General features: G+C 46.8%; 1 protein-coding gene across 4 annotated transcripts; it reads right to left on the bottom strand.

Annotated features, from left to right (window-relative positions):
* Nucleotides 1–34,788: 34,788 nt before the first annotated feature.
* Nucleotides 34,789–59,965, bottom strand: INCENP (inner centromere protein). 4 transcript variants are annotated; one of them, XM_047692435.1, is made up of 20 exons: nucleotides 59,767–59,965; nucleotides 56,455–56,605; nucleotides 55,951–56,064; nucleotides 54,261–55,063; nucleotides 48,888–48,939; nucleotides 48,286–48,340; nucleotides 48,100–48,202; nucleotides 47,122–47,173; nucleotides 46,539–46,677; nucleotides 46,296–46,430; nucleotides 45,771–45,782; nucleotides 41,932–42,041; nucleotides 41,731–41,851; nucleotides 41,395–41,517; nucleotides 40,234–40,409; nucleotides 39,937–40,021; nucleotides 39,660–39,782; nucleotides 38,735–38,885; nucleotides 36,220–37,234; nucleotides 34,789–36,183 (listed from the first exon to the last, which is right to left on the bottom strand). In XM_047692435.1, the coding sequence occupies exons 2-19, from the start codon at nucleotides 56,592–56,594 to the stop codon at nucleotides 37,020–37,022; spliced, it is 2,709 nt and encodes a 902-aa protein (XP_047548391.1). In that variant the 5' UTR covers nucleotides 56,595–56,605; nucleotides 59,767–59,965; the 3' UTR covers nucleotides 34,789–36,183; nucleotides 36,220–37,019. The 4 variants fall into 4 exon arrangements, with proteins under 4 accessions (XP_047548391.1, XP_047548392.1, XP_047548394.1 ...); XM_047692436.1 differs by having other exon boundaries at nucleotides 54,261–55,060; nucleotides 59,767–59,960; XM_047692438.1 differs by lacking the exon at nucleotides 45,771–45,782 and having other exon boundaries at nucleotides 59,767–59,960.
* Nucleotides 59,966–71,502: the final 11,537 nt, after the last annotated feature.

Here is a 71,502-nt window from a genome sequence, read left to right as displayed (position 1 = left end):
TCTCTCAGGGCTCATGCCATCCATTGGTGTCATAGTCCCCAATAGCATGGTCAAAGTTCCTGTTCATAGGCATTGCTGGCACTTTTAGCTCTCCTTTGTAGCAAACGCTGAGGTTGTAGTTTTACAATTGTACAGTCAATTAATTTATTGAAGCCCCCCAGCCCCGGACATTAGCTCCTGGACTACCGGAGTAACCTCTGGTTTTGCTCCTCTTTACTTATCATAGTGCCTGGCACACAGGAGAGGAAAAGCATATATTCTTGGAATAAATGAATGAATATGAAGCAACAAACCACTAAACTTGGCTGGAGTGTATCTTCGTTATGAAATGATAACCTGCTATGCCAAGTTTCCCTTTGGGCAGGTGAGGGAGAAATATTAATAGCATGGTGACCCCAGTGAGAGAAATGAGTGGTTTGGGGCATCCGAAGAAAAGAAAATGCCAAGGGGAAGGCTACCTACCCAACCACTAATTTCTTATTCTAAGCTAGTATTGTAAAAAAAATATCTGAAGACATTTCAAATCGAATCAGGTTCTACATGGAGAAAAGAAACTCCTCACTAGTTTTGCTTGTCCACTGGCAGAGTCACACCTTCATAGTCAGCAAGGTCCAGGCAATAGAGTTCCCCAAAGGGGCTTTTCCTCTACCTCTCCTCAAGTATGACTAGCATGCTCTTGGAAGCAGAGGGGAGGCATGGAAAATTCTTACTAAAGGCATTAGGATGTCAGTCTGGTTATCCAGAGGAGCATATGGGAGAGCCATTGAAGGGTATACAGAATTCTGACATAAATGGCTAGTGAGCACTGGGTATTATACGCAACTAATGAATCATTGAACACTACATCAAAAACTAATGATGTATTATATGTTGGCTAACTGAACATAATTTAGAAAAAAAGAAAGAGAAAAGAAGTGGCTGAGGAGGGATCCTGAGGGAATAGTGTAGGGGAGAAGAGATGGCATAAACCGTAACTTGGGAGTATCAGGCACGTAGCTTACCCTGAAACATATACTACCTACAACAGTGCCCGGTGGCAGAGGGAAGGCTTTGTGACTGGAGAGACAGGATGGGTCAAATCAAGGAGCACTTCCATTGTACTCTGCAGGATGTGGGGACAGAATGATGCATGGAGAAATACCCACCCAGGTTTATTTGCACTAGTGCTGTTGTGCTGGGTTTCAGATCTCGTGTCAAAATCACACAGATTTTTCACACCCATTTTGACAGCTACTGGGAAAAAAAAAAGAAATAACAAGTGTTGGCAGGGATGTGGAGCAATAAGAACCCTTGTGCATTTGGTGGGAGTCTAACATGGTGCAGCTTCTGAGGAAAAAAGCCTGGAGGTCGCTCCAAAAATTAAAAAGAAAGTTAATACAATCAATCGAGTTCACCTCTTGGTACCTGTGCAAGAGAATTGACAGCAGAGTCTCAAAAAGATATCTGCATTCCCATGTTTACAGCAGCATTATCCACACTAGCCAAGAGCTGGAAAGAGCTGTGCAATCCAGCAGTTGCTTTTCTTGGGCTTTATGCAAAGGAGCTGAAGGCATGTCTACAGGAAATCTGCACATGATGTTCATGGCAATTTCACTCATAGTTGCCCAAATTTGGAAGCAATCAAGATGTCCTTCAGCACGTCCGTGGATAAAGAAACTGTGGTACCTCCAGACAGTGTAATAGAGTTCTATAATTCTATGGAATTGATCCCTTAATGATAAGCTGTAAGGTATGATAAGGCATGGAAGAACCTTACATAAATATTACTAAGTAAGAGAAGCCAACGGGAAGAGCTCTAATGTATGATTACAACCCTAAGACATCCTGGGAAGGCAAAATTATGGATACAGTAAAATAGCCATGCTTTCTGTGAGCTGGGGAAGAAAGGATAAGGAGTATGCAGAATGCAGAGGATTTGCAGGCGTGGACACTATTCTGTATGAGACTATGATGCTGGATACCTGTCATTATATATCTGTTATAACTCATCAAATGTACAACCTGAGTGAAATCTAATGCAAATTACTGACCTTGAGTGATAAGGGTATGTCAGTATAAGTTCACCAATTGCAACAAATGTACCATCAGGAGTGGCCTCTTGATGGTGGGGGAAGCTGTGCCCCTGTGGAGGTGAGGAGCTCACCAGGACTCTGTATGCTCTGCTTGATTTTTCTGTGAAACTAACACTTCTCTAAAACCATAAATGCTATTTAAAAAAGAGAAACATCTTGTTAAAAATATTGCCTTCCAGCAAGAAAGCAATCAGAAAAATATGAAGCAATGGAATTATTACTGTGTATAGATAGTTGATCAACTGTCAGGAAAATTTAAGATAATCTACTAAAAAAAGTATGAGAGGTGATAAAAGTTCACTATGTAGCAGAATATAAGATCAACACATAAACATCAATTACTTTCCTATAAACCTCCTGTGACCATTCATGACATCATGGGAAAAAAAAGATGTCATTGGCAATGGAACAATACCAGCAACAAAACTATGTTGGAATATAGATAAATGGAGATAGGCAAAACTTTTAGGATGAAATCATGAGTTTTACTTACAGATATAAAAAGGAATCTGAAAAAATAGAGGCACACACTTTGGTCCTGAAGGAAATCTTAGAACAGCAAGAAGGTTCACTCTTCCCAAATTATTTTACAAGTCCAGTCCAGCCCACATCAGAGTCCTCATCAGGCAGTGTTACACTGTGTGTTGAATTCTGAAGTGCTGGGTCTTTCAAGGTAGAATGTATTCACTCATTGAGCAGTGTAAGCAGTGTGTAAGGACCCAACTTTAGGGTCCAACTACTGGGTTCAAGCTCAGCTCTTACACTTTCTACTTGAGGGCACATCTATTTATCAATAACATTTTATATCATAGATTTAAGAAGTATCAAAAATTGAAATACGTATGCCTTTATCCAAAGCTGCAAGCATCTTTGATGGCACCCAAGTCACCCCTGTGGCTTATCTTGTGCTCTCCTCAAAGCCTTTTTATTATTACCTCTCTTGTCATTGTGCACTGTTGAGCCTCTGAGACTTTTGTCCTGAGGCCCCTCAGGGGAAATGTGAGAGCTGACCAAGCCATCCACCACTCCCACACATTACCTGCCACAACCTTCATACCCCTAAATCATGCTCAAACTTCATTACTATAAGCTGTGAACTACAAAAAGAAGCCCATGACTTGGAAAAGGCCATTGCATATCAGATTGTTTCCTTCACCTATTCACCAACTATTGTCACAACTTAATGGTGCAATGGTGTCTAAATCTCTTCCTGTGTCATTCATAGGGAAGAGAATGAAAAAAAAATTCAGGAGGGCTTGGTTTGCTCCAGAATTTTCCATAACCGTTTCTCATTGTGTGCACTGCCCTACTTGTGCATTTCATAATGCTGGGAACCCTGTCCAGGTGCCATTTCAGACACAACCTGGTGTTTGAGGACCCTTCGTCCAACTGCACATTGACTTCATATACCATCATCCATCACTGGGGTCCACCCACGGCCTGGCTGTATCAGGTACTCTCCCAGGATGATCTGACCCTTCCTTCCTGGGAAGGCAGAAGTTTGTTCAGCCCATTTTGCCTCAGCAATACAAGTTTTAACTTTGTCTTTGAAAATAACTAGAAATTTATAGGAATTATGCAACGTTATAGGAATTATGTAATGTTATAGGAATTATGCAATGTACCCTACAGGAACACAGGTTCACATTTACCCAGATTCACCTATTATGGATGAGTTCCTCCATTTGCCCCATATACAGCCTCTTTGTGGGAATTCTGTTCAAAAATAGAATAAGAAAGAGTCTCAACTTATGATACAAATTTTCCCACAGATTTGCAAAAGCTTAAACATCAAATTATAACCACATATCATATCCTAATCCCAGAGCTCTGGCAAGGTCATTCCCAAATCCAGGCACTTTACAGACTAAATAAATCATAAGTAACAAGCTTACTGAGGAGCCAAGTCTTCTCAATGATGCAGGAAACATACAGTCTGCGTTTAAATGACCTGCAAAGCACTGCACGTATGACATTGTCACGGGCCCAGAAGATTTCCAAGTAGGACTCCAGCAATTCTCTTCTGCCGTGAGAAGAAGACACTGAATGTCAAGGACTCTCTTTTCATTTCAAGCTCCTTTTAAGCTGGAATCAAGGCTACCAGACCAAGGGGAGACTCTGTGACAATACATGTGTTTTGTCTGAGTAACTGATGTTACCAAGAGGAGTTCCAGAGGGGCTGCCTTGTGGAATCCAAGCCAGATGCTAACAGGTCCTCTTGACCGTCCCCACAGTCAGGCAAGTGTGCTGGTCCATCCCTGAGGTATGTGCTCCTCATTGGAGGTTGGCCTCACATGTGAACGAGAACCTTGTAGACAGCAAGTCACAACCTCATCAGAGGTACCTCCCAAACAGGGAGAAGTTAGAATCCTCTCCAAACACTTAAGTAAATGACACTCAGACGCCACTTAGATTTTCTCCATCTTTAGCCTAGGGAGGAAAGCAGTTAACCCATAGCCATCAACAATGGGTTGAGTAAAGTTGTTTCTAAATTTTGGACGCACTTCATGAAGAAGGAAGCCAAATAACCTCGGGACTCATGAGGTCTTGGGAAACTGATGAAGCAATACCCACTGTAGGATTCTCAAGACTATTTGCTTTGCTGACCTTTATACATTGCTTCCTACAAAGACCTTTCTTTTTGAATAGTCTTTTGTAGTGAAATGGACAATAAAAGTAATTTGTGCCTTATGGGCATTGATCCTCTTTAATCTCCATTATGCTCTAATATTATGTACATGTAGCTTTAAATCTTCCCCAAATCTCTGATTGTACATCTGCTACTCTGGGTGTGAAACAGAAGACCCTAAGTGACCTTTCTTATCTCAGTGTTACCTAGTACACAGGTATTAACCAATAAAGCTAAGGGGTGGGTTAGTTATTTATTATGCAAATAAGTCACATTTATTATGTTGTAGGCAAAAAATTTACCAGCCATTAACTTTTCTATGAGACAATCTGTCTCCATCAGGCTGAAAAATAAAACCCAGGCTCTGTAGATTAAATCGCTGTGTGCCAGACAGGCTCTATGCTTTCTTAGTTCTAGAGCTGCTTTGTCCTACTTATGTCTCTATCACTAGAAAGGAAGGCCCATGAGTTACATGCCCCAAACACTCTTGCCAGTGCTGCCATGTGTGGTTCTCCAGTGGAAGGCACTGTTGGGAGTTTAAAGGTGGGAAGAAGGCAGAAGTCATGTTTTTTCAGCTTTTGACATCACTTCTTGTAGTGGTCATAGAAGTATGGTCTCCATGACCCACAGAAGCCCCAGCAAGGACAGTGCTTTATGAACTATGGGAGCATGGAAAATGACCCCCTAACCAGAAGACATTCAGGGAGGCTTCTTGGGGCAGAGGGGTATGACATGAAGATAAAGAAAGTACCCGTGCTAGAGAAACAGTCAACTTTCACAACTTTGCACAGGGTGAGAACAGAGGAAGACCTGGTCTCATTGCCTGCTGGGAACTGAACAACATGAACAACATGGACCTCTAGGGCAAGCGGTAAACTGAGACCATTCACAGGGGCTCTGGACCAGTTCCTTCCACTGCAATGCCTGGGTTCCTTCAACCCATGAACAGGAATCCTCTCTGCAAGTGACTTTAAATTGTCTTTGGGGATTTTTTTATTCTATTCCTCTTTTGTCTCATTCCCTGGGTAGGCAATGCAGAGATCACAGTTTATTAAATGTCTAGGAACAATGAGTAGTCAGTGAGAGATGAAACCATCCCCAGTTAGAGAATGCAACTTCCCAATTTCTACCAGCAAAACTGATCCTTCAGACTGATTCTATTAATTTATCATGATTGAGTGCATGATCTGTGCTTACTTGGGGGCAGTTAAAATGGTGATGGAGATATCAAGCACCCTCCACTCAAGATGTGCGGAGTGGGGTGGTTTAAAGAGACAGAGAGGAGCTTGTAAAAATTACATCCATTCTAGTAACATAAATGAGATTTAAACCAAGACTAAGTCATTTGTTTGGAAGGGAAGTGTAACAGGGCCTTTAATAAAACATTTTTGCTCTCATCTGGGAAAACATACTTGGAATAGGAGAGAATGTTTATTGACTGCTTTGCTGAGGTTCGAATATGGTAAAGATTTAGGTGGTCTGTTTGGTCCATTTAATTTTCCAAGCACAGCCTTGGAGCATCTCTTATGAACCCAGAGGGCTTAGAGTAAGGACTGTGAAAGCAATCACAACTCTCACCATCTAACCTCCTATTGCTTCATTTCTTAAGCACTTTGATACCAAAATTGTGTCTGCCTCCTTCCTCACCTGTCAAATTCTCTAGTAAACACTACGATTCATCAAGGAGAGGGACTTGGAGGCAAGAGACGGTGACTGTATTGATGTTTGCAGGAAGGTCAGTCCTGGGTTTCTAAACAAGGTATTAGGTGATCAACTGAGACTTGAAGGATCAACACTTTTCCCGGTGATCAAGGTGGGTGCAGTTATCCAGAAGGATCCAGAGCCTAAGCCCTTCCCACTGGAAGAGAGACATCTCGTGGTTCTCCCTGGGAATTACACCTATTCCATGAAAGCTGAGCATCCACATTTGCCCTACCCCTTTTGGTCCATAACCCTAAACCTCAGAAAACACTTGTTTGTCTGTGCTCATTTATATGCCAACTGATGAACAGGATTCATAAGCATCTGTTTCATCTCTTTGGCGTTCTCCACATCTATTGCTTCTCCACCCATGTTGGCTTTTAAATGAAATTTCATAATTCCTTCCTTTATCATAAGCTGCAGAGAATCTCCATCCCCAGGGGGACACAAATTTTTAGAGTGATATTGCCTAGAGCTTCAGGTGCAGTGGGATTGCTAGGTCCCCACATAGAGAGGGCTCACTGCCCCATTGAAGGGAATCATTTACATGCTGTCATTCTCAGTGTTTCTGGTTGCCACCCTGACCCCCACATGTCACCATAATCTCCAGTACCCAAGAGAGTAAATACATGACGCACTGCAAGTCAAATCATGCTAGAGCTCCTTTTTTTTTTTTTTTTTTTTTTTTTGCGCTGGTTCTTTTTGTACTGTCATCTATAATGATCTTTTCTTCAATTCTATTGCCACTTCCTCATCATCTCTCATCTGGACTTGCCTAGGAACCTGTGTCTCTCTTTGATCGTCCCTTGACTGGGTGCTCCCTCTGACCGATTTTTATATGAGGGTCTTTCACTCACAAACCTCTTGTTGAAATTGCATTTTGTAGGGGTCAAGGGCAAGCTGCCCTCAAATGTGACACTTTGGCATATTGATTATTTTCTTTTTTTTTCTGTAAAGAAAATTCTTTTCAGCTTTATTAAAGTTTAACAAAATTGTCATATACATAAAGTGTAAAACATGATGATTTGATAGATTATTATTTTTTAAAGATTTTATTTATAGAGTTCATAGAGACACAGCAAGAAAGGGAACACAAGCAGAGGGACTGGGAGAGGGAGAAGCAGGCTCCCCAATGAGCAGGGAGCCCAATGCGGGGCTCGATTCCAGGACCCTGGGATCATAACCTGAGACGAAGGCAGACGCTTAACCAATTGAGCCACCAGGTACCCAATAGATTATTTTCAATAAAAGTTACTTGAGAGGCAATCAGTGCATAAGGGCACTCAGACCACATTCTGTTGCCCTGAAAGCAGGAAAAAAATCTTCCCATGTAAGGTAAGATCTCTGTGTCAGGAGAAGACATCCTTATCACCAAAGATAGAAAATGTGGACCTAGAAGGCTATAGAATCCTTGTTACTTTTTACTACTTTACTACCCCAGTGGAATTCTGTTTAGAATTTTTACATTTTGTAGCTCCCAAAGTTGTCTTCTTTGTCCTGTAAATTCCTCAATAATTTATTGTCTCTTTGTTTAAAATTTATAAAAACTGTCAGCCGTGGTTATTCCTTTAGGTCTCAATTTTATTACTGGGTGTTATTTATTCCACATATATAATAAAAGTTTGTTGTTTTTACCCCTGGTAATCTGACTTAAGTAAATTCTATTGTCAGCCCAGCTAAAAGACCTAAAGGGAAACCATATGATAATTGACTCTCTCTACTTGACTTATTTCACTTAGCATAATCTCTTCCAGATATGTTAAGTGAAATAAGTCAAGCAGAGAGAGTCAATTATCATACGGTTTCCGTTACTTGTAGCGCATTAAGGAATAACATGGAGGACATGGGGAGATGGAGAGGAGAAGGGAGTTGGGGGAAATCAGAGGAGGAGACGAAGCATGAGAGACTGTGGACTCTGAGAAACAAACTGAGGGTTTTGGAAGGCAGGGGGTCGGGGGGTTGGGTGAGCCTGGTGGTGGGTATTAAGACGGACACATATTGCATGGAGCACTGGGTGTGGTGCATAAACAATGAATTCTGGAACACTGAAAAGAAATTTTAAAAAATAAATAAAAAATAAAAAACATATTCATGGGGGGAAAAAAAAGGACCTAAAGGGTAGAGAAAAAATTTTCCTTCCCTTCAGTTTCATGTCATCACTGTTTCTGGTATTGTGGTTACCTCAGTAAAGGAAACAGGCAAAAATCTGTGCCCTCATGAAGCTTTTATTTTATTGAGGGGAGAGAAAAAATATACCAAATAAGGAGATAAAATAGATGGTATATTAGAAGGGAGTAAGTGTCGTGGGGAAAAATTTAAGTAGTGGTAGGGGTCGTGATTTTAATTGGGGTGGACAGGAAAGGACTCACTGAGGAGATTAACTTTCATCCCAGATCTGGAGGAGGTGAGAGAGAGAAGGTGAGGTGTCTAGGAGGTGAGGATTCCTAGTTGAATGACTCCATGGGGTCTGGCCAGACAATTCTCTTAGCTCTTATATAAACACATATTGTCCTTAATTATTCTAGGGAACAATATTCCTAGTTACAACAGAACCATTCTGCTCTGTTGACCAACATATGGAACAACTATCACAAGACCCTGGAGAGTGTTGACTTTTCACCTTCCATTCACTCCTCATCCAGAAGCAATCTGACATCCATTCTAACTATTTAATTGAAACTTCTAATTTCTTACATTTTAATCTTAAACCAGTTCCATTTTTTTTACATCATAAGAGGTAGAAGTCATGTGTTCTTTCTCACAGATAGATATTAGCAGTGTCTGCCCCAAAGATCATTTTTTAACTATTTAATACAACTGTTTATGTTATATATTCAGTTCCCTGTACATGTGGGTCTATTTTGATTGCACATTGATCAAACTATAAATTCAGTGGATTGACATTTTATCTACATTTCTGTTCGTATTTGACAAAATGACACAAAGTTCACCAAAAAAAAAAAAAAAAGAAAAATACCATGACATTTTGCAAAAACAAGAATGAATGAGGTAGAAGCAGCCTCATCTAATTAAAAAACCATGACCAAGTTGCTGTCATTGGAACAGCTTAAAAATAGAGAACCAACAGGTTATGAGGGAGTGTCCCCAAATTCTCCAGATCAGAGATAACAGTGGTATTCAAATCATAGGGAAGAGAAACCTTATTCACTAAGTGATGTTGGGAAAATGTGGATCCAATTTTGAGCTCTCCATTATGTTCCACTTTATGTTTGTCTATTTCTCTGCCAACAATAACCTGGATCAAGGTGAGTTCTTTTTCAGTAGGTTTCAGTATCCAATACAGCAAATCACCACTCAGTGTTCTTAGTCTTCTTGGCCATTTTCAGACACATATTCTTCCACATGAATGTTAAAATAATTTTATTCAGTTTCTGCTAAAATTCCAGTGAAATCCAGATTTAAATTACATTACTTTTATATATCAGTTTTGGAAAGATTGACATTTTTATAACCTTGTCCAAAGACATGGTATATTTACTTATTAGATTTGTTCTTAGGTATCTTATGATTTTGTTACTTTTGCAAATGGGGTATCTTCTTCCATGTAAAATTCTCACGCATTCTCTCATACAACATATAAGCTGTTGTATTTTTATACATTGAGTAAGTATCCAGCCACTTACCAAGTATCTCATCGTATTATTTTAATAATTTAATAAATTAATTATCTTAATAAAATTTATAATAAATAAAATAATAAAATAATAAATAATAAATAATAAAATAAATAATAAATAAAATAATAAAATAAAATAATAAAAATAAATAATTTTAATAATTATTTAATACATTTTCCATGGTACTTTGTGAGCATGTCTCATGTCTCCTAGCGAAAGAATTGCACCGTCTGCAAATGAAAGTGTTTTATCTCAACTTTGGAAATATTTATGATCACTTTGACTTCCTATTTTAATTGACACTTAGGACTTATAAATCAATGTTGACTAACAATGAATATATATCAGGCATTTCTGTTTTCCTGACTTTGATGGAAGTATCTTTAGAACTCATTATTTTGGAATGACGTTTGCTGCTGACTTTGAAAATGGATTTTTTTGGTTCTAAATAGTTTTCTTCTATTCTTTCTTTACTTAGAAATTTTACTAAGAGCTCACCAGATTTTATCAAATAACTTTATTGATATATCTATGAGGTTTTCTTTATTCATTTGCTGAGTAATAATAATAAGGTTAAGTAACACTTTTGTGTTCTTTCTGGAATCCTCTACATGGGCTTAACCTTTGAAGTTAAGAGTCCTCTCTGGCTTTCACCTTTTGATAGGCAGAGGAGAAATTTTACCATATATACGCACACATTTACATATTGCAGTGCTTCCAGGAACTGCTAAGGGGACCCCAGCAGTCTTTCAGGGATCCTGGTAGGAAAACCTATTTTAATAATAATATTAAGATTTCTTTTCCCAGGTTACTCTCACTCTTTCACAAATGTACAGTGGAATTTTTCAAAGGTCCCATGACATGTGATGTTGTAACGTTTAAGCCTGAAACAAATATGTAAAACCAGCTGTCTCCTATTGAGCCAGACACAGAGACTTGTAAAAATCTAAAAACCCTACTCTTCTCAGTGAGAAAAAGGCATTTGAATAGAGACCAAAGAAGTGAGAAAAACTGAAGGAAGAGAAAAAGACGATTTAAGAATCACGATACACTGCATAGTCCTATGTGTTAAAAATGCAATAAAAGTAATTCTTAAAAACCATTATTCAGTTGTTGGACTGTGTATTTTTGGAATATACATTGTTCAGAATTAGGGCCAAGTGGCAATCTATTCCATTTGGTTGCAGAAGTAATTTCTGAGTCTCTGATCTTCCTTTACCTCCAAAATACAAATATACCTCCATTTCCTGTTTATTTTTTTTATCTCAGTGGATTAAAAAATAATGGGTTATTATTAATATATCTCAGTGCAATGTAGTTGGCCAGGACATGGGTGATGCTCTGTGATGCGCTGGAGGTGGAGGATGGTACGGGGACACAGGTGGGGGAGTGTTCCCATGAGATATGGGCAATAAATGGGTACAATTTTTGTGGAGAGTTTTAAAATGACAATGAAATTGAATAAAAGTCAACTGCTTTTTGAATGATCACTATGAGCTAGTTTTTCTACATGACATCACGGATAACATGCCCTTCCTTGCTGGGAATCGTAAATAATTGTTACACTGACCCTGAGCAGGGTGTTCCCAGTGGCCAGTCCATGACATATCCTGACCACATCTGGTCATTCAGGAGCCCTGGCTTCTCCCATTGAGTGGCTCTGTCATCTCTAAGGGACTTAGAGTTCTGCTGGATCTCTGCATTCAGTGGCAGAAATTCTGGAAGAGTCAAAACAATGGGGACATAAAAAGAATTGTCCTTGGGACAACTGGGTGGCTCAGTCACAGAGTCTGCTTGTCCTTCTCTGGCCCTCTCCCTGCTCTCTCTTTCTCTCACATAATAAATGAGTAAAATACTTTTTTTAAAAAGGGCAGCAGTTGTCAGAGGCCTGGGAGAGAAAGGGAATGTATAGGCAGATCTCAGATGATTTTAAGTATAATGAAACCCTTTGGTACTATAAGGGAGGTGTTCATCACATACATTTCACAAAAGGCATAGACTGTTCAACACCATGAATGAACCCTAATATAAACTGTGGAATTTGGGTGATAAGGATGTATCCATAGATGCTCATCCAGCGTAACTAACATACCATCTGCTGGGGACTGTTGATAGTGGGGGAGGCTGGGCATATGTGTGAGTAGGGGATATGTGGGAATTCTCTGCACTTTCTGATCATTTTTGCTGTGAATCTAAAACCACTCTAAAAATAAACTCCAGGGGCGCCTGGGTGGCTCAGTGGGTTAAGCCGCTGCCTTCGGCTCTGGTCATGATCTCAGGGTCCTGGGATCGAGTCCCGCATCAGGCTCTCTGCTCAGCAGGGAGCCTGCTTCCCTCTCTCTCTCTCTCTGCCTGCCTCTCTGTCTACTTGTGATCTCTCTCTGTCAAATAAATAAATAAAATCTTTAAAAAAATAAAATAAAATAAAAAATAAAAATAAACTCCAGTCCCAGGGTTCTGGGATCGAGCCCCACATCAGGCTCTCTGCTAGGCGGGGAGCCTCCTTCCCCTCCTCTCCCTCTACCTGCCTCTCTGCTTACTTGTGATCTCTGTCTGTCAAATAAATAAACAAAATATTTTTAAAAATTAAATTAAAAAATAAAAAAAATAAAAATAAACTCCATTAAAGACAGAAAATGAGGAAAACATCCATATAAGAAAAGCAAAATAATGAATAGATCACTATTTATAGATAGTCGATCAACTGTCAGGGAAATCTAAGAGAATCTACAAAATAAAACTGGTAGAACTGGTAAGAATTCATAACATTAACTGAATATATGGTCAACTATAAGAATCTACTCCTTTCCTACAACCTAGCTATTGCCATTCTGTGATGTTATGGAAAAAATGATGCCACTGCCAGTAGGAACTACAGTAGCAACATAATATGGACATGTACCTATCAGAAATATGCAAACTCTTTTAAGGGTAAAATCAGACTTAATGCACAGGTATCTGAAAGGAAATATTTAAAAATTTATATGACCGTGGAATTGCACTACTGGGTATTTACCCCAAAGATACAGATGTAGTGAAAAGAAGGGCCATCTGTACCCCAATGTTCATAGCAGCAATGGCCACAGTCGCCAAACTGTGGAAAGAACCAAGATGCCCTTCAACGGACAAGTGGATAAGGAAGATGTGGTCCATATACACTATGGAATATTATGCCTCCTTCAGAAAGGATGAATACCCAACTTTGTATCAGCATGGACGGGACTGGAAGAGATTATGCTGAGTGAAATAAGTCAAGCAGAGAGAGTCAATTATCATATAGTTTCACTTACTTGTGGAGCATAAGGAATAACATGGAGGACATTAGGAGAAGGAAAGGAAAAGTGAATTGGAGGAAATCGGAGAGGGAGACGAAGCATGAGAGACTGTGGACTCTGAGAAACAAACTGAGGGTTTTGGAAGGGAGGGGGGTTGGGGGGGTTGGGTGAACCTGGTGGTGGGTATTATGGAGGGCACGTATTGCATGGAGCACTGGGTGTGGTGCATAAACGACGAATCTTGGAACACTGAAAAAATAAAATTAAATTAAAAAAAATTTAAAGATGTCAATTATTTTTAAATTATTTTAAAAATTCAATGCTGTCCCAACCAGAATCATAATATGATAGTTTTATGTTCTGTTTTGAATCTAAAGTACTATTTGGATCATTCTAAATTAGAATGTTGTCATTTATTGAGTCATGGGGAGGACGTCAACTTTCAGCCCAGACTACCTGGGTTCAAGATCAGCTTTGGCATTTTCTACTTGTGGGGACCTCAGCAAGGTGGTCTGTGTGAGGATAAACAAATTATTACAGGAAAAATGCTCAGCACAGTGTTTGGCAGTAAATGTCAGCTATTACACTTGTGTAAAGAAAGGGGGAAATAAAAGTAGAATGTCAAACAAAGTAGATCACCTCATTCCCAAAATCAAATATGAAACTGATTCTAACTGCTTCTGCCAACAAGGAATGTTTATTATTCCAAATGGTAACAGAGTGTGCATTAGTTTCAGACTCCAGGTCAAGCAGACGCCTCTCACTTAGGATCATTACTTTTTTTTTTTTAATTTGAATTTAATCAGCCAATGTATAGTGCATCATTGGTTTTTGATATAGCCTTCAATGATACATTACTTGCGTATAACACCTGGTGCTCATCCCATCATGTGGCCTCCTTAACGCCCATCACCCTTGTTACCCCATCCCCCCACCCACAAACAAACCCCGAGTTTGTTTCCTGGAGTTAAGAGTCTCATATGGTTTGTCTCCTCTCTTACTTCTTCCCTTTAGCTTTCCCTCCCTTCTCCTATTATCCTTTGGGCTCTTCCTCATGTTCCACATGTGAGTGAAACCATATAATAACTGTCTTTCTCTGATGGACTTATTTCACTACTTTTCAGTCACTTAATTCACTGTTTTATGGTCATGTCTAAGTGGCTGTTATTGTGATTTTTAAATCCTAAATGACTATTGGAACTAAGGATACAGGAGGGTGGTGGGTGGGATTAGATATTAGTTATCCACAAACCCCACAGAGTCCCTGGTCTCCTGTCCTCAGCAGGAAATGCTGGTCACACATGTCCCTTCTGGCCCAGGTTGAAATCCCAGGGATTCTCTAGGACTTTAGTCTTCAACTGTCAAGCACATACCAGCGGGATAAGACTTGTAATGGTCACGTCTAGATCATAACGTCCACATATACTGTAACCATACACATACATGTGATCACCCAGACCCTCTTTCCCACATCCACTTACATGATCCCTCCTGTTTCAATTACCAAAGACAGAAGACGTATCTTTATCCATCAAAATCTTCATATAAAACCTGGATTGTGCCTGTGCAAATCTGCAGACCTAAAAAAACCCAAACAATTTAAACTATTTTGTGGACGCAAACATTTTTATATATGAAATTGATTCTAATTCTCTTTTTATAAAATCAAACCTAATTTAGCTGGGACTGAAAAATCATTAAAAATAATTTTAAGTACTATATTACAGTGGCATAAGAATTCACAGGCGAGAGTGCCATCATTACCACAAACTCGTTCTTTTCACACCTGCGAGAAGTGGTGAGTGTTTTCAGAATTTACATTTATAAAGATAAAAACTGTGAATAAAACTACCTCGTTTTAATAATAAATGATATTCTGCATAGACACATAATATCAAAGTAGGGCTTTTTCTGCTCAATAAGGGAAGAATTTATCAATAATGTTTATATCATATATTTAAGAAAAAAATTTACCTTGGATCTTTATCCAAAGGTATAAGCATCTCTACTGGCACACATCATACTCTATGTTATAAACTCCTCAAAGCCATTTTGTTACTTCTTCCCTTGCCATTGTGCATGGTGGAGCCTACATGTGAGATTAATCGCACTAAATCTGCGATTTTATGTACCACCACTTACTACTTACTGAAGACCACATACCCGTAATGCATACTCAGACTTCCTGCTGCAAGCTGTGACCTGCAAAGGGAGGTCCACGACATGGGAAAGGCCATTGGGCATCAGAGACTGTGGGTTTTTTTTACTTTATGCACCAACACTTGCCATGAAGTGGTAGTCCCATGATGTCTCCATGTCTTTTCTGTGTCCTAACCTAGAAGGAAGGTAGGAAAATATCAGAAATACTTGGTTTGCTCCTGAATTTTCCATAACTGTTTCTCATTGTGTGCACTCCCCTACTTGCACAGCTCATAATGCTAGGAATCCAGCCCAGGTACCATTTGGGACACAAAAGTTTGGGGAGGCTTTGTCTACCTGTAAACTGACTTCATATATCATCTCCCAACAGTAGGTACTTCCATGGTCCAACTATGTCAGGTACACGCTCTGGATGGCCTAAGGCCTCCATTCCTGAAAAGGCAGAAGCTGTGTTAGACACAACACATTTTGCCTTAGGAGCACAGTTTTCCTTTTGTATTTAGAAATAACTTCAAGGGGCACCTCGGTGGCTCAGTCGTTAAGTGCCTCCCTTCAGCTCAGGTCATGATCCCAAGGTTCTGGGATCGAGCCCCACATTGGGCTCTCTGCTCAGCAGGAAGCCTGCTTCTCCCTCTCCAACTCCCTCTGCTTGTGTCTCTCTCCCTGTCAAATAAATAAATTTAAAAAGAAATTTAAAAAAAAAGAAAGAAAGAACTTCAAACTTACAGAAACATTGCAATGACCTATCCACTGGAAGAAGAACTTTCACCTTTGCCCAGATCCTCTTATTTTTATATGTTGGTCCATTTATTTATTTTTTTTAAGATTTTATTTATTTATTTGACAGAGAGAGATCACAAGTAGATGGAGAGGCAGGCAGAGAGAGAGAGAGAGGGAAGCAGGCACCCTGCTGAGCAGAGAGCCCGACTCGGGACTCGATCCCAGGACCCTGAGATCATGACCTGAGCCGAAGGCAGCGGCTTAATCCACTGAGCCATCCAGGCGCCCCGGTCCATTTATTTTAGTAAACAGTCTTTTCTGGTGAATTCTACTCAACAATGACTCAGGCTGGCCTCAATTTATGGGGCACATTTCCCAATAGATATGCAAAGTCAAACATCAATTTACATCCAGATATTCCACCCCAGCTCCAGAGCTCTGACAAGGTCATACACAAACCAATGGCAAACAAAAACTAAGAAAATTGCAGTGACCAGGCCTAATGTGGCCTAAAGCCCTCTCAATGTCATGATGGCATGCAGGCTTCATTGAAGTGACCGCAGAGCTCTGTCTGTAGGAAATTGTCATGGGCCCATGAGACTTCCCTCCAGCGATTTTCTTCCATGAGAACACATTTGAATGTCGAGGACTCTCCTTTCATCCCAAGTTCCTTTTAAGATGGAGTCAAGGCTACCAGACCAAGGTGAGACTCATGTCAATGCATCTGTTCTTCCTTGGGAACTGTTTTCACATAAAGCAATTCCAGTGGCGGCTGCCTTGTCGCCCTCAAGCCAGGTGCTAGCAACTCTTCTTGACCATCCCCAGAGTCAGGCAGGTGTGTTGGTCCATCCCTGAGGTACATGCTCTTCACTGGAAGTCAGGCCCACATGTGAACAGGAAACTTGAGGACAGCAAGTCACAAACCCACCAAAGGTACCTCTCAGTCAGGGGGTGTTTGAGTCCTCTGCAAACACTCAGGTACATGGCACTCAGATGCCACTTAGGATGATGTCAGCAGATTTAGTAAGCAGATTTTTTTCCATCTCTAGCCTAGGGAGGAAAGTAGTTACCCTGTGGCATCAAGTTGTGTCTAAATTTTGGAAGCCTTGCATGAAGAAGGAGGCCAAGTTAACCTCAGGACTTCAGAGGTGCCAGGAAGCTAATGAGCAAATACTCACCATAATGTCCTCAAGACTCTTTATTTGTCAAGTTGATTAAGTTTGTTTATCATCTATGGGAACAAACTATTAATATTAACTCTTTGAGGGATCGGACAAATGGCTTCCAGCAGGCTGGAGATAATAACTCTGTAGATTAAATCACTGTGTGGCAGATAGTCTCTATTGTCTTCTCTTTTTTTTTTAATACTTTTTAAAATATTTAATTTTTTAAGTAATCTCTACACCCAACATGGGGCTTGAACTTACAACCTCAAGCTCAAGAATCCCATGCTCTACTGATTAAGCCAGCCAGGTACCCCAGAGATCATCTGTATTTTAAATATTTGTAACTGTCTTCAGAGCCTCTCCAAGGCATTGTACCACTTCACAATTCTGACAGCAAAATTAGAGAGTACCTATTTGCTACTTGATTAAAATTACCAACCCCAACCAATGTGATAGCTCTTTTTTTCTACACATTTATTTTTTTACAATTTTTTTATTATGTTCAGTTAGCTATGTTTTCTTAGTTCCATAGTTGCTTTGTACTACTTGTGTCTCTATCGCTAGAACCGAAGGCCTGTGAGTTACATATCCCAGTCTCTCTTGCCAGTGCTGCCTCATGTCGATTCGATCTCCAATGGAAGGCACGGATGGGAATCCGAAGGAGGGAAGAAGGCAGAAGGCAGTGTCTGTAATGGTGGCTGTCATGTATGGGCTCCTGAGTTCTCACTTGGTAACAAAAAAAGCAGCCTACACTTCACCTGAAGTCATGAGGTCTGGGCAACACCGTTTTTTTTTTTCTCTTCCAATTCTAGGTTTGGAAATGTCTTCCTGCAATTTTCAATCAATGGATACTTTGTATTCCCTACTTTCTTTTTTTTTAAATTTTTAATTAAGTTTTCAACCTTAATTCCAATTAATTTTAATATAATTAATTTAATTTAATCCAATTAATTTAATTTAATTTTAATTTAATTAAGTTTAATTAATTAAAACGTAATTGATTAAGTTTTTAAAGTTAATATAGGGTGTTGTATTAGTTTCAGGTGTACGATATAATGATTTAACAATTCTATACAATATTCAGGGTTCATTGTGATAAGTACACACTCTTCATCTCCTTCACCTATTTCTCCCATCCCCCACCCACCTCCCCTCTAGCAACCAGCAGTTTTTCTTTTTTTTTTTTAATTTTTTAATTTCTTTTCAGCATAACAGTTTTCATTGTTTTTGCACCACACCCAGTGCTCCATGCAATCCATGCCCTCTCCAATACCCACCACCTGGTTCCCCCAACCTCCCACCCCCCGCCCCTTCAAAACCCTCAGATTGTTTTTCAGAGGCCATAGTCTCTCATGGTTCACCTTCCCTTCCAGTTTCCCTCAACTCCCTTCTCCTCTCCATCTCCCCATGTCCTCCATGTTATTTGTTATGCTCCACAAATAAGTGAAACCAAATGATAATTGACTCTCTCTGCTTGACTTATTTCACTCAGCATAATCTCTTCCAGTCCCGTCCATGTTGCTACAAAAGTTGGGTATTCATCCTTTCTGATGGAGGCATAATACTCCATAGTGCATATGGACCACATCTTCCTTATCCATTCGTCCGTTGAAGGGCATCTTGGTTCTTTCCACAGTTTGGCGACAGCAGTTTGTTTTCTATAGTTGAGTGTTTTTTGGTTTCATTCTCTCTCTCCCTCTCTTTTCTTTTGCTCATTTCTTTTGCTTCTTAAATTACACATAACAATGAAAATTAGCAAAATCACATGGAGTTTGTCTTTCTTTGACTGACTTATTTTGCTTAGCATTACACCCTCTAGTGTCAGTCATGTTGTTGCAAATGGCAAGATTTCATTCTTTTTATGGCTGAATCATATTCCATTGTATACATATATACCACATCTTCTTTAAGCATTCATCTATTAATGGGCACTTGAGCTGCTTGTATAATTTGGCTAGGGTAAATAATGCTGCAGTAAGCATAGGGGTGCATGTCTCCCTTGGAATTAGTGTTTTTGTATTTTGCGGATAATGTATTCCCTGCTTATTAGTCCTTCAAACACCTTTATTACCAATTCCTGGATGAAGTTCTCTTTGTCCAATATACCTAGAATGCTTTCTATTTCCTTTATTGGATACTGAAAAACACTAGAAAAGTCTATTTATAGCTAAGTGATGTATGTGTGAAAATGTCTAACTTGCAGAATTACAAAGGTAAGAGAGAAACTCCATCAAGAACAGGACTATGGGTCATATTGAGAAAAAAATTAAAGTGTCAACAAACTCTAAGGTCCCAGTATTCTACATTTTCTTCATGAATGCTCTCAACATCTTGAAAAGCATGTGACCAACACCATTACCTTTGGCCAGAAATTCTGCTAATTCACGGGTCATTGGAAATTGATCTACACAATATTTTGTGAAGTTGTATCACTTCAGCCTCCTCAGCTGCCCTGGCAATTAATGTACCTAAAGAAAATCTTTACCTAAAGAAAACTGTACAACTTTTACTTCTGTCTTCTCTGGTGAAACACCACATTCTGGACAAAGACAGAGAGAATGGATGTGAGGTAGTTGTCCCATTTTGGTCATGTGTCTCTACTTTCATCCTTTCCTATATTCTGCTTTAATAATTATTCAAATCCTACTGTAAGTCTTGATTCCTCTTTTGTACAAAAAGCACCTCACTCTACAGGGTTTTTCTCCAGCACGCTCTTGGACTTCAGGCTCCTCTGAATTCATTTCTCTGTAGATTTTATCCTATCTGTTCTCTGTTGACCAGGATGTCTTAAAAACTTGTAATCAAACATTGTCACTCCCCTCACCCACACTGTTGAGTTTACTGCTTTGCTCTTTTGTTATTTTAACATCATTTTTGTTATTTGGGGGGATTGTAAAGGATAGGCAGTGATTAAATTCACCCTCAGTCTGTGTTTTTATTCCAATTTCAGGTGATGTATTTGATTTCCATTATGGACAGTGCTTTGACTGACAGATGAACTTGGATGATCATAGGCTTGTGGTGACAGAGTTGCTTTTTTTTTTTTTAAGATTTTATTTATTTATTTGACAGAGAGAGATCACAAGTAGACGGAGAGGCAGGCAGAGAGAGAGAGAGAGGGAAGCAGGCTCCCTGCTGAGCAGAGAGCCCGATGCGGGCCTCGATTCCAGGACCCTGAGATCATGACCTGAGCCGAAGGCAGCGGCTTAACCCGCTGAGCCACCCAGGCGCCCCAGAGTTGCTTTTTTAAAACCAATATAACTCCTTGACATCTGACATTTGTTTCTGTACTGAGAAATCCTAATTTCTTATGTTTGATGGTAGTGACAAAGATAAAGATAATTCCAGGGAAAGGAGTATAGCAACAACAGGGAAATAGTTCGGTATTATTTAAGAGAGAAAAGTGGTCCATCATTACAATTTTGAATCTGTCTACCTGTGAGACAGCCCGACCTGGGTGTCCTGATGCCTTCCCAACATCAAGAGGCACGATGCAGTGAGACTTGTGAGTAAATCAAGGATTTGAAGCATGAATCTACTTCTCCCGCTCTAGGGTTTATGGACTATGTTACCTTCGGACAGTCATTTAATCTTTTTAAATTTCAGTATGTGGAAACCACTCTTTCTTTAAAAGAAAATTATAGAAATTAAATAATAGTATCCATGTAAAACATGAAGTATGGTGTCTTATTCAGATCACCCCTTTAAGAGGAACCATATATCCAGACAGTGTCATTCCCCTCCAAAAAGGGCACTTTGAGTCATCTGCACCTCCTCCCTAGCTTTATTCCCTAAATCTCCCACCCTCTTCCTTCCACACACCACCAAGATGATCATTTATCTATTACTTCTACCTTCAATAGTCAACCCTCAACTTAAGATATAGTCTGGGGCTCATAATTTCATGTCCTGCTCTGTGGGTGTAAAATCTGAAGAGATGGTCATTAAATACACCTGGCATGATTGTGTAGAGCCCTCTTTTATAAAAAAAGAGTTGCTTAGTTTTCATGAACTAGCACAAATCTGACTGAATCTCACTTTTAGTCACTTGGATCACTGCATCCGGGAATCACACATAGGGACTCATCCTGGTGGCCAAGGGTATTCTGAAAATGTTCCGGGAGATCCCAGATTGGACACAAAATGGCACCACCTGAAGTTTCAAACCTTAGAGTTGTGTTTAGTTTAAGGAAATCTCACTGATCACTTCCTATATATATGAGAGTCCCACCAGTTGACCTGACTCTACCACTCCTTGCTCTGTGGTCAACTTAAAGAGTTTAACACATGAATATTTATAACCCACAAGGAAATGAGTAAAAATAGTGGCATAATAAATATTTGAAATGATAATCCATGAGAAATTTCCAACATGATGAAAGACATCAAGTTTCAGAAGAAAAGTCCTATGAACTTTCATTCCTACCTATGATGGTATAGCTTTTAGAGACCAACACTTCCTCCAAAAACAAGTAGGAAATCTAGATAATATAGAAATCGATGTTTGAAGGGGTTGGTGAGCAACCAAAGCAGTATGACCTGAGGGTCAAGATTCTAGAAAAGGGGGAGCTACAGAGAAATGAGCATAACATTCTACACCATGTTTCCCCTTCAAACCCTTGACAGTTTCCAGAAAGACAAGGTATCAGATGTCGAAAAGCCAAGCAACACGATGCAGAGAAAGCCAGTTTCAAGGCAGAAGTGACATTGGCAATTCCCGCTGAGCACATTTACAGACTCAGACTTGTGTGGTGAATTAAAAATTTTAGGGAGATCTACACTGATGCCTTATTAGTAAAATCATGTGGGCTTCTGCTTGAAGACTCATTGACTCTACGCCATTTTCAACCAGACCTTTTGCTTCCTCTGCAGCAAGGTATAGTCAAGTTTTTTATTCCATACACTATTTTTCTATTGAAATACAATTTAGTTAATATATAGTGTTTTATTAGTTCCAGGGGTAGAATTTAGTGATTTATCAGTTGCATATAACACCCAGTGTTCATTACATTAAGTGCCCTCATTAATGCCCATCACCCAATTACCCACTCCCCAATCCTCCCTCCAGTAACCCTCAGTCTGTTCCCCAGAGTTCAGCATCTTTTATGGTTTGCCTCCCTCTCTATTTTCATCTTATTTTATTTTTCCTTTCCTTCCCCATGTTCATCTGTTTTGTTTCTTAAATTCCACATATGAGTGAAATCATACAGTATTTGTCTTTCTCTGATTGATTGACTTATTTTGCTGAGTGTAATATCTCTAGTTCTATCCATGTCATCGCAAATGGCAAGATTTCATTCTTTTTGATGGGGTCATCAGCTCCTGGCGTGAAGCTCAGCTTAGGGACAGAGCCAAGTCTCTCAGACTGTGTTTACATTGTTGTAACAACTGAATTGGAATTTGTGATAGAGAAATGTGCAGGCCACGGTGATAAAGAAAGAAGATGGTGCTCTGCCCTGGGTCCCAGGCCCAATGTGATGCAGCCCCAGGGAATTTTTCCAACTCTGCATGACTAATACTTAGTGCTTACCACATGTATTAGTTTCCTATTGCTGCTGAAACAGACTGCCACAATTACGAAGTTTAACAACATGAAATTATTACCCTATGATTCTAAAATCAGTTCTGCTCAGCTAAAATCAAGGTAGCAGTAAGCCAGCATTCCCGCTGAAGTCTCTAGGGAAGAATTCATTTCCTTGCATTTTCCAGTTTCTAGAGGCTGCCTGCATTCTTTGCCTCTTGGCCCCTTTCCTCACATTCCAGGTCAGCAGCACCGCTGCTTCCCTCCTCTCTGATCTCTGTTTCTGACCTTATGGCTCTTTGACTATGATGCTCCTGTTTCCCTCTTGCAAGGATCCTTGTGATCTATTGGGTATCTGGATAATCCAGGATAATCCTTATCCCCAAACCCTTAACTTAGTCACATTTGCAAAGTCCCTTCAGCCTATAAGGCAACATAATCACAGATTCCAGGGATTGAGACATGGACATCTTTGGGGGACCATTATCCAACCTGCCACACCACATGACAAACTCCACTTGAATATGAAGACTTCAGTAAATTTCTTTTTTTTTTTAAAGATTTTATTTATTTATTTGACAGAGAGAGATCACAAGCAGGCAGAGAGGCAGGCAGAGAGAGAGAGGAGGAAGCAGGCTCCCCGCTGAGCAGAGAGCCCGATGTGGGGCTCGATCCCAGGACCCTGGGATCATGACCTGAGCCGAAGGCAGAGGCTTTAACCCACTGAGCCACCCAGGCGCCCCGACTTCAGTAAATTTCAATTCCTCAACTGGCTAAGTTCAGGTGCCCTGTTATATACCTTTGGTTCACATAGTGGAAAAAAAACAAACTAGTGGGTGGGAGCCAAGCTATGGAAAAGAAATGGAGCACAGTGTATGTTTTCCCATCAGCCACTTAATATATCTCTTTTGAGGAACTCTTACAGTCTGGGAGGAGAAATCTGTGGCTTTTCTGAGACATACAGGATTTGGGGAGTTATAAGCGCGTGCACACACACACACAATCACTCACACACACACACACACACACACACAGAATCTGGTTGGATAGCATTCATTGAGTCCTTACCTGAGTCCAAGCTTGGTGGCTCCACTGGGAACAAGAAACATACTTGACCTGTCTGTCCTGAACCAGGGGAGGGGCTCTGAGAACCCAGTTTTCCTTTTCCCCAAGCCCACCCTCAAGACTGACCCACACAGATTCACCTGAATCCCCCTCCCTCCTAACCTTCTCCCAATTAAAAAGGCAAGAAAATGGAACTCACCAGTTGGTCCCTAAATGTCTCTTTTGCATCATCTAAGAAGCCCTCAGGCAGATTAAGTCAGTCTTCATGGCCTGTTCAGGCATAGAACAGACGGATTGAAGAACCGCCATATCAGGTTGAATAAATTGAGAGCAAATGAGCCAGTAAAGGGCAGTGGGTAGCCATACCTTATCGCTTCTGAAGAAAATCCCTGCGTACACTGGGAAGATTAGCGGGCGTGCACACACACACACACACACACACACAGAGTCACCTACATGCATTCAGTTGAGAGATGGAGGAATCAGATTTCTTCAGAACTTAGATTTGGAAAAGGCTCTACAGACATCTTGTTTTACATCCTTGGTTAGGAAATAAGTATTCACAGAGAAAAGAAGTGACTTGCCAAGACCACAATGCCACTTGGAGATAAAATTGGGACCAGGAGGCAGGATGCCTGGTTCCTGGTTCAATGCCCTTTCTACAGCTACCTCCCTTGGTGGGTATTGTTACAGAAGCCCTGGGGCCAGGACACACTCTCTGCCTGTGCCCTCTTCTCTCACCAGCCCCACGGCACACCACACCTCATGGTCCACCACAAACATAGTGCCAGGCCCTCTGCCCTGCAGCAGCACAGACCTGGCCCTGAGTTGGCTCCTGTGGTGGCCCGGGTGAGCCCAGCCCTCCCTTCCAAGGAGGCACGAGCAGCAGGGCTGACCAACAAGAGAGCTACCAGAAGCCAGCCCCAGAGCCATTGTCAGCTTCATCACGGGGTGGGTGGCAGTTTCTCCAGGCGTCACAGGGCAGCTGCAAGAGGACACTGAACTGGAAATGTAGACTCAGATTGAGTTAAACTCTTAGAGCTTCCCTGGGGCTCCTCACAGAGGAGCAGGGGAAGGGGCCTTCCCTGAGTGAGGCTGGCAGCCAAGTCCTATTCCTGTTTCTATGAAGAACCTGAGTGTGTGTGTGTGTATGTGTGTGTGTGTGTGTGTGTGTGTGTCTTGGTATGTCTGTGTGTGAACCTGTGTGTTTGTGTCTACATGTGTGTTTGCATGTATCTGCATGTCTGTGTCTGAGTGTATGTGTGTGTGTGGGAAGGGGACGCTCACAGGTGCTCAGCAAGCAGATGGGGTCCAGGAAGATAGATGTGATGGGGCGCACTGTAATTAGATGGTGAGCCTTGGGGGAGATTGGTCAAGGGTGGTAACCACAGCGATCCATGTGCTCATGGGCTGATTCAAGATTTCTTCAGAAATTTCTTCTTCAGAAGATTTCTGGGTTTTTCTCAGCCTCAGGCCTAAGATCTGAAGTGAGACCCCCAGCAAATCAGACCCTCCAAGCCACGTTACTGTCCCATGTGGATGGGGAAACAAGGTACAGCTTGTCAGAAGCTGAGGCCTCAAGGTACCAGAAAACAAAAAATGGTGGGAAATAAATGCTAGGAACAACACACCTCCCTGGGTCTGACTGCCAAGAGCCCTGTGATTCTGTGGAAGAGGTGAGTCAGTGTGACCCTGCTGAGGGATCTCTGGGCCAGCGTTGATTTCTGTGTGAGTCCAGTGCTCTTGAGCAAGATTTAATCATAGCGCCAAGCTCAAGGGGCCAGGCTGCTCCCCATGGCCCGTACTCAAGAGGGGTTGACACAGATGCTGCTCTCCTGCTTCTCTAAACAGCCCCCTCCTGGTTCCTGTGGTCCAGGATGCATGGCCAGCACAAAGGGACTTCATTGCTTCATGTTGGTTCAGAGTCCAGGGGCAGCAGGGCCCAGTTTTCTCTCCATCTCTCCATGTCTCTGCTCTGCTTTCTTGCCATTGCCTGGTTGTCCCACAACGTCTCCTGTTCTCCCACGATAACCCCGCAGCTCCTTCACCTCTGGCAGTGTTTTGTCCAAGGAGAAAGTCTTTCCCAGGAGCTGAAACAAAATGTTACAAGTGAGTCCCATAGACTTCATCATGCATAGTGCCAACTGACAATATGATGCTCGAATTGGCCAGGTCTGGGCCAGGTGCTTCTGCCTGCCTCCCCCTCCCCTCCTGGAAGCCAGTGCTGGGACTGAGAGTGTGGGTGGGGCAGAGGGTGCAGATCCCCGCAGGAAACAAAAATGGCGGGACCTATCTCAACGCAACAGCATCTCAGGATGTCCTCCTGCCTCGTGTCCTAACCCACTCTGATACTGTGCCTGTATTCTTTGATTCACCCTACAGGATTAATAGAGAACTTTCCTTGGGCCGCCCCCAGGAGGGGGTCCTAAGGATACAGAGATGAATGAAGCAGACCTGATCTCTAGTTTGATACAACTTATGCTTCCGGGGATCACCTCTCATCTGGGCACCCCCTTTTTCCAGAACCTATAAAAGTATTTGATGCCTTTATTCATCAAATCCAAATACCTCTCCCTGGCCTTCAGACCACCATAAGCCATGGATAATACAAGTGGCCACACTGCCCACTTTCTTCAGTCCCTCAGGTGATCTACTCTCCTCACTCCCTACCAATTGCTATGCCCATGCTTATCCCACACACCCACCCCAAATGCCCTCATCCTTGCTGCTGCCACCAACGCTCCTGTTCCAGTAACTCGGCCAATATGGTACACCATAGTGAGTAGGAGCCTGGGTTTCAGAGTTGGCCAGCTGCTGTTCAAATCAGCCCATACACACTGTGTGACCTTGACGTGTTATCCAACTTTTCTGGGCCTCAGTTCCTTCACCTCTAAAATAGAGATGATTATACCAGAATCCCCCTCAGAGGAGCAAATGTGATGATGATAGGGTGTGTTATGGGCTGAATTGTGTCCCCTCAAAAATAGATGGAGTCTTGGGGTGCCTGCATGGCTCAGTCAGGTAAGCATCCAACTCTTGATCTTGGCTCAGGCCTTGATCTCATGGTCATAAGTTCAAGTTCCACTTAAAAAAAAAAAAAAAGAGGGGCACCTGGGTGGCTCAATGGGTTAGGCCTCTGCCTCTGGCTCAGGTCATGATCTCAGGGTCCTGGGATCGAGTCCCACATCGGGCTCTCTGCTCAGCGAGGAGCCTGCTTCCCCTCTCTCTCTGCCCATCTCTCTGCCTACTTAAGATCTCTCTCTCTGTCAAATAAATAAATAAAAATCTTTTAATTAAAAAAAAAAAAGGTGATGGAGTCCTAACCTCCTGGTACCTCAGAATGTGACCTTATTTTGGTAATAGGGTCTCTATAGAGGTAATTAATAATGACCTTTGTAGAGGTCATAGGACATTAGGATGGGTCCTAATCCATATAACTCGTGTCTTTCAAAGGAGAAAATGTTGGACAGACACACATACACACACACACAAGGGGAACCTCATGGGAACTGAAAGCAGATATTGCAACGAAGCAGCACAAGCCTAGGATTCTCAGAAAGCTACCAGAAGCTGGGAAAGAGGCACAAAGCAGATTCCCTCTCACAGCCTCCGAAGGAATCAGCTGTACTGACCCCTTGATTTCAGACTTCAGGCCTCTAGAATGAGGAGACAAGACATTTCTGTTGTTTAAGCCACCCAGGTAATAGTCCTTTGTTATGGCAGCCCTGAATCACCAGCCTCGACAATGATTTCTTGGATCTGACTCCAAAAACAAAGGGAACAAAAGCAAAAATAAACAGGTGGGACCATGCCAAACTAAAAACTTCTCCATAGCACAGGAAATCATTAACAAAATGGAAGGCAACCTACTGAATGGGAGAAAATATTTATAAATCACATATCTGATAAGAGATTTCCTATCTAGGATATACAATAAACTCCTATAGCTCAGTGGCAAAAAAAAAAAAAATAATAATAAAGTAATTCCTTTAGAAATGGGCAGAAAACCTGAACATTTTTTTTTTCCTTGAAGAAGACATACAGGTGACCAAAAAGATGAAAAGATACTCAACATCACTGGTCACCGGGGAAATGCTCATCAAAACCACAATGATTTATCACCTCACACCCATTAGGATGGTTATCATCAAAAAGGTAAGAAACAACAAGTGTTGGCAAGAATGTAGAGAGAAGGGGACTCCTGTGCACTGTTGGTAGGAATGTATATTGGTGCTGTGGAAAACAGTATGGAATTCCTCAGAATGTTACAGGTATAGCCACCATATGATACAGTGATCCCACTTATGGTTATTTATCCAAAGCAAATGAAAGCACTAACTTGAAAAGATTATCTATATCCTTGTGTTCATTGCAGGATTATTTACAGTTGTCAGGATATAGAACCACCTAAGAGTCCACTGATGGATGAATGGATAGAGAACTTGTGAGAGGTCTCTCTCTCTCTATCTGTTCCAGATAAATATATAAATTGTAATATTACTCAGCCATAAAAAAGAGTGAAATCTTGCCATCTGCAACAACACGGATGGATTTTAAGGGCATTATGCTAAGTGAAATAAGTCATAAGTCAGAAAAAGACAAATATTGGATGATTTCACTTACCTGTGAATCGGAAGGAAAAAAAACCACTCATAAGATACAGAGAACAGATTGGTAGAGGCAAAGGTGGGGGGTTTGGAGGAAAAGGTGAAGGGGATCCAAAGGTACAAATGTTCAGTTATAAAATAAATAAGTCATGGGGAAGTAGCGTACAGCATGGTAAATCTAGCTAGTAGTACTGTATTGCATATTTGAAAAATTGTTAAGAAAATAGACCTTAAAAGTTCTCACCACAAGAAAAGAAGTTTTCTAACTGTGTATGGTGACGTGTTAACCGGATTGTGGTGGTCATTTTGCAATACGTACACATATGGAATCATTAGGTTGTCCACCTGGAACTAAGATCATGCGAAATGTCAATTATACCTCAATAAAGAGATAAAATACTAACACATGCTATGCTATGACTGGATGAGCCTGGAAAACATGCTAAGTGAAGGAAGTTGGATACAAGAGACCATATGGGGCCTGATTTCACTTATATGAAATAATCCAGAATAGGAGACTTCATAGAGACAGAAAGCAAGGTAGTGGTTGCTAGAGCTTGAGGGGTGATGGATTCGGGTACAAGGTTTCTTTTGAGGGCAACGAAAATATTCTGAAACCAGAGATAGGTGATGGTTGCACAGCATTATTTTTTCTTATTTTTTAAAATTTTTTATTTTTTTATTAATATATAATGTATTAGTAGCCCTAGGGGTGCACAGCATTTTGAATTCACTAAATGTCACTGACTTTTACAGTTTAAGTGGCTGAATGGTGGGCCACCTGGTTGGCTCAGTAAGTAGAGCATGGGACGCTTGATCTCAGGATTGTGAGCTCAAGGCCCACACTGGGCATAGAGCTTACTTTTAAAAAAAATGGGTGAATTGTGTGGTACGTGATTTGTATTCCCCAAAAGCTGTTTAGAAAGAAAGAGGGAAGTCCTAAAGAAGGGGAAGGATTAGATTTACTACACACCAGAACAAGCGAGGCTGGGTTAGGGTTAGGCATGCCCCTGATGATGGCATCATCAAATGTTCCTGGTCACCCCACGGGATTTCATGGGCTCTGGATTCTCATGCTCATGGCTGTGATGAATAATCATGATTGCTCGGGAATGTTCTTTCATTCCCTCAAAATTGAAAGTCTTGGATGAGAGCATGCCCTTGGCAAACCTAGGCCACCTGCCTCGTGTCTAACTAAGCACTCTATGCCAGAGAGCAGGAAACATGACCCTGTCACTTCTCAGCTTCCAAAAGGGGAGGGGGGGTGGGTCTTGGCACCCACCTGTGTTCAGATTCCTATCAAATAGGAAGGGTCCAGATGCTGAGCAGCCAAAAAGTGACAATTGCTGACTGCATATGGATGGCCCTTCTGAGACCCTGGAAGTACCCCCAAACCAGAAAGCAGGAGCCCCCACTCCTCAGATTCCAGATCCATAAATACTGAATGAGCAACGTCCTTGATGCTGAGCTCTACAGGAAGCATGGTGATGGGATTTCACTTAATTCTCTCTGTGAGAGCGCTATTCTTACATTCATCTGACAGATAAAGCTCACAGAGGTTGCTTGGAGGGTAAGGAACCACTCCTATATCCCTCACCCAATCCGCTGTGCAGGTCAGAACCCCTGTACACCTGCATGCCGCTCCCCACCTCACCTACCTGACCCACTCCGATGCATTCTTCAAGCTTCCGCTCAAGGAACCTCCCCAAAGCATGCCTTGATTTACCCAGGTAGTTTGGGGGCGGGGAATAGGACACAGGGGGTAGGACTGGCCAACCTCACCTTTGTGTCCCCACTGAAACCTATAACTTGCCCAAGGCGTTGCACACACTATGTGACCTTGAACGAGTGACGAACGTTTTCAGTCTCACTTTCCGTGAGCTTAAGAGGAAGATGAAAATAATACCCGCCCCCAACTTGGGGAGCAGATGTGTTTGAAGAACATAGCCAAGTCCAAGCACCTTGCACTTTGCCTCACACACAGTAGGGGCTTTATTATCCACACTCCTACACTATTCCCCAGGAGGAGTTAGGTGAGACTGGATGAAAACTCCATGTCCTTGGCCCCGACAGAGTGAGTTTACTGGATGAGTTACTGCCATGTTGTGTTCTCCACCGGAGTCTCTCTTCTTGGTCTATTGCAGCAAAATGCGACACAGCTGGTGAAGGGGCAGTGGCACCCAGTCCTAAGGACAGCAGCTCCGCAGAAAATGCACCTCCCACTGGAGCTCCTAAGGCTGGTCCTGAGTGGGGACACAGTCCTGCTCCCTCAAGGGTCACCATCTTCTCCTGGACACACTTCACTGCCACCTTTTCTCGGCTCCTCTCAATAAAAACACTGCAACTGCTTTCTTGGCAAGGCTCTTCCCCGCTGGGTTCTCCCACAGAGGTGGACCCAGTGAGGGTTGGGTGCTGCCGGTGGAAGAGCAAGGGATCCGGGTAAGAGGGAGAGGATTGGGAGCCACACAAGTTGTCCATCCAGGGAAGATGGTAGGCACCTAGATTAAGCCGGGGCTGCCCACGTGGCTATTAAACTGGGTCCTTTTTAGCCCTGAGGGGATCTCTGATGAAATGCTGACCGAATGAAGCTACCGTCACTGCCCAAGCTTGTAACTCCCTGCGTCTCCTCAAACCTCGCTCTCTCGGCCACAACATCCGCAGTCCACGTTAGTCCAGTGGCATCATAAACATGCAAATAACATCATGACAAGGTCCCCGGGGCGACAGCCTTCCAAGCTGACGTCTGTTTTCCTGCATTCCTTCAGAACTGACTGAACCTTCAGCCCTTGCTGCTACCCCAGCACCTCACGGGGCTTCTGAGTTTGAGCAGCTAGAGGAGCCCTCACAGGTGATCCTATGCTTGTTTTGTTAGAGTCCCAGGGATCCCAGGTGCACGTGTGGTAAGAGCCCCTCAGAGGGCCGCTGCCTCTGTTACTCTCAAGTTGCAATTCAGAGACAAGTACACTCCTCAAGTGCAGATCAGTGGAACTATACGGAGTCCGGAAGGAGAACTACACACAGCTGTGGGGAGTCATACATTTAGGCTTATGATGGATCATGAATTAAATCTGATATATGGTGTGAGGAAGGGTTGCAGATTCTTTTAACATATCCAAATGCTCCAACACAATTTGTGAAAAGATTTTCCTTCCCACACGGAATTGCTTTTCCACTTTTGTCAAAAACCAAGTGGTCATATGTGTGTAGTTCTGTTTCTGGACTCCGTATCGTTCCACTGATTTGTCTATCCTTACACCAACACCAATACCGTTCCTACCACTGTAACTGTATAGTGAGTCTCGAAGGTATGTATGTAATACCTCCAAATTAGTTCTTCCTTTTCAAAGATGTTTTGGCTATTGTAGGTCCTTTGCAATTAAATACACACTTTGAAACTGAATTTTTCATAAACTTCTGCCCCTCCAAAAAATCCAATTTGGGCTTTGAGATTGCATTGCATTAAATTTATAGGTCAAATTGGAGGAAATTGACATCTTAAGAAAATTGCTTCCAATCCACGAACATTATGTATGTCCCATTTAGGTCTCCGTTAACTGCTCTCAGGAAAGTTTAATGTTTTAATGTATAGGTCTTTCACATCTCTTGTTATATTTATTCCTAAGATTTTGATAATTTCTGGCATTGTCATAAATTGCAATGTTTCTTATTATTGATTTCTGATTTTGCAAGGTAAGTATACAGAAATGCATGTGATTGATTTAGTAAATGTTTTGAACATTATCAACAATTTTGTTTTATATTACAAAACAATATTTGCAAAAATACTATTACATAGGGGCGCCTGGGTGGCTCAGTGGGTTAAGCCTCTGTCTTTGGCTTAGGTCATGGTCTCAGGGTCCTGGGATCCAGCCCCCACATAGGGCTCTCTGCTCAGCAGGGAGCCTGCTTCCCCCTCTCTCTCTGCCTGCCTCTCTGCCTAACTTGTGATCTTTCTCTTTCTGTCAAATAAATAAATAAAATCTTAAAAAAAAAATACTACTACATACTTTAGGGAAAAAAAAGTTTCACAATGGACTCACTGTACTTATTTTATAATTTGTTTTTTTTTTCTTTTCAGATATCTAGGGTAAATTTTCATGGTATTTCATTATTACACTTGGCTTATCTGACCTTACACTTAATGGGCCATATGAGCTATTTCCAATTAAACTGCTGAACTTAAAAGAAATACATGCGGGGTGCCTGAGTAGCTTAGTGGGTTAAAGCCTCTGCCTTCTGCTCAGGTCATGATCCCAGGGTCCTGGGATGGAGCCCGGCATTGGGATCTCTGCTCAGGAGGGAGCCTGCTTCCTCCTCCTCTCTCTCTGCCTGCTTCTCTGCCTACTTGTGATCTCTGTCTGTCAAATAAATAAATAAAATCTTAAAAAAAAAAAGAAATACATGTAATTTTTCATATTAATATTGTATCCTACAACCATGCTAAACTCACTTATTAATCCTGGTAGACACTACCAGATTTTCCACAAGTCATCTCTGAATATAGTTGTAACCCTTCCTCTCTTCCTGCCTCTTTTTCTGTCCTATTGCACTGGCTAGAACCTCCAGTAAAATGTTCAGAAGTAATGACAGTGGACATCTTTGCACTGGACCTGTTAGGAAGACATTGACCATGATGCTTGCTGGATTTTTTTTTTTTTTTTTTTTTTGTAGATGTGGTTTATCAAACTGAGGAAGTTCCTTTTAGATTCGAATTTGCTGTTTTAATTCATTCACTCATTTATTTTTTGAGATACTTTAAGTCATATCATTGACCATACCTTCAGCTTGGGCACAGAATTGAACAGGATACCCCCAAAATTTGTAATTTGCTTAGAGCTTTTATCACAAATTAGCACTGAATTGTCAGATGCATTCTGCATCTATTAATCACACAATTTTCCTCCTGTATTAATATGGCAAATTACATTAGTTGACGTTCAAATGGTAAAACTACTTTGCATTCTTGGGAAAAACCCTATTTGTTTAATATGTATTATTGTCTTTATAGAACTTGTGTTTAATTTGCTACAATTTTGTTGAGAATTTTTGTGTTGAGGTTTATGAGGGATAGGTGTCTAATTTTCCCTTCTTGCAGTGTCTGTTTGGTTTTGGGATCAGGGCAATGTTGGCCTCATTGATGGAGGGAGAAAATATTCTTTCCTCTTTAATTTCCTGAAAGAGGTTATGTAGAATTGGTATTATGTCTTTCTTGAATATGTGGTTGCATTTACCACTAAAGTGACCTAGGCTAGAGTATTCTTTGTGAGATTTTATTTTTTAAGATTTTATTTATTAGAGAGAGAGAACATGAGCTGGGGTGGGGGTGATAAAGGGGAAGGAGACTCCCCACTGAGCAGGGAGCCCAACATGGGGCTGGAGCCCAGGACCCCAGACTCATGACAAAGGCAGATGCTCAACCAACTGAGCCACCCAGGCAAACCCCTTTGTGAGATTTTAAATTCAATTTCTTGAATTTTAAATTGATATTTTAAATTCAAATTCTTTAAATTCAATTTCTTCTTACAAATTCAATTTCTTTCATAAGTAGGGCTATTTAGGTTTCTATTTCTTCTTGAATGAACTAAAATAACTTGGATCTTCCAAGGAATTTGTGTTCATCTAAATTGTCCAATTTATTATAAATTGCTTGTAATATTCTGTTGTTTTACTATCTATAGACTATACTGGTTTGTACCTCTTTCATTCCTGACAATGGCCATTTGTTACTTCTTTTTCTCCTGATCAATCTAGTTAAGAGGTTTATGATTTTTTTTTTTTTTTTTGAGCTTCTCAAAGACTCAGCTTTTGGTCTAGTTAAATTTTCTCCATTATCTTTCTTTCTCCAGTGTCATAGATTTCTGTTCCACCCTTGTTCTGTCCCTTCTCTTGCTTATACTTTTATTTGGTCTTCTTCCTCTTATTTCTTTCTTTCTTTTTTTTTAAGATTTTATTTATTTATTTGGCAGATAGCGAGAGGAAATACAAGCAGGGGGAGTGGGAGAGGGAGAAGCAGCCTTCCCGCCTAGCAGGGACCCTGATGCAGGGCTTGATCTCAGGACCCTGGGACCATGACCTGAGCAAAAGGTAGACGCCTAATCACTGAGCCACCCAGGTGCCCTTCTTTTTCTAATTTCTTAAAGTGGAAGCTGAAGTTATTGATTCAACACCTTTTATCTAACAGACATTTAGTACTATAAATGTCCCCCCAAATACTGCTTTGGTTACATCACAAAATACAAGGTCAACGCACAAAAATCATTTGTATTTCTATATACAGGAACGAACTGGTAACCAAAATTAGAAAAACAATACCATTTACTGTAGCTCCAAGAAAATAAAATACTTAGCTGTAAGTTCAACAAAACTTGTATAGGATCTGTATGCTGAGACCACGAAACCACTGACGGAAGCCCCAGATGCAAATAAACAGAGAGACAAGACACATGACGGTTTAGAAGACTCACTATCATATGTGAATTCTCCCCAAATTTATCTATAGATTTAATGTAATTCCAATCAAAGTCCCAGTAGTGCTTTCGTATATATAGGCTCATTCTAAAATTTAGATGGAGAGGCAAAATTGATGGACAAGTCAAAATAATTTTGAAAAGGCACAATAAAGTTAGAGGAGTCACACTAACAGATTTTTAAGATGGATACAAGCTACCGTAACTTTGATGATGTGGTACTGGTAATAGGAGAGACTCACAGATCAGTGGAAGAGAATACAAAGTCCAGACACAGACCCATACAAAAACGGCTAATGGACTCTTGACAAAAATGCAAAAGAAATTCAGAGGAAAACAAAGTCCTTTCAACAAATGGTCCTGGAACGACTGAACATATAACCCTATGCCCCCAAAACCAAATACACCAAAAACATAATCCTCACGCTTCAAAAAAAAAAAATTAACTCAAAGTAGATCATAAACCTAAATGTAATATTGGTAAAACTATAAAACATGTAGAAGAAAATATAAGGGAAATCTTTGACAACTGGGGCTAGACAAAGACGTAGAAGATGGAACACCAAAAAGTTCAGTCCATAAAAGAAAAAAGTTGATCAGTCCTAGGTAAAGACACACTCGCCAACGGACTCCACACAAGTTTCTAGTCCAAGAGCATATGGGACCAATTTGGGCTGTGCGCCATATTTGAATGAACCATCAAATGTTATCTTTTTGTTTTTTTAAATGGGTGGAGTCCTTTTGAACTTCAGTCTATTGTGTCTGCTCACTATTTCCTCATTTTCAAGTACTCTTGAATTTAGCCTTTATTCAAGGGGGTCAGCAAAGCAGGGGTCCTAGAGCAGGGGTCACCAAACTTCCTGTAAAGGGCCATAGTATTTTCAGCGTGGGGGGCCTAAGGCCTCTGTTACAACTATTTACCTCTGCCCTCAGCAGAACAGCCAGAGACAACAGATATTTGTTTCTATTAGGTGGGTTCCAGTGAAACTTTACAAAAACTGCCTGAGGTTTCATTTGGCCCATGAGGCCATAGTTCACTAACCCCTGTCCTAGAGGCTGGAGCAGACGAGGAGCTGAGCAGGCAGCTCTGGGGCACAACCACAGCTGCTAGGTGTCAAGCACTAAGCAATGAACGAGTAGCTGCCTGGACTGTTGGAGAAACCTCAACAGCATGAGAAACCTCAACAGCGTGAGAAACCTCAACAGCTTGCAAGCACTGGTCCCAACGTGGTTTCCCGAGACATCTTTCTAATCGGAACTCCTGCTTTAGCAGTGTGCACACCTTGTCAAGTCCTTTGACTATCCACGCAGCAAGGGTGGAGCCTGTGGGGCTAGGTGGCAGAGCTGTGTCAAGAGCCCAGTCCTCCTGACCTCAACCTCCACGTCTTTCCCACTGAACAAGCCTCCCTTTACAAGGAAGGAGCTCCCCAGAAACTGAGAAAGTAGCTTCACCTGCCCCATCGTGCAGGTAACTGACTTGAGTCTCAGCATTGCTCAAGGACAGGATCAGAATCACCTACTGCGTCAGCATCTTGACATGGGAGACCCAGCTGACCTGGAAGCACAGCCCAGGAGAAGAAACAGTGCCTTGGCCCCCAGCCCACCGGTGGCCTGAGACACGGGGCGGCAGGGCCAGGGTCCAGGACATTCTGCCAAGGCCCCCCATCCCCACAATACCCACAGCAGGCTTGAAGGAACAGACTTTATTATTCTAGCTCTCGAACACTAGAGGCTAAAATTCCGCTGAATTCTACCAACCTATTTACAGAGTGCTGTGTGCAGGCCAGGCGGGGCTGGGCTGGTTCTCCCCCAACCCCCCACCCGTGCAGCCTCCAAACAGGCCTGGGCCCCGTTCTGCCTGCAGCACACAGAGGACATTTATATACACACGGCAAACCCCCCGAGACAGAACACCAGGCAGGATGGCACCGAGCGACAGAGGGGCGGACAGGCAGACACACACACAGGGGCTGACACCACTGAGAAGGCCCGGGAGCCTCAGTACTTCTTCAGGCTGTAGGCCAGGCTGCTGGGGACCCTGGCACCCAGCAGGGGCGGCGAGTTCCAGACAGCAGAGCTGGTGCGCTTGTGGTAGCGGGGTTTGCTCTTTTTGAAGATGTCCTCCAAGTCCAGTGGGAGGATGGTTCCAAAGAGCTCGAGCAGGTTCGGGGGGTGGTAGTACTGGTGGATGATGGCCTGGCTTAGCTGAGTGCCTGCGGGGGGACACGGAGGGTCAGGTCACTGCCTTGGGGCTCCTCGTGAGTCTCTCCAACCCCTGACCCCTTGTCGCCTTCTCCGCCCCAGCATGACCCCACGTCTGCCACACTGGCTCCTCTCTCAGGGCCCTCGTTCCCTGAAAATGCTCTTCCTGCCTGTTCCCACCGCCATCCTCTGGAAGCTTCACCTGAACATGGGTCCTCAGGTGCTCATGTGGGCCAGGCCCTGGGTCACTGCATGACCTCATTATCCCCACAGCCACCAGGGAGGCCGCTCCTTCATCCTCCCCGTTTGATAATGGTGAGACTAGCCCAAGGGCCCACGGCTAGTGACTGGGGGAAGCTGGGGTCTAGAGACCAGTCTAGCTCCAGAACGTAAGCACATACTGCCATCCCCGACCGCTGTGCTCGGGTGCTTCTCCCCCTGCACTGCCACATCCCGTGGCATAGGGAGCTTACCAATGGAGCCCCTGGGCCAAGGCTATGGGTGGCACACAGCCCAGTTAGGGGGTCCCTGGGGGGGGGGGGCGTCAGGAAGTGGAACATGCGCCTGGCACTTATAAACACTAACTCACTTCATCCTAAATAACCCTTCTCAGCAGGAATCACCCCCTCTTCACAGATGAGAAAACTGAGCCAGGTTAAGCTGGTGAAGGTCAAGCACCATTAGGGGGCCCCTCGGGCATGCTGACCCCCATGCCTGCTGCCACCTCCCAAATGACCTGATGTCAGACGTTAAGGAGACTAAATCAGATTCTCGCCAACATGGAGTTCAAGCAAGGTGACACCAAAGCAAGCTGTCTTCTGGAGAGAGCTGACCCCCTATGGGGCTCTGGGCCCTTGTCTCTGGGCAGTGAGACTGCATCCCACCCTCAGCCCAGCTCAGCTCACTCGATAAAGTGCCCATGGTACACACGGGCCCCGCCCCTTTCCCAGTAGGCCTTGCATCCCGGTCTTTGGTGGCCTGGTCACCCCCACCCACGCTCCTGTTTAAACATCGCAGCTTGTCTCCTCCAGGATCAAATCCTGCTCAAGCGTCCCTGCCTCAGGCGTTCCCCAGCTGCCCAGAACTGCCAGCTCCAGTTCTTGGGGTGCTGCCTAAAACCTGTTAGCCCATCTTGGTGTTACTCCTACCCGAAGCTGCTTATTTGGGTCTACCTCCAGCTGGCCCATTGGGTAGGGCTCCAAGGGGGGGCACAGAGCCAAGCGGGAACAGCCAGCACCATGCCTGCGGGCAGCCAGCCATAATTTAACTCATTTCTTAAGAAGAGAGGCGCCCCCCACCGTCCAACTGGTCCTCAGATAAGCCCACTGGCCATACAGTGCCTGCCCTCCCCTGGCACATCCCAAGGTCCACCACAGGCTTGTTGGGCCGAGTAGCCAGCCCGTGAGTACAAGAGCCTCCTGGCACCCACAGCTGGCAAGCCACTATGTCCAGGATCCAAGATGTCACAAGAGAGGACCTAGGTCTTCTGGGGAACTCTGAGCCCTGCTTACCTCTAGCCCAGGTGGGGATAGGCTTCCGGGGATGGGCCTCATCATCGGTGGAGTCGTCGCTATTCAGGTCCATCCCGTAGTTATCTGGGTTGATCTTCGGGGGGGCCCTGTGGCCCTGTGGCGTCATTTGATAGGAGGTACAAGCTGGAGACTGGAGAAGACGAACATGACTGTCAGTTCCCCCGGCCCGCCTTCTTGCCTCTCACCGCCGAGGGCCGCTAGGGCTCTAGTCAGCACTCCTCATTTCATAGGGAGTGAGAAAGGTTCCAGGGATCACTTTTTAATTTTAAAAAAGTCATACCATAATGACTGTATCTTCCCTTTCCTTTCTTTTTTTAAATTTTTTTTTCATTTTATTTTATTTCTTTTCAGTGTTCCAGAACTCATTGTTTGTATCTTCCTTTTTCAAGTTAAAGTGCTTTGCAAACATTCTTCCTGGCCAATGTGTCTCCAGCAGCCAGGGATATCCCCCTGGGAACCCCATGACTAGTGCTTACTTTAACCATCTGTTATAGATGAACATTTGGCTCCATGCATCCTCATAAGCTATACTGCAATGAAAACCCTCCCACGTATGTTGTTTGTAAGAGCATTACGCTGTTATAAGGGCTCGTTACAGAAATTCTGGTACAAGGGGCGCCTGGCTGCCTCAGTCGGTTGAGTGTCCAACTCTTGATTTTGGCCCAAGTCATGTAAGGGTACCTTTCTTTCACTTTATACTCTCTAAAAGAATTTAGTTTCTTCTTCTTTCCCTTTTTTTTTTAAATAACAAATTCTACTTTTAAGAGTAAGAAAGTGGTAAAAACAACTGGGCCACCTGTATCCTTCCTCTTTCTTCCGGTCCTAGTACATAGTCTGTGCCTCCAGCTACTGGGAAGGGAAGGACCAGAGACCAGAGCCTCTCCACTCGGGTGCCCGGCCTCACCTGCACATCCACAGTCACATTCAGGCCTTTGCTGGCCGCTGCTGCTGCCGCCGCCGCCGCCACCCTGGCTTTCCTCTGCTGCTCCTCCTGCAGCCGCTCCTCGGCCAGACGCTGCTCCTCTTCCTGAGGCCGGTGTCGGAGACTGAGCGTGTCCTCGCCCGCCCTACGCCAACCCCACGCAGCCAGGCAGGCAAGGCACCTGCTGGGCCAGCGACCCCCAGGCCGGCCCAGAGCTCGGCACGGACCCCACGGGAGCCCCAGGCCCGCTCCCCTTTACCTTCTTCTTCTTCTCCTCAAGCTCCCTCTGCAGCCGCTCCTTCTGCAGCCGCAGCGCCTTCTCCCGCTCCCTCTCCTGCAGCTCCCTGAGGACCAAGCGAGAGCCTGTCAGGGCAGGAAGCTGAGTCCTAGCCCAGTTCCCAGTATGAGAAGAGTCTGCCCTTTCGCAGACCCCCAAGTGAAGGGGGCAGCCGCCTCCTGGTGACGGCTCTGCGTGTCTCCCTTCCACACGCTCACAGAAAACAGGTGGCACGATGCCAGGACACCGCCTGTGCCAGCGGGGGAGTGGGCCCCTCACCTCTCGGCCTGGAGCCGCTCCTGCTCCCTCCGGCGCTCCTGCTCCCGCTGCTCCGCCAGCTGCCGCTCCTGCTCCCGCTGCTCCGCCAGTCTCTTGGCCTCCGCGGCCCTGCGCAGCCGCTCCTGCTCCTCCTCCTTCTTCTTCTGCAGCTCTTGGTGCCGCCGCTCTTCCTCGTCCTGTGAAGGGAGAGCAAGGTCGGGGGCTGCAGAAGGGGCTGGAGAAGGAGCGAGGACAGTGTGGGCAGAGAGCTGCTCCCTCCCAGCGGCGAGAGCCCGGGCAGAGCTCCACCAAGAATCACCAGGAAAAGTACCTGTCGTGCAGCAGCAGAGCCGGCAGTCAAGGGCAGAGACTGGAGACAGACTCCCCTGCTGTGTGACCCCAGCCAAGTGGCTTAAGCTCTCTGGCCTCGGTTTCCTCATGGATAAATGGGAACAACAGTAATACCCACAACCGCAGGAAGTTGCTGAGTTCATACACAGAACGTACTTCGGTGTCTGGCACGTAGCGGATACTAACTAAATTGTAGTTATTTGGGGCGCCTGGGTGGCTCAGTGGGTTAAAGCCTCTGCCTTCGGCTCAGGTCATGATCCCAGGGTCCCGGGATCGAGCCCCGCATCGGGCTCTCTGCTCAGCAGGGAACCTGCTTCCCTTCCTCTCTCTGCCTGCCTCTCTGCCTACTTGTGATCTCTGTCAAATAAATAAATGGAATCTTAAAAAAATAAAATAAAATAAAAAATAAATTATAGTTATTTGTACTTAACCCCCTAGTGACAGATTTGTGCTCCCTGTCGTTCATCCGCACATCAGCCCTATCAAGTAGATACCACTGTTACCGGAAGGACCTGAAGCCCAGCAAGGTCGAGCGACCTGCCCAGGGTCACACAGCTGCCAAAGTGGCAGAGCCGAGACTGGAAGTCTGGCTCCGGGGTCTGTACACTTAACTCTCGAACTGTCACCTCCACAGCAAACGGGAGGGAAGTTCCTGTCACCATCCACGTCTCCCAGGCATTTGCTGAACCTCCTCCGGGGCTGAAGCCACGGGAGCCCCCAAGACCAGCCCAACCAAGTGGGGTGCGCCCAGCCGTGCTGGGGGACTGAGGCACGTGCCAGCCTTCCCCACCCTTCCTGAAGCCCGAGCCGTCGGCCCACCTGCCCTCATACCTGCTGGAGCCTCCGGAGCCTCCGCGCCTCCTCCTCCTGCTTCCGGCGCGCCTCCACCTCCTCCATCTTCTTGGCTGCTGCCTTCTTCCTGGCTTTCTCCTCAGCCAGCCGCTCCTCCTTGGCCTGCAGAGCCCACCCAGATGTGTCCATGAGCACACCCCTCCTCACTCAGCCCTGCAGAACTCTGCACCCCCTGCCCCTGCAAGACCTGCTCGCTCCCCACGGCCCAAGGGAGGGGCACCCGGAAGCCACGGCCCCCCGAGTCTGACCTGCTTGGGGCCCACCGGGGTGCAGCCCAGCCCAGAGCGCGGCCGCCCACCAGCCCGAGGCTCGCACCTTCTCAGTCTTCTCGTCGATCTGAGCAAACTTCTGCTCGATCTGCTTCTTCTTCTCCTCCTTCATCTGCTCCACCCGTTCCCGGGCCTGCAGCACCTTGCGGAGGCGCTCCTCACGCTTCCTGCGGGCACAGGGCAGTGGTGGGGAGCCCAGCCGAGTGGAGCCGAGGCCGAGGCCGGGGCCGGGAGGCAGAGCACTTACAGCTTCACCTCTTCCAGCCGCCGTCGCTTGTCTTCCTCCACCTTCTGCCTGCGGAGCAGCTCGGCCTCCTCCTTCCGCCGCAGGTTCTCGAGGCGCTGCCGCTCCTTCTCCTGGGGCGAGGTGGGGTGGGGTGGGGTGGGGTGGGATGAGGCAGGGTGGGGGGGGTAAGTGAGGCCCTGGTGCAGCGGGGGTGCCCCCTGGGCCCCTGCCAGAGTGCTAGAGAGGCAGAGCCGCCCCCAAATGTGCCTCCCTCTCCAATCAGATTGAGGTCTGGGGCTACAGTCCTTCTGGGGGGGCCCTAAGGCCTCCTGAGTGCCCTTGACTAAACCCTGCCACATCGCAACAGCACAAAAATCGGGCTCAAAATTGGATCTATGTTCTTTTTTTTTTTTTTTTTTAAAGATTTTATTTATTTATTTGACAGACAGAAATCACAAGTAGGCAGGGAGGCAGGCAGAGAGAGAGAGGGAAGCAGGCTCTCTGCTGAGCAGAGCCGGATGCAGGACTCGATCCCAGGACCCTGGGATCATGACCTGAGATGAAGGCAGAGGCTTAAGCCACTGAGCCACCCAGGCGCCCATGGATCTATGTTCTGGTTACAACTATGTTAAAGTGCACTTGCAAAGCGAAGGAAGGGTAAGACCGGGAAGGGACAGACAGCTGTAGAAATTGCGGTTAACATTCTACCCCGGGGCATGGTGGGTACATAATGTTCATCTGTTAGTACTAGGCTGTCACTTTTATGCTATGTGTACACACACACGTGCACTCTTTTGTGTTTCTCAATATTTGAAAAAAATGGAATACAGCCAAATGCTAACAAAGATTACTATAGGCTAGGGAGATAAAATTAAGGATGGCGGAATCTCTGTGATACAGGAACATTATGATTTTTACCACTTTTTAAAAGTACTAGTGGGTTGTTCAGCAGATCAGTGCTGAGACCCTCCTCCTCCGAGTGCCCAGAAATCCCCAAAGGCACAGCAGGGGGCAAGCAGAGGTGGGGACATGGAGCACTCCCTGGCCAAGGACAAGAGTGGTACTTGCCCCGTTGGCCGGGGCAAGAGGGTGGCGGCTGGGACCTGGACCCCTCTCCTGCCTCCCATCAGACTCTTGCCTCTGGGCTCAGCCACCCGGAGGCCCCTCTCCCCGCATGAGTGACTGTCCATTTCCCCTTGGCCTCTGACTACAGATTTCCCACCTAGAAATCTGGGCCCAGGGTAATACGGCCCTAAAGATGTAGAGCAGGGCTCCTCCTGGTTGAGAGCAGACACTCCGCGAAGCCTCTCCCACTGAACATGGCCATAAACGCCTGCATGGAGCAGCTGTGTGAGGGCTATGCGGGCAGACAGAAGGGGAAGAGCAGGCTTTGGAGCATCACCGAATCCACAGTAAGTTTATTATTTTTCCTCTCATCTAAACTCAATGAGGTCTGAAACCCCAAAGGGCCCTATGCAGTGCAGACAGACAGAATGTGGGAAAGGCCCTCTCGTTCTGACTCGGAGTGGAAAGGGGACATCTAATGCTCAGAGTATACAGAAAGCCCGATCTTGGTTTGTTCTTTTCTTCTTCCTCTCATGCCCCAGGCCACAAAAAACCCTGTGACAGTGGGGACAGCCGCAGTTAGAAGAACCTGCAGCGTCAAAACCCTGAGGGAGGAGAAGCTTCCCCTCCCTACTGCGGGGCTGTGATCTCAGAAGCTTGGGACAAGGCTGCTGCTCCTTCCTCTCCCGCCCAGCAGCTGACTCCAGATGTGGCCGTGGAAGCACGAGGCAGAGCAGGGTAATAAAGCCTCAGCTTCCTGGCTGGGGGACGGAGAGGGAGAACCGCAGAGACAGGAAACGTACAGTATGGATGGAGAAAACAACACTGTCGGGTTGTGTGCGAATGCCGAGGCTCAGCTGCGAGGGGCAGACGCATACACAGGACCCTATCACACTGCTATTCTGAAAATGTTTCGACAGTAGTCACGTTCTTGAGACAACTGGCAAAACAGAAAATCTCAGCAGACAGAAGATCCAGAAAAAAAGTAAATTGGAAATTTGAGAGCTCAAAGTACAGTAACGGAGATTAAAAAAACAAAAACAAAAACAAAAACAAACTCAGTGCCTAGGTTCAAGAGCAGAATGGCAAAGACAGGCAGTTAGCAATAAACGTGAAAGTAAGTCAGTGAAACGCCATCTGATCCAGAGAGAAAAAGCTACTGAAGAGAAACGAACGGAGCCCGAAGGACTGCGGGACACACAGGAAGGCCCGCCGCCAGCAAGGGTGTCGTCGCCACCCACGATGGAGAGAAAGAACTTAATACTAAAAATTTCTTAGCAACAGTGGCTGCGGACACTCCACATTTGGTCAAAGATGTAACTCTGCAGGTTCAAGGTCACCCAGGCAGAAGTCAACTCCCACCCCCTGCTGTCCGGTGAGGAACACACCTGGGAGGCAAAGTTCACGTGGTACCTGGAGCGCCCACCACCCTCTGTTCCTGCCCCAAGGGCTGAGCGGACTCCTGCTTCCCACAGGGCTCAGCAAAACTGGTTTTGTTCTGAAAGTCTGAGTGCTAAAATTTCCCAACACAGCCCAGGGAACCCGTCCTGGGCATTGTGAACTTTACAGGAGAAAGCAATAATTGTCCGTGTCCTAGAATCCATGTGTGCCCTTTGTCCCAAGCCTCCAAGGTGGGCTGGATCGTCCCTGCTTCCCAAAGGCCACACTGAGGCCAAGGCAGCAGGTGAGAAAGCCAAGCTCGTTGGGCCCCTTCTGTCTCCAGGAGCCTCAACCAAGCAGTCTCTCTGCCTTTTACTCAAAATCACTTCGTACCAAGCCCTGTGCTGGGTGCTTGGAACACAGGACTTTGGCTCATCCATTTCTATGGAACGACCTTGATCTCATTCCGTAGCCAAAGGAAACTCAGCCAAAGGTTAGGAAAGGAGTCCAAGGCCCCGAGGTCCCTGTGACCCACTTACGCCCCCTGTCTCCGAATGGAGAAATGGCCCACCAGCCCCCGATGCTCAGCTGAAGGGGACCAGCTTCCTTGCAGGAGAGGCAAGTTCAGGGCCTACCTGTCTAACTGCTGGGAAGCCCCCTGACCTGTCTAGCCCGAGGCCCTCCGCTAAGAGGTAGAAGCCCTCCTAGCAGTAGGCCCTTCAAAGCACCAGTGGGAACCAAGGAGACCCCAGGAAGCCAAGACTCCAGGCAGAGCCAATCCTGGCTATCTGGGGCTCCTTCCTCAGGGCCCGTGGCCCGGCTCAGCTCTGAGGTATCTGGGAGGAGAACAGCTTCCGTGGCCTTCTCTCCAGAGGCTGCTATTGGCAGTTCCACTGCTACGCCCACAAAACTCAGCCTTGAACCCTGGCTTCCCCCACAGTTCCGCCCCTCAGGGCAGTAGCGAAGGTCTGTGACCCAATCCATCTTGGTGGCTCTGGGGTTCAGAGACAACTTATCTGTTCTCTTCATAGCCCCAAACCCTGAGGGGGAGCCCAGAGCTGGGGAGTAGGGAGGAAGGTGCTGTGGGGAAATCCAAGCTGTGGCCCCCGCCAACGGCCGCAGGCCGCACCCCTTCTGCCTCCCCTGGCTTCAGGGAGGTTCTGAGATCAACATACGTCCTCCCGGGAGCAGAGACAAGGGCAGAGAGGATAGGGCCCGCATGGGGAGGGCACCCGGAAGGGCTGGGCGTCTCCAGGCAGCCACCCAGCGCCTCCGGTTCCCCCACTCCCTCGGCCGCACCCCTCCATTTCCCATGTTAGTGCTTCTACACACGCTGGTGGGTTTGCAGGAGCGGGGCTAACCAGGTAAGTGCTAGGGGGAGCTAGGTTACCAGGACAGGAAAAGGCTTTACTTACAACGAAGCTGCACTGTGGGGAAGAGGAGACAAGGAAAAAGCCAGGAGTTAATGGCAGGCTGGAGGACACCCTGAAAGCCAGCCACCCTCTTGGCCATGCCAGCATCGGTGTGTGGCCCGCAGCCTCTCATCAGCAGCCCCCCGCTGCCTGCCAACTCAGCAGCCCCCATCCCCAGCAAGCACAGCATCCACGTGTGTCCCTCACCTTAACTACTCAAGCCCCCAGAGTGGGCGTCGGGATGGACCGTCATGGCCTTGGCCAGCTAGCCATTTCTACTACTTCAGCCCAGCGGCCAAGGCCCAGGTGTCATGGGCAGCCAGCCAAGTCTGTAAGCCGTGGTGCAGAGCCCAAGGAGCAGGGACAGTCCTCCAGTGGCCATAGAGGAGGGAGCTGGCCCTTGGCCAGGGCCAGGTCACGGCTGCCTTGGTCCAGACCCATGCTCCTCCCGGCAGCCGAGGGGACTGGAGCCTCCGGCCGCACCAGCCGGCTGGAGCAAAGCTCGGCCAGGGCCATGGGCTCCCTCACCTTAGGGTCCACGCGCACGGGAGTGTTGCGCTTGATGAAAGACTTCATGACACCGCTGCGGGGCGCCGAGGTCGGGGTCATGAGCATCTGGTTCCTCTGCACGGTGTGCAGGAAGGTCCGGAGGGGCCGCACCACCTGCGGGGGGGGGGGGGGGGGGGGGGGACCAGGGTAAGGACAAGGCCACAGGGGGCGGGGCACCGAGGGAGGGAGGGCGGACGGGCGGGCAGGCGGGCGCCCGCTCACCTTGCTGGCAGGGCAGGGCGGGGAAGGGGTCTTGCTCCTGGGGGCCTGCGGCTCCACGTCCTCCAGCTGCGGCTCCGCGTCCTCCAGCTGCAGCTCCCCGTCCAGCTCACTGACCGCCTGCTTGTAGCTACGTTTCCTCCTGCCGCAGCGGGGCACCAGGCACGGCGCAGGGCTGAGCCCAGGACCCTCCCCAGAGCCCCAACCTCATCCCGTAAGCGGTCCCCCGTGAACAGAAGTGGGCCCAGCAGAAGGCTCCCGACTAAAAAGCTCTGCTGAGGTGGGGTCTCCCTGACCGACTCTCTGCTGCCCAGAGGAAGGGAAGTGGCCTGTCCCAGGTCACACAGCCAAGAAGGTGCAGAGGACAGGGTCTGGGATTGGGTTATCCACTCCCAGACCAGGTCTGTGTCATCGCAGTGAGCCAGCTCCTTCGTTCAGCCAGAGTACTAGGCCCCCTCACCTCCCTGCTGAGAGGAAACAGAGGCCCCCAACCCCATGCCCACCCTCCTGAACAAGGACTCCAGGTTCATGCCCCTCTGGGCCCCTCAGAATTGTTGCCTGCAAGGCCCCCTGCCTGGATGCAAACCTGACACTCTGGGGGCGCTCCTTGGGGCCATCTGCTTGGTCAGTCTTGGGCTCTGTGAAGAGAGCAATTTTGGTGAGGCTGCGGGAACAGCTTGGAGGGACCAGGGTGCCCCCCCCACACCCCGCCCCGAGCAGCAGCCACGGCAGGGGCAAGGCTCTCTTCCTGGCAGACCCCAAGGTGGCCAGTGGCAGACACCATCAGCCTCAGCCCCGAATGGCCTCAAACCATCTGCGGACATCCGGAGCCAGGCATGCTATGGCCTGCTCGTGGACTCCCTCACCCCCCAGCCTGGCCCCGTGACAAGAACGGCAGGACAGTCCCATCAAGGTGACCCCAACCATGTCTCTCCACCAACACTGAGAGTTGGTGGGGGTGGGTACCCTTCAGGAGCAGAAGCCTATGCAAACTGGAAACTAACAGACCCCTCACCCAGCTTCGAAACCGCACTCCTATGGGGCCTATGGGCTGGGGCTGGCATGACGGGAGGAGGGAAGGGCTCCTCACATGCGGTGTGGGGGTGGTACCTTCTGTTTCACTGCCCAAGGAGAGCATGCATCTCCCCCTCCTGCTTAATACTCTCCCGCAAAGGGACCTTAGAGCTCACCCATGGGCTACAGGGCTGGCATGGCCCTTATCCCTGACCCCCGCACAAAGCTGAGAAGCCATTTTCAAAGACCTCATAGTTCTCGTGCTCTTCCCACTGAGGAGACATAAGCCAGGCCTTGGACGCCTGTGGCAGCTAGTCGGGGGGTGCCAGAGCCCAGAGCTCTCCTGTCCTCTTCACACAGGGGACCCACAAAGGTGAGAAGTGAGCCAGCGGCCGAGAGATAACAAGGCCAGGTGTTCACGCCCCAGCACAGGGTTCCTCCCACTGCCTCCAGGAGGGGGGGCACAAGCCTCTGACAGACAGACAGAGTCAGGCCAAGGCCACCAAGGCCAGCGCGGCCCTGGTCTCAGTACACGGCAGGTCAGACTCACCTTGCTGCCCTTCAGAGGGCGTTTCCTGGCCACCAGCCACAGGCCGCGAGCCAGGTGTGCTAATGGCGATCTTGGTGGCACTGCGGGACGCGCTCTTGGGGACCTGGGGGAGAAACCAAGGCTTTGGGGTCTCACCTGGGACTCCCAGGCCCTTGAGCGCTCCTCTCCCTGGCCTGCTCGCCTTACCTCCGGATCAGCTGCCTCCACGGGCTCAGCCTCCTTGCCGGGCTTCTGCTCAGGGCTGAAAACAGAGCAAGAGGCATGTGGGACGTGGCCAGCCGGCCTGGGTCCTCCTCACAGGAGCCCTTCCCCACCCCATCAGATGCACTGGCCTGGGTCACAAACCCACAGTGCCAGGCAGGCCAGGAGGACAGTAGCCAGAGCAAAGCAGCTCCCCGGAGTGGCTGCCGCCTGGGCAGACGAGGATGGTCAGCTTCCGAATTCAGCTGCATTCGGGATGTCAGCCCCTTCCCGGCTCTACCCCAATCCTGCATGCCCCGATAAGCCACTGTCTCTCGTGTCTTGTGAGACCACCTCTAGATTCACAGAAGGGCCAGTAGACCCTTTGGATTTGCCAACCCACGAAGCCCACGCCCCCAGGGTAAGGCTTGGAAGAGTCAAGGCCAGGACAGGGCTGACAACTGTGTGCGGCTATAGTTGTGGGCAGTCCCCACCAGGAGGGAAAGCTCGGGCACAGGAAATGCTTCTAGCCTGGAGCTCCCGTACACAGGAATCCATGCGCCCTGCCCAGCCCTGGAAAGCTCCCCAAGCCCTAGAACTGAACTCACCCAACTTTCTGGGGCACCTCAACATTCAGGAGCCTCTCCAGGTAACTGTGACCTGAGGGGAAAACAAATGAACGAATGATGCCTCAGAAACTGGCCAGGTGCCACTCCAATAGGCCCAGAGAGCCAGGTGCTGGTTGGGGCTTGGCCCCCCTTCACCAGACCCAGACCCGCTCCACTCCAGAGACCCCTCCCTTCACCAGACCCAGACCTTCCCCACTGCGGAAACCTTTCTCTTCACCAGGCCCAGGCCCTCTCCACCCAGAGACCTCTTCCTTCACCAGACCCAGGCCCTCTCTACCTCAGAGACCTTTCTCACTAAACACAGACCCTCTCCATCCCAGAGATCCCACCCTTCACTGGGCACAGAGGTCCTGAGCACATTCTCCCTGCTCCTAGTGCCCTCAGTAGAGCTGTTGGCTTATGTCTCCTACTACTCCCTAGCTGGCAACCTGCACATCTGAGGGCAGGTCTTGGCTCCTTCACAGGGCTATGAGTATCTAGTGAATATCTGATTCCAGGCCCCCAACATCCAGCATGGGGCCCAACAAAAAGCAGCTCATTCATTCAGCAATTATTCTTTGAGGGCCTACTATGTACCAGGCCCTGAGCCAGGCCCTGGGGACCTAATGGTGAGCAAAACAAGCAGAGCCACTCTCCGGTCTATGTAACCATCAAACAATGTAGTGAAAGACAGGTGGTATGTGTGATGACAGGAAAGAGCAGAAGATTTTGAAAGACTAGAAGGGGGCCAGGACCTGAGCTGGTCTAGGGGCTGGGTCATGAAGGAAAACAAGGACACAAAGGGGCAGGGTTGGCAGGGAGAAGGATGTCCAGGTCAGTGGTTCCCAAAGTGTACTCTCAGATTCCTGGAAGTCAAGTGCCCCACCCTTTCAGCCAGGATCCGTGAAGTCCTGTTTCCACTGCAACACAGAAACAATTTTCCCTTCTCACTGTGCTGGGATTTACCCTGAAAGAGCAAAAGCAATGCTGGGTGAGACTGCTGGAGCGTGAGCGCTCGACAGAAGTCACGAAACCAGCTGTACGCCACACTCAGCACAGAAATGTCGTTTCCCTTAAGAATGTCCTCAATGAAGGAGTAAAAACTATGAATTTTATCAAATCTAAACTTAAGTGTGTGTCTTCTGAACCCTCTGTGTAGAGGGTGGAAAGTTTGCGCAGTGCCCTCTGGTACACAGCCATGTCCCTCGGCAAGTGCTCATGTTTGAGTACCCAGCTCAACTAGCCACTTTTTCACGGAACTATTTTTCATTGAAAAGGTAACTGGCAAACCATGGCTATTCAGTCTTGGATAGTTGGCAGTACCCAAGTATCTTAAAAAATGAAGTGAGCCTGTTGCTTCATATGAAACAATAAATATTTGTTGCCAATAATTCAAAAAAGGAGGCCCTCCCAAAAAGGCCAAAAATAGAATTTTGAAAAATATGTATGCACTACCATGAGCTTCATAGCTTCCCAATACCTAAAGACTTTTCCAGTAAGATCAGAAACCAAATGTGCTCCTTTTAAAGAAACAGATGATGAAGGGTGTCGACGTTTAGAAGATACACGTAACTCAGTAACACATCCAAATGATCAATGCACAATGCTACAAAATCAAACATGGCTAAAAGTTCCATTCAAAGTGAAAGACAGACCAGGGTGGGATCAAGGATAGTTTCTGATTCTACACTGCAATGAGCTAAGAAGCCACCACTTGTGTTAAGAATGCACAAAATTATCTAGAAAAAAAAAAATGAATGTGCACAATTATCTGAAAAGACTTTTAAAGTACTCCTCTCTTTTCCAACTACGTATCTGCGTGGGGCCAGCTTTTCTTCATATGCTTTAACCCAAACAACACAAGCCAGCAGATGGGAGTACAGAACCCAGATGCGTCTTTTCGAGCCACACATGCAAAAGATCTGCAAGATGTAGAGCGTGCCCAGTCTCCTCCTTACAGTTGTTTTAGAAAAGAGTTACTTATTCTATTCATTAAAAAAAAAACTAACATTAATCAACAATGGGTTTTTTAATATCAAAGTATTGAATAATATTCTTAATCTTTACTGTCAAAATAAGTAATAGGACTACAGAGAATATTCAATAGTACTGAAACATTTTACATCCCTCAGATTTAGTTTCTAATATGGTAGCTATCAATGGAAAGAACCCTCATCATCAGAAGCTCTTTGGGGTCCTCCTTAATTTTTAAGACTGGAAGCAGCTGTTTAGACTGAAAGTTGAGAGCTGTTGGTCTAGGTGGAAGGAACAGCAACTGCGAAAGCCGTGAGGCAGGAAAGGGCGGACTTTCCTGAGGTGACGCTGAGAGGCAGCCGAGGTGAGGCCATGCAGTGTCCATGGGCATAAGGGAAGGTGGGAAGAAGAACAAAGGGCTGGAGCAGCAAACTTGAGGCGCAGAGAGAAGAGCAGCAGGACCCTGCTCCCAGGAGTGTAACGGGGCCTGGGGCAGAGCCCCCCGGCAGTCACAGGTGGGGCCTGCTCCCACCTGTGGGGGCCAGCAGCCTTACAGCTCCCCTCCTGGTCTCCCATCCCAGCTCAGCGCTCGCTGGGGGAGCCAAGGGATGAGAAGACACCATGTGACCGCACCTTCCGCCAGCGCAAGGACTCCTCCGGAATGTTAAGTGCCATCTCCATGCCATTCGGGCCTCGGGCCAGGTGTGGTGGCAGGGAGATGGCGTCAGTCCCGGCAAAGGGACGGATGGGCTGTTTCTCAACACAGTGGTGGTTGGGGGGACCCCAAAGAGGAGCCTGGCCCAAGGAACAGGACCCTTCAAACACGCTGAAGCAGGCTCTGCCTAACAACGTCCCAACCCACCCCCCTACCCCGCCGCCAGCCCAGTGGCTCCCTCTGGCCAACGCACACCAGGCCAAGAGCGCAGGGAATGAATGCCCCCGCCCGGCAGCCCCTTGCCTCAGTGCCCCACCTGACTTCCAGGGGTGCCCCCCACCCCGCCCCCCACAGCACCAGGCCCCTTCACGGGCAGGCCTTCCTGTCTCACTTCCCCACGACCCTGCTGCAGGCGTTTCCCGCACCTCCAAAATTAACAAGCTGCACTCAAATCCTGACATCAAGGCTGGGGGAACACAAACTAAGACACCCCCCACCCCCAAGTTGCCTGTCAGCCAAGTCCCGGAGCCTAGGCATCAGGAAGGCCTCCAGGAAGCCTCTCTCCCTCACTGTTCCACATCCTTGCAGCCCAATTCAGGTCAGGGTCAGCCTGGCCACGACCAGACGGAGCTTCAGGAACACAGGCCTTCTGCGGTCTTATGGTTTAAGACTGACCAAGCCGGTACCCTCCCCTCGCACTAAGATGAGGTCCAACACTCAAGGCAAGTGTTCTCACCATTCAACGGACGGGAAAACTGAGGTCCTGAGAAGGGTGTGCCCAGGTCACCGAGGCTGTGTGTGACTCCAGGGCTTAACTGCCAGGTTTTAACATCTCCCTCCTTTCCCTCCTCCTTCCACCTCAAGGTGGACGAGCCCCGCACTCAGAGTGAGGAAGACTTGTCTAGAGTCTCTCCCCCGCCCCCGCCCCGACTCTAGAGCTCCAGGCTCAATCGCTCCATCAGACGCCTTCCAAGGATCAGATTCAGGCGTGAGCTGACCACCGAGGCAAGTCAGACACCTCAGCCACTCTGAGAATCCAAACACGGACAGTGGGCCAGGTGCCTGGACTGCGGTCCTCAGGCCCCATGACCCGGAGCAAGTCCTTCCCCAGGGAGGGAAGAGACCTGGCAAGGGGAGACAGCCTTACCTGCCGGACCGAACCCCACTCCAGGGCTCTCCACAAGGCCTCCTCAGCCAACAGCCTGCCATTCCAGAAAGGTTGAAAAGGGCTCAAGCCCGTTTCTCAATCTTAAAGACTAGGTGCCTGCCATAAGCTTCGGGTTCCTTCTCTGTAAAGTGCAGGAATTCTAACAGGCTAACAGTGTTGCTGCAAGGGCCAAATGACAACCTAGCGTTTCACACATCAAGAAGCGCCAGGCTGACGTTGATCCTAATTGTGAGACACATTCACTTAAAACCTGGCCCTTCTTCTCCATCAGTCCCACTGCCTCGCTGTCCTCTGGCTAGACCCTGGCGGCAGCCTCTTCCCTAGTCTCCCTGCCTCCTTCACTCCCTTCCTTTTGGCCATTTTTCACACAGTGCCAGGGGCCGTTCAACAACCATCAAGGGATGACATCCTCTGCATCAGTGGGGTCAAGCCCAAGCCCCTTGTGTGGCACATGAGCCCAGGATACCCCATTACCTGCCGTGTTATTCCTCTGGGTGTTTGCACAGGCTGTTCCCTCTGCCGGGGATACCTTTCCCCATATTTTTTCCCACCTTCCAAAGCCCGGGCACCCTTCAAAATCCTCCCAGGTGAGACCCCACCTCCTCCAGGCAGCCAGCCCAGACTCCTCCCAGCTGCCTGTCCTCCTCTGTGGATCATAATAGCTGCTCCCACCGGAACAATATCCCCTGAGCTGGGACCAGATGATGATAAAAATGACTAACGCTAAAGATGCCTGAGTGGCCCAGTCGGTTAAGGTTAAGCATCTGACTCTTGGTCTCAGCTCAGGTCGTGATCTCCGGATCGTGGGATGAGACCCATGTCGGGCTCCACACTCAGCAATGTGCTTAAGACTCCCTCTCCCCCTCTCTCAGGCCCTACCCCTTGCGCACACACTCTCTCTCTCTCTCAAATAAATAAATAAATCTTTAAAAAAAAATGGTTAACGTTAACCGTGGAGGCCCACGAAGAAGTTTCTGAAATCTGTTTAAGGTCACAGGGCAGGTAAATGGCTGAGTTCTCTGTCCCGCCAGAATGAGCCTGCTGCGGTGAAGCCCAGTCTCTTCCCCTCAGTATCCCCAGACCAACAGCTGTGCTATCAGGAAGCAGCCTACAAATGCGGTCAGTCTACGTGAGCCTCTGTGGGAAGAAAGTGGAACACACTGGCCCTGGATAAAAGACCTAGGTTTGAACCTCAACATTGGCCATTAATCACAGGGACACTGTGGCCAACCTCCCTGGACCTCAGTTTCCTTGTCTGTAAAATAAGAGTGTCGGACTAGATTTGCGCTTTCCAGTACGGTAGCCACTAGTTTAAACCTAAATTAAGTAAAATGTAATAAAACTAAAAATTCAGTTCCTCAATCACACTAGCCACTTTTGGGGGAGCTCAACAGCCACATAGGGCTAGCAGTGGCTACGGTAGGGGACAGCAGACAGGGCACATTTACTCGGCTGAGGAAAGCTCTAGGGACGGCGCCTTGCTAGATGGTTCCCCGGAGCTCCTCTGGCTGAGCCAGGCATCAAGAACCCTCCACGGCGCCCCGACCCGCTGCAGATCCCCGCGCCCCAGACTCACAGATGATGCGGGCCGAGGCGGCCGGCTCTTCCGCGGCTTTCTTGCCAATCCTTCTGCTAGACCTGCGGACGGGTTTGTCCTTTCGGTCCACCAGCGAGTACTTCTCGGCCAGCGACACCTGGCGGCCAGGGGAGGATGGTGCGATCAGGCTGCGCCGTACTGACTGCCGGTCCACGCGGGTGCCCGTGGGCGTGGAGCAGTTGTCCGGCAGGATGGGAGCCAGCACCCGCTCCTGCCACGGGGACGCCGGAGAGCCCAGCAGGTCCTGTGGGCCCGGGGAAGCCTGCGCGATCCTGAGCTTGGAGGCTGACCGGCTTGCTCCGACCCCTCGGCCCTTGGAGTCCTGGGGTGTGGCCATTAGGGAGGTCACGGTGACAGATTCCAGTCTCCTGGCCTCTGGCTTCTTGGGGGTTGATTCCTCTTCCGACATCGACATGCCAGGGGAGGCAGGAACTGCGGCTGGAGGGGACGGAGCCCGGGAAGGCGACTGGGCGGACTTGATCCCGCGGAGGTGCTGCTCGGCGCTCCGGCGCTCGCTGACGCTGATCTCCACCACCGGCACCAGCGGGCCCTCGGCCAGGCTGTTCCGGGGCTTCTTGGTCAGCGCTGTGGGAGACTCGGGGCTGGACGACGGGGCGGCGGACGCCGCGGTGGCCGCCACAGCTGCGGCCGCGGCGCGGGTCATCCGCCGCAGGACAGAGCCGTTCTCCCCCACCACCGTGGCCAGCCTCTCCACCTTGTCCTTGCTGCGGAGGTGCCGGGAGCTCAGCTGGCTGCTCCGGGTTTTTCTGCGGGACAACCTGCCGGAGGCAGCCGGAGCAGAAGCTGAGACAACCCAACACGGCAAGGGGCATCCCACAATCGAGCAGGGGCACACCCATCTCCCCAGGAGCCACTAGCTTGCATGGAGTATGACTCAGAGGGCTGGCAGGGGGAAGACCAAGGCCAAACGCCAGCCGAGACCGCCAGCTGCTCCTCTCTGAGCCTCAGCCACCTTACCTATAAAGCTGGGACAATGCCAGACCGGACAGAACTGCTGGGAAGATTAAACTCACAAAAAGCTCCCGCTTACTGAGATCGCACGGTGCCACGCATCTAGTCATGCTGAGGAAGCTCTAGTCATGCTGTCGCTAAGTCCACAAGAAGACCCTGAGAGGCGGGGACCACCCTCCTCACCTTAGAGACAAGCAAACTGAGGCTCAAAGGTGGAAAATTAACCCAGCCGAGAAGGGGCAGAGCTAAGGTGTGTGCGTTAGGGACTGCCTGACCCCAAGACCCAGCCTCTCTCCCCCAGTACTCTGCAACCCACAGTCATTTCCATGGACATCGTCAAACCCAGCAACAGGAGGAACCCTGGTGCACACCTCTGGTTCCTTGCTCCCAAGCAGAAGTTTGGATTCTCTTTTTTCTCCCACCTCTGGAAATCCTTCCCATCCCCCAAGACCCAGAACACACACAAACACACACACACAGGCACACACGCGCACACACACACGCTCTGGACTCCACCCTCTAGGGGTCTTCAGTCACGCTTTATTTCCCTGGGACATTCTACCCCTCAGCATGGCCCACATGGTATCCACCACTACCCCTGCCGGCCTCTGCTTCCCATGAACGCCCGTGAACCAATGCCTCCCGGTGGGCGCCAACCCTCCACGGACCCCACCTGCCCAGCTGACCCTTCTCGCACCTTTTCCGGATGGGGTCTCTGTTTTCATCTTGAACATAGGAAACCCGTCTCTTCTTCCGTCGGTTCTTCTGAGAAGGTGTTTTGGGCATCAGCTCAGGCTCCTTGCTGAATTCTCTGTTTGGTACAAGGACAGTGATGTTCGAAGCTGCCCCAGAACCACAAGCCCGCTCCCTGACCCAGCCTGGCCCCACCCCTTTCCTGGCAGTGACAGGTCGAGCCCGGATGACCCGAACCAAGCTTTGTAGGTCACATGCAAGCCCCCTGCCAGGCATTCGGGGCTTCATCCCAGAGACACAGAGTGGAGCAAGGCTCCTACGCGAGCCTCTGCAGCCCCATCCTGAGGCCCGGCCCAGGACCACCTCCCCTTCTTCCCATTATCCGGGGGGAGCCGCCAGCACACCTCGCACTCTGGGGGAACCCTGGCAGCCTGTCCTGCGGGTCAGGTAGGGGATGAAGGCTGCTGTGCTCCCAAGGGACCTCCTGCCAGCACACGCCTGCCTTTACCTGGTGAACATGCGCTCGGCTTCCTCCTCGATCTCTTCCAGCCACACCAAGTCCTTATTGTCCACATTGCAGATGAACTCCATGAGCTTCTGGTCACATAGCTCCAGCAGGTGAATGGGCCCTGGGCCTGTCGACCCCATGGTGGCTCTGGCTGGTGAAAGCGAACAAGAAGCCCAAGGGCTCAGGGTTGGGGGCTAGGACTTCCCCCAGGGGAAGAGCCTGCCAGGGCCCAGCTCCCGTCCTCAGCCACAATCACCCAGTAACTGAATCAGATCCCCTTCCTGCTCACAGCCACCCCCACAGGGGCAAAATCCCAAATGCCAATCCACTAACCACATTTTGGCAAAAAGGAGGGCCCCCCCTTCTTGCTGTTCAAATGCCTTCCCAACTGACCCCCCAACCCCCAGCCCACTGTCCCCTTAAGTCCACACTTCCCAGCCAATTCCAGTAGCAACAGTCCTTACAAATGGCCTTTTCTGGGGCTTAAAATGACAAGACATGGCCAACTGCTTTCCTGGATCAGGGAGAAACTGCAGGCCGCACAGGACCCCTCTCTACCTGCACAATCTCAGGCCTGTGGGCTCTCCTCTTACTACCTAGGGGTGAGCAACGGCTAGACACAGCCACCCTGAGCGTCACACAAGCTGACCCTTGGCATCAGGCCAAAGAACATCAGCTCCAACAGCTTCTTCAAAAGGTCAGTGAACAGAAGGTTTTGCATTCCAAGGGAGTTGGTAAGAAAGTAGGGGTTCAGAGACATGCTCCTCTCCAAAGAGCCCCCTACCACCTTCTCCCTTAAACTGAAATGCCCTAGAAATGAATGAGAGAGCATGAGGGGAGTGGATAAACAATGTCTTAATTTTCAGAAAATACAAAAAAAACAAAATCAATGTCTCTTCATTTCTAAAACAAACCAGCAACTCAGGTATCCTCTTTAAGGCTGTTATAAAATCATCATCAAAGCCCCAGGCCAGGAAGAAGTGTTCATTACAGTCACAGCAGGAGCTTAATAAATATCCTTAGAGGGGAATGAATGAGTGATGGACGTCAGCCATCATAACAGACGGCATGTCTCATACCACGACAATGACCCACCACCCTGATCTATACCCCTAAAATCAAGAAACTGCAGAGCTCAGCCTCCCACTGAAGACAGAAGCTCCTGGTTGGGACACTTGGGTGCCACAGTCGGTTAAGTGGCTTGATTTTGGCTTGGGTAATGACCCCAGGGTCACTCTGTTCTCAGCTGGGAGTCCAGAGTTTCTCTCTCCCTCTGCCCCTCCCCAACTCTGCACAAGTTCTCTCTCTAATAAAAAAATATTAAAAAAAAAAAAAAAAAAAAAAAAGATCGAAGCTCCCGGAAGGAGGTTCTAAATCACTGATCCCTTGACACCTTATAGAGCTTAACACCAGGCCCTGTTGCAGCTTCACAAGACTTCATGGGGCCTGATTTCCAGGGCACACTAGCCTTTGTTCCTCAAGCAAGATCTGCCCTCCATCTGGAAATTTCTGTCTCCGATTTGCACCTGGATCTCAGCAACTCAGGAAGGACCTGACCACCACCACTATACGATCTATAGATTTCAGTCCTCTGCATGGCACTTGGGTAACTGTGTATCTATCTGTTCACTTACTGCCTGTCTCTGCCCACTAAACATTTGCTCCCCCAGGGCAAGCCTTTGTCTGTCTTGCTTGCAGATGAAAGCCCAGAGCCTGGCACAGTGCCTGGCATAAAGGGACTACTTATTGAATGAATTAATTCATCTGTCAGTTCTACACCTAGAAATAAACATCCTATAGGTACCTCTCCCCCCAGGCAACACACAGGGACACCATTCTACACAGGTTAGGGCACGCCATACACAGGTTAGGCTCCTGCTCTTAGATGCCAGAAGCAGCCCTAATCAGGATAGGGGCAGTTACAAAGGACGGCAGAAGCTTTGAGCAGAGACAGCTCTGAAGCCAGTCAATCACAGGCATGGCCTCTGTGCTGCCATCCCTCCCCTCAGACCCTCTGTCCCAGAGCTCAGCCCTGGCAAACGGCAAGACCCCAGTTCCAGGCCAGGAAAGAGAAAATTGTTTAAAGAAGCCAAAACCAAAACAAAGGTTGGCTGAAGAGCTACAGCAAGCAACGCTATACTATCTTTTTTCTTTTTTAAGTAATTGTTCAAAATAGCAGAGTTGGTGAGAGCTTCTTTCACAATGCGCAAAAAAAGTGTTTATTTAGGCTTCTTCCATGATAAAGGTTTTTTTTTTGTTTTGTTTTGTTTTGTTTTTTTGAGGCCTCAGCTTGGCTCTTTAAAAAGGGTCAGTATAAGTTAGAACAGAGAGATGACTCTAAGAAAGGATCAGTGTACCACAGAGGCTCCTGGAAAGAACAGTAAGAAAATCTCTTCTGCCCGTGAAGAACCTGTGTGCACAAATCAGGACAGCCAACATCCCACCAAGGGAGAAGGGAGCGCACCTTCCTCTCCCAGTACTTCCCTCACACCACCCACGAGACCGGGGGCCCGTTCATTGAGGTGCAGGAAGTGGAGCACTTAACCGTCTACCACACCTCAGCGAAGGTCTGGTCGCGATCATAAATAGCTGCTCCCACTTACTGAGCCCTGCCTCAGTGTTCAGGTAGAGCATCGTCCCATTTACCGCCCACCATGATCTCAGGGACACCCGTGTGCAGATGAGGAAACTGAGGCAAAGAGAAGTCGAAGTCCCCCACTAAATCAGGGGCGGGGCCTGGATTTAAACCGTGCTCCTGACCACAATCTATGCCGCCGGCTCGATTTCAGTCTCTGAAGAGGTGGGCGCCCGGTTTGGGCCTGGGCACCCGCGGGGAAGACCACGGCGGCGGGATGGAATCGAACCGCTCGCTGACTGTGAAAGTCCTTGCGGAGGGACAAATGAGGGACGGCCCTGACCTCCGGAAATGGTCAATTTAAAACGTTGCTCAGCTGGTGGGGGAGGTGTTGAGCGAGGGTTAACTGTACAGAAATGCCATCTGGCATAATCCCGGGTTGCTGTGCGTTTCATGTGCGTCCAGGTCAACAAAGGGTCTCCCAGCACAAAACAAGGCACCCGACCGGAAAGGGAGAGGAATATTATTCTTTCGGAATCTGGTGACCTAGGCGGAGGATAAGGGGACATCTCAGGCCCCAGGACCAAGGCAGGTCACCTCGCCACCTGGAAGAAGTGGCCCGTGCATTTCCAGGCCGCGGGGCGAAGCGGGGGGTGTCACGCCCCCGGTCCGGAGTTGGCGGGAGGGTAGAGAACCGCCAACCACCCCCAGCCCCGCCGGCCGCCCCGCGCACTCACTCGACTGCACCGCGTCTGCTAAGTGCTGCTCCGATCCAAGTCCGGCGGCCTCCCTAGCAGAGCCCCCGGCCGGCCCAAAATTCTCGGCTCTGGGTCTCCAGGGCTCACCGCTTCGGAGACGCAATGGGGCCGCGCAGCGCGGCGAAACCTCCGAAATTTCAAAACTGAAGATTCGACCAATCCCCGGCGAGTTTGTCTAGAGCCTACAAGACTCTAAACCAATCAGATAAGAGAAAGCGCGAGCCCGGCCACCTATTAGCTACGTGGGTTGGCCATCTGCGGGACTAAGGGGCGGGGAAAGGAAGGGCTGAAACTTTAACCTGCTCAGCTTCCGGGAGCGACGGCAGGCGGCCGAGGGAGGAAGTCGCGCCCGGCGGTGGATGCGCGCGCACGGCCCCTCACGCCGGAACTGCAAGCCCCAACATGCACTGCGAGGCCCCGCGGGAGGCGGGGGAAGTCGTTGGGGAGGGGCGGGGCATCGATGGGGCTGGACCTCAGAACCCTGTTTACCGCGGGAACCTTACGCTTTGCAGTTTGTTAGTCTGGCTCTCTTCTTCGTACTGGATGGCATCTATCTGACCTCTGCCATTTTTGAGAATTAAAAAGGATATTCTTTATAGAGCGCGCCAGACTTTGTGTTTCTCCAGAGCCCAGCAGCCTGGGTCCCACCCATACTGGCCCTTGAGTGTTTCTTTGGAACAGTGTACTCAACCCCAAACTCTGAGTCAGGGTTGCCAAAGCAATTAAATCTGGAAGAGGTACTGATTACCAGTGTTCATTGCTGCAGCATTATGAATAATAGGCAAGAGGTGGAGGCAGTCTAAATGTTTATCAGTTGATTGGATAAAGAAAATGGGGCATAGACATACACTGGACTATTACTCAGCCTTGCAGGGAAAAAAAATGCTGTCATCTGCTACGACACGGGTGAACCTTAAGGACACGATGCCAAGTGAAATGAGTCAGTCACAGAAAGACCAACACTTCATGATTTTGCTTATAAGAGGTATCTAAAGCAGTCAAACTCTTAGACACAGAAAGTAGAGTGGTGTGTTTGCCAGGTGCTGGGGGAGAGGAGGGGAGAGGGGAATTATTCAATATAGTTTCTATTTTGCGAGATGGAAAATTCCGAAAGTTTTAGGAATCTGTTGCACAATAATGTGCTTGTAGTTAATATACTGTAATGTCCATTTAAAAATGGTTATTAAGATGGTAAATATTTCACCAGGTGGTGGGTATTGTAGAGGGCACGGATTGCATGGAGCACTGGGTGTGGTGCAAAAATAATGAATACTGTTATGCTGAAAAAATAAAAAATTAATAAAAAAAAAGATGGTAAATATTTGTGTTTTGACCAAGATTGGGGAAAAAAAAAAAAAGTTAAGCTGGATCATCTTTCCAGTTCCTATGTTTCTGTGGCATAGCTTTTTTTTTTTTTTAAGATTTTATTTATTTATTAGAGAGAGAGATAGCAAGAGAGGGAACACAAGCAGGGGGAGTTGGAAAGGGAGAAGCAGACTCTCCACAGAGCAGGGAGCCCAGCCTGGGGCTGGATCCCAGGACTCTGGGATCACAACCCTGGCAGAAGGCAGGTGCCCCTGAACCCCCTACCCAGTCTAGTTCCACTGCCACCTTTCACAGGGGAATAACAATGGCCTTCACCCCTGGATGCCTTTTTGGCCCCCCACGTTTGTCTTACTTAGCCCCCTTCACAGATGTCCTGCACTGCCCATTTCAACCCCCCAAATCATGTTAAAGCAAACTGAGAAGCGGGAACTGGGAGGAAAGTGTGTGTAAGAGAAGTCTTGTTCTACTTCACCCAGCCCTAGAGGCCCGTGTCTACCTTGGAACACTGCCCTGTGGAACACAGGGAGGAACAACCAGGCCAGTAACAGCGGAAACTTACCTCCAAGCTACCATTTCCTGAACGCCCACTCTGCAACTGTATTCGTTCCCGCACTCTTCCATGCATTATCTCCTCACAACAGGCTGTAGAGTTTTATCCCCCTTTTAACTGGAGAAAAAAGAGGGTAAGTAACCTGTGGAGATACAGTAGCTAAAGAACTGGAACCAAACCTCAAGTCTTAGGGCACCTGGGTGGCTCAGTCGTTAAGCGTCTGCCTTTGGCTCAGGTCATGATCCCAGGGTCCTGAGATCAAGCCCTCCATCGAGTTCCCTGCTTGGCGGGAAGCCTGCTTCTCCCTGTCCCACTCCCCTGCTTGTGTTCCCTCTCTCACTGTGTCTCTATCAAATAAAAATAAGTAAAATATTAAAAAAAAAAAACCCTCAAGTCTCTGGAAGAGCTTGCCTCCTCTTTAGGAAGAATTATTTCGGGCAGATGTGAAAAAAGAGATGTATTTAGATGCCTTCAAATCACAAGAAGACTACCCTGCCCACCCCCCACCAAGAAGAAGAATTAGTTAGAGTTACTCTTTTTTTTAAAGTTTTTATTTTAAAAAAATAATAAAGATCTTATTTATTTATTTATTTATTTATTTATTTGAGAGAAAGAGAGAGAGAGAGAGAGTGCTACATGAGTGGGAGGGAGAATCTGAAGTAGACTCCAAGCTGAGCGCAAAACCCGACCAGGAGTTTGACCTGATCGTGACCCGAACCAAAATCACAAGCCAGATACCTAACCTACTGAGCCATCCAGGCACCCCAAATGAGTTAGACTTACTCCTGGGTTTTACCTGAATTATCAGCCCAAATCTCCAAGTCTGCTCATCCAAAATAACAAGTTCCGGGACACCTGGCTGGCTCAGTCAGTGGAGCGTGCAACTCTTGATCTTGGGGTCCTGAGTTGGAGCCCCAGTAGAGATTACTTAAATAAGCAAATTTAAAAAAAAAAACAACTTCCCTACAAAATCAGCTGCCCTCTTAATTCAATTTAATAACTTAGTATGTGTCCACCATGTTCCAGACCTTGTGCTGAGGACATGGCAGTGAGCCTAGCAGATGTGGCTCTGGTCTCATGCAGTTTACATCATGATGGACTATAGTTTTATTGTTACAAAGTTGGGATTTAGAGTTGGATTTCTGACAGTGAAATAATGTAGCAGCCATAGGTAGAGATTAGCATAAAGAAGCCTGTAATGGAATGTTCTGGAAAGCAATGAGGAAGCCTCCTCCCAGATGAGCACAGCAGCCCTCCGCTGCCAGAAAAGGTGGTGGAGACAAAGGCGGTGCCTGAAATGTGGATTCCCTGTGAGATTAGGAAACCCTCCTAACATCTGCCCAGAGGGGAAGCTGGTAGCTCCAGGTCTCCAGAGCAGAGGCAGAAAGCAACAATAGTTTTGTTCTAGCATCCACTAAGATGATTTTAAAACCACATACACAATTTTTAAATTGACCTAATGACAGCAAAATGCCATAGCTATTTAATATCCACCATGATCCGTTTTTCTGTGTGTCTTTTCTCTGTATTGAGGTTAATTGAGAAATAAAAATTATATATATACATTTGAGGTGTATGGTGTGACATTTTGATGCATTTATATGTTGTGAAATAGTCATCACAACCAAGCTAATTAACATATGCCTCACCTCACATAGTTTGTCTTTCTTTCTTTCTTTCTTTCTTTCTTTCTTTCTTTCTTTCTTTTTCTTTCTTGATGGTGAGGTCACTTAAGATCTACCCTCTTAGCAAATTTCAAGTACACTATACAGTATTGCTATCTATATTCACATAGCTGTACATTATTAGATCCCCAGAACTTAATCGTCTGGCATAACTGAAACTTTGTGCTCCTTGAACAACCTCACCCTTTTCCCCTCCACAACCCTTAGAAACCACCATCCTACTCTCTGCTTCTATGAGTTTGCCTATTTTAGATTCCATATATCAGTGAGATCGTGTGTCTTTCTTACTTCATTTAGTGTAATGTCCTCCAGGTTCATCCATGTTGTTAGAAATGCCTGAACTTCCTTCTTTTATAAGGCTAAATAATATTCCATTCTCTCTAAATAAGACATTTTCCTTTTTTTTTAAAGTATTTATTTATTTGAGAGACAGAGAGAACAAGTGGAGGGAGGAGCAGAGAGTGAGGGACAAGCAGACTCCCAGCTGAGCACAGAACAGGACCATGACCTTGAGACCATGACCCAAGCCAATGTCAAGAGTCAGACACTTAACTGACTGAGGCACCCAGGTGTCCTGCCACATTTTTTTTTTCAAAGAAAAATTGTGCATATGTTTTTATTTACTTTTTTAATTAGGTTCTACACCCCAAGTGAGGCATGAACTCATGACCCCAAGATAAGAGTTGCATGCTCTACCAACTGAGCCCACCAGGCACTCCTATTCATACCACATTTTCCTTAGTCATTCAATCACCAACAGACATTTAGTTGTTTCCATAACTTTGCTATTATGAATAAGGCTACAATAGACGTGGGACTGCAGATACTTATGAAACGATAACATTTCCTTTGGCTATAGACCCACAAGTGGGATTGCTGGATCATAAGGTAGAACTATTTTTAATTCTTCGAGGAAGTTCCATATTATTTTCCACAGTGGCTGCACCACTGTGCATTCCCACCAACAGTGCACGAGCGCTTCCTTTTCTCCTTATCTTTGCCAACACTTGTTATTGTCTGTGTTTCTTATGATAGCCATTTTAACAGGCGTGAGGTGATAACTCGTGAACTGGATTTGTGTTTTTCCGATAGTGATGTTGAGCATCTTTTTGTGGGCTCAGTGGTTGTTTGTGTATCTTCTTTGGAGAAATGTCTATTCAAGTCCTTTGTCCAGTTTTTTTTTTTTTTAAGATTTTATTTATTTATTTATTTATTTATTTATTTGAGAGAGAGTGAGAGAGGGCATGAGAGGGGAGGAGGTCAGGGGTAGAAGCAAACTCCCGTTACTTCTATCCGGCTGGGAGCCCGATGCGGGACTTGATCACGGGATTCCGGGATCATGACCTGAGCTGAAGGTAGGTGTTTAAACAACTGAGCCACCCAGGCACCCTCCTTTGCCCATTTTAATTTATTTTTTATTTTTATTTTTTTAAAGATTTTATTTATTTGTTTGATAGAGATCACAAGTAGGCAGAGAGGCAGGCAGAGAGAGGGAGAAGCAGACTTCCTGCCGAGCAGAGAGCCCGATGTGGGACTCGATCCCAGAATCCTGGGATCATGACCCGAGCTGAAGGCAGAGGCTTTAACCCACTGAGCCACCCAGGCGCCCCCTTTGCCCGCTTTAAAACTGGACTGTTTGTTTCATTCTTGTTGAGTTGTAGGAATTTTCTTATATATTTTGGATATGAACCCCTCATCGGATATGTGGTTTGCAAATATTTCCTTCCATTCTGTAGGTTGCCTTTTCCTTCTATTGATTATTTGCTTCACTGTGCAGAAATTTTAAAGTTTGAGGTAGTCCCGTTTGTCTATTTCTGTTCTTGTTACCCGTCCTTTTAGTGTCACATTCAAGAAATCATCGCCAGGCCACTGCCAAGGAGTTTTTCCTCATGCTTTCTTCTAGGAGTTTACCATTTCAGGTTTTATATTTAAGTCTTTACTCCATTTTGAGTTAATATTTAGGAGTTAATTTCTTTTTAAGATTTTATTTATTTATTTATTTTACAGAGCGAGAGAGAGCGAGAGAGAGGGAATGCGCCTGCGCATGGGATGGGGGGGAGGAGCAGAGGAAGAGAAACAAGCAGACATCTTGCTGAACACAGAGTTCCATGCGGAGTGTGACCCGCACGACCTTGAGACCATGGCTTGACCTGAAATCAAGAGTCAGACGCTTAACCCACTGAGCCACCCAGGCACTAAGTTAATTTCTGAGTTAATGAGTTAATTTTTAAGAAAGGGCACATGGGTGGCTCAGTCAGTTAAGCATCTGCCTTCAGCTCGGGTCATGATTGGGGTGTGGTGTCCCTGCTCAGGGGGATTCTGCTTCTCCCTCTCTCTCTGCTCCTCCCCGCCCCCCACTCATGCTCACGCGCGCACGCGCGCACGCGCGCACGCGCTCTTTCTCTCTCAAGTAAACAAGTAAAATCTTAAAGAAAAAAAAAAAGATAGGGGCCCATTCTTTTTCTTGTGAATATCCAGTTTTCCCAATACCTTTTATTGAGGAAACTATTTTGTCCCCACTGTGCATTCCTGGTGCCTTCATCAAAGATTAGTTGATCATATATGTGCAGGCTTATTTCTGGGTTCCCTATTCTGTTCCATTGGTCTGTGTGTCTGTTTTCGTGCCAGTACCACATTGTCTATTACTACGGCTCCGTGATATATTTTGGAATCAGGAAGGGCGATGCCTCCAACTTTCTTTTGCTTAAGATTGATTTGAGCGATGTGGTCTTTTGTGGTTCCATGTGAACTTCAGGATTATTTTTCCTATTTCTACCAAGAATGCCATTGAAACTTGGTAGAAATTGCACTGAACCTGTAAATTACCTCGGATAGGACAGACATTTAACAATATCAAGTATTCCCGGCCGTGGGCACAGGATGTTTTTCCATTTCTTTACATCTCTTTATTTCCTGTCATCAAAGTTTAATCATCTCCAGTGTACCGGTCATTTACCTCTTTGGTTAAGTGTACTCCTAAGCATTTAATTCTCTCTGTTGCTATTGTGAATTGTATTGTTTTCTTTCTTTTAAAAGATTTATTTATTTATTTGAGATTGAGAGAGAGAGAGAGAAGGGGGAGGAGTAAAGAGAGAGAGAGAGAGAGGATCCCAAGCTGACTCCCCGCTGAACACTGAGCCTGACCCAGGTCTCAATCTCAGGTCTGTGAGATCACAAAAGGAGAGGAAACCAAGAGTCAGGTGCGACTTGACCATCTGTGCTCAAGAATTTTCTGGAGAGGGTCGCCTGGGTGGCTTAGTCGTTAAGCATCTGCTTTCAGCTCAGGTCATGATCCCAGGGTCCTGGGATGGAGCCCCAAATCAGGCTCTTTGCTCAGTGGGGAGTCTGCTTCTCTCTCTCCCACTCCTCTGCTGTGTTCCCTCCCTTGCTGTGTCTCTCTCTGTCAAATAAATAAATAAATAAAATCTTTAAAAATATATTTTAAGAAAAGCACATACAGGACAAATCTAGGAGAATATAAAATGGGCTTCCTTAAAACTCTCAGAAAGTCTTTTTTCTTGCTTTCTTTCTTTTCTGTTTTCTTTTCTTTTATTTTTTACCCTCACTGTGGGAAGTGTTTCCCAATTTGATGCACAAAGACTGCCAGGCTGCATGTAGCCTCCTCCCTACACTGAAAGCCTCTGGGGTAGAAGCTATAGTTAAAGATACAACGTGGGCTCTGAATGACTACCGAAATAAAAAAAACTTTGTTCTGTGTGCTGGGCAAGGAGTATCCTGAGCTAGCGTGTAAGGCCAAGCAAGGTGGTAACATTAGAGTGATGTCCACCTCTGCCTGAGCTTGGTTTTAACTGTGGTGACTGGCTAAAGGATTTCTGACTTCTGGGACCAGAAATAATAATTGAGTAGTGTGCAACCGCAATTACAAGGATGAGGGCTACATGGCCAGCCCCTTCTCTAAGTTAGGGAGTCCTTGGTGTACCCTAAGAATAAATAATAAATACATAAATTTAAAAAATATTTTAAAAATATTTAAAATTTACTAGCTTTATACATGTAAAATGAACTTTAAAACTTTAAGACGAATCAGGGTTTTAACATCTAACTTGAATAAACTGAATATTTTAACCAAACCCAGTCACTTTCGATTTACCATTTGACGCACAAAGGCCACTCTCAAGGGCACCACCAGATTCTTCAAAGTTATTGTACAGGAATTACCAACAATCTTGTCATCCAACTGGTATACCCGGGGCTGAGCGCTGTTCTGTCCCAAAGATTCCAACCACCTCAGCTGCCCGTGGGTCAAAGCTCTGCATCCGCAGCTCAGCGGGGCTTGATCTCACGGCACCACCTCAGGAGAGAGAGACCAAGCAGTCCAGGGGCTCAATCCCAGATGTTTCCTTACCTCAGTGATTACGCTCTGGCTCTTCCTTTGGTCCAAGGTGTAAAAAGAAGGGTCTCATCCGTGGAGGTCCATTTCTACTGTTGTTTAAGACAGGTCCTATCCCTTGCCCTGTTCCTTCATCGCAGCTGGTAGAGGAATTTGTCCTGTTCCTTCATCACAGCTGGTAGAGGAAGTCCTCTGTGATGTGTGTTTTGTTTGGGGAGCCTCTGTATTGAGGTCGTAAAAAAAGAACCCACTCTTTTTTGTTGCTGCCTTATGATAATGGCTGAAGGAAAGTTAATAAGAGAGTGTCTGTCTATTCATTTGCAGTGAAAGATAAACCTCACCAGACTAAAATCCTTGTGTATTATCTGTGCAGTCTCCCTGAGAAGCAAGGCACAGAGGGAAATAGCCCGAAACTCTTTCAAGGAGGATTTATTAATGAGGAACCATTGTCTCGAGCAGCCAGAATGAGCCTGGATGTAATCATATGTGTTCTTTCCCTGAAGCACAATGGAAGCCAGATGTAATCTGAAAGTTGTCCTGCTACTGGAATCGGTGTGGGAAGGCGTGGGAGATGAATGAATCACAGCCTAATGGCATCAAGCTGAGAGCTTGATGGGGAGCATCTTACTGATGGCATTGGAAATGCATGAGGTCGTGGGGTGCCTGGCTGGCTCAGTCATTGCAGCAAGTGACTCTTGATCTTGGGATTGTAAGTTTGAACCCCACTTTGGGTGTAGAGATTACTTAAACTCTTAAAAAAAAAAAAAGAGGAGATGCACGAGGTCAGCCATACTCCTTATATCCATCTCCACCTAAGAGAAATCCTTTCCTCCGGAACAGGAAATACTCAAAATTTGGTGACTATCACTCAGTCTCTCCTGGGAGAGCCCTGGGAGAAGAAATGCTAGCAGCTGCTGCTCAGACCTTCCTTCTGCGTTGTTTGGGTGACTTTGCATTTCTCTGCTCCAACAAGTATCTTCGAGTTGACCTCACAATCCTGTTTCCTTCGTTTCAAGATCCATAAGGAGCACCTCACCGTAGCTCCAACGATTGAAGGTCTCGTGTGCATTAATTCTTGGCTCCATTCCAAGTCTTCATCTCTTTTACAGACTCTCTTGTGTGGCTCTGGGCTGCCCTACCTCCTTTCTGGTGTTGGCCAAAGGAAATAGTGTATAAGGTGTTCCTACTCGCAATGACTAGTTGGACCACATTCCTCCCAGCTAATGATTCTGAAATGCTAAGTTCTGAAATGCTTTGAACATAGGTCCTGTTCACATTTTGAAATGTCACCATTCGTGGGCCACTTGGGAGAAAAGGCAAGTTAACTTGGTTCTGCAGCATCAAAGTGTATTTGACTGACTGGAAGGGGCTAGGCAAGGAATGCTCTTGGAACCCCGTGTGAGTTTCCTGGGGCTTCCGTAACAAAGTCCCACAAACTGAGTGGCTTCTGTGACCGAAATGTATTGTCTCACCTTTCTAGGGTTAGAGTGCAAGATCAAGGGGTTGGCAGGGCTGGTCCCTCCTGAGAGGGCTTGCAAAGGAGAATCCGAGATGCTCTCCTGAAGCTTCTGGTGGTTGGCCCGTGGTCTTTGGGATACCCTAATCTCTGACTTCATGTTCCGCGGCATTCTCCCGTGCTCTTGCCTTCTTAGGTCACACGACAGTGTCTGAGACATCCTCCCACAACCGAAGTTTCAGGGGAAGGCAAACTGACATGGGGGGCTGCTATCTTTCTTTCGCTGCCACTGGTAATGGCAGTTCTCAGCACGCATGAGGTCTACAGGGAGAGGTGGAGCCCAGGCAGCCGAATGGAGATGGAGTGTGATGCAATGGGACAAAAAACCCTGGGCCCCGCTGAGTGACTTCAAGCCTCAACATTCCCATCGAAGTGAAGGAAGTGAAATAGGTGGCTTCTTCAGGTCCCTGCGGCTTGTAAGGCAAATTCTTGGAGCGTGTGGGGAATCGAGTTGCAATCTCTGAATTTAGAGATGAACGCCGTGCCGGTGTCCACTAGGAGGCAGTAGCTGTCTGCGTGTGGATTCAGGGCTCTTTGAACAGATGCCTCGCCTTAACTTGATGTCCGTTTGTGAAAAAAGAAAAAAGAAGGGGTCAGATAAGGAATCTCTTTTTAGTTTTCCCCTCAATACCAAACTACTCTAGAAGAATGACTTGTAAGTCGCAGCCATGGCAATAAGAAAAATTATGTGTTCTCTCGCTTTCTGCATGAAACTGAATTTCCCCAGAACGGAACCCCTCACCTGGTGCCCGGGTGGCTCAGTCGGTTACGCATCTGACTCTTGATTTCTGCTCAGGTCATGATCTCAGGGTCCTGGGATCAAGCCCCACATCGGGCTTCTTACTTGGCAGGGAGTCTGATTCTCCCCCTCCCTCTGCCTTGGGCTCTCTTACTCTCTCTCTCTCTCTCAAATAAAATCTTAAAAAGAAGAAGAGGAAGAAGAAGAACTGGCCCTTCACCCATAAAGAATCATCTCTTTCTCCTCATATGTTGAACTTGGAGATCACAGACTTGTTAAGAATTTCAGACCTGAAAAGGAAGGGCTCTTTGCAGTTGAGGAAACAGACCAGAGCGGTGAGTGGCTAGTTCAGGGTCACAGAGTGGCAGGGCCAGAACCAGAAACCATCAACGTCAACTTCCTCTGCTGTGTAAGGAGAATCAATCTCTGAGGTTCCTTCAGGCCTGACTGGATTACCTGAACAGTGATCCCTGCTCCCCGTGGTGGTTCTAACTAAGCATTACATTTTGCTTGGTTGGTTGATTTTCTTAAAAAATAGACTTTATTCTTTTAGAGCATTTTTAGGCACGCAGCGAAATTGAGTAGAAGGTACAGAGATTTTCCATATACGCTCTGGCCCCAAGCATGCCTAGCGACCTTCCGTTGTCGATATGCCCCTCTAGAGTGGTATGTTTGCTATAACTGCTGCCCTATAGGGTTCGCTCTTGGTGTTGCACAGTCTATGGATTTAGACAGACTTATAATAATATGTATCTACCGTGAGAGTCTCACACAGAATAGCAGTTTCACTTCCCCCCAAATGCTCTGTGCTTTGCCTGGCGTCCGCCCCTGGCAATCACGGATCCTTCTACCATCTCTAAGCTCTTGCCTTTTCCAGATTGTCATATAGTTGGAATGATACAGTATGTCACCTTTCAGGATGGGCCCCTTTCACCTGACAATATTTATGCCTTGATAGCTCATTTCTTAAAAAAAAAAAAAAGGTTTTATTTATTTTAGAGAAAGAAAGAACACGTGTATGTGAGCAGAGGGAGGGGCAGATGAAGAGGGAGGGAAGCAGACTCCTGGCTCAGCGTGGAGCCCAACATGGGGCTCGTTCCCACACCCCTGAGATCGTGACCTGAGCCGAAATCAAGAGTCAGACGCTTAGCCGACTGAGCCACCCAGGCGCCCAGATAGCTCACTTCTTAGCGCTGAATATTTTCCACAGTCGGGGTATGTCTGTTTATGTGTTCACCTGCTGGAGTACATCTCAGTCGCTTCTTGTAGGTTGACTTTTTGAATGTCCAGAGATGTATTCTTTAAAACCTTCCTCATCAGAATGGGCTTCAGTTATATCCCATTAAATCCATTATCTCAAATTAAAGCTCTGATGAAATCCATGACAACAGTGGTTCCCTGGACCTGGGGATGTCACAAAGCAGTAAAATTAACAAAAATGTTTGGTCATCTACATCGGGTTCATTTTACTGAGTAAATATGCAGGTTTGAATTTTAAACCCACCTTTTACTGTGATCCTGCTACTATAAAAGAAGAGATTTTAACTA

This window comes from Lutra lutra, chromosome 10, assembly GCF_902655055.1.
Source record: "Lutra lutra chromosome 10, mLutLut1.2, whole genome shotgun sequence".
NCBI lineage: Eukaryota > Metazoa > Chordata > Mammalia > Carnivora > Mustelidae > Lutra > Lutra lutra.
This window is presented reverse-complemented; position numbering and strand designations above follow the sequence as displayed.

Bases quoted from the DNA above. Each gene is read 5' to 3' on its own strand.
- INCENP (XM_047692435.1), bottom strand. From the start codon at position 56,594: ATGGGGTCGACAGGCCCAGGGCCCATTCACCTGCTGGAGCTATGTGAC. The intron at 48,341-48,887 runs GTGAGTTCAGTT...CTCTGTTTTCAG, and splicing joins GAGGTGCCCCAGAAAGTTGG to CCCTGAGCAGAAGCCCGGCA. The intron at 41,852-41,931 runs GTAAGTGCTCTG...CTGTGCCCGCAG, and splicing joins CGGCTGGAAGAGGTGAAGCT to GAAGCGTGAGGAGCGCCTCC.